The 72,089-nt window shown below is 38.1% G+C and overlaps 3 protein-coding genes and 1 long non-coding RNA gene across 5 annotated transcripts; all 4 read left to right on the top strand.

The window, feature by feature from the left end:
* Nucleotides 1-25,526: 25,526 nt before the first annotated feature.
* LOC111916830 (glutamate--tRNA ligase, cytoplasmic) lies at nucleotides 25,527-29,944 on the top strand. Of its 2 annotated transcripts, none has more exons than XM_052769609.1 (7): nucleotides 25,527-25,727; nucleotides 26,160-26,413; nucleotides 26,663-26,762; nucleotides 26,846-26,999; nucleotides 27,139-28,187; nucleotides 28,885-29,352; nucleotides 29,489-29,944. In XM_052769609.1, the coding sequence occupies exons 2-7, from the start codon at nucleotides 26,280-26,282 to the stop codon at nucleotides 29,702-29,704; spliced, it is 2,121 nt and encodes a 706-aa protein (XP_052625569.1). In that variant the 5' UTR covers nucleotides 25,527-25,727; nucleotides 26,160-26,279; the 3' UTR covers nucleotides 29,705-29,944. The 2 variants fall into 2 exon arrangements, with proteins under 2 accessions (XP_052625569.1, XP_052625568.1); XM_052769608.1 differs by having other exon boundaries at nucleotides 25,528-25,727; nucleotides 26,236-26,413.
* Nucleotides 29,945-37,219: 7,275 nt separating this feature from the next.
* On the top strand, nucleotides 37,220-39,734 carry LOC111916833 (pre-mRNA cleavage factor Im 25 kDa subunit 2). Its single transcript, XM_023912490.3, has 7 exons — nucleotides 37,220-37,457; nucleotides 38,089-38,134; nucleotides 38,391-38,484; nucleotides 38,570-38,643; nucleotides 38,807-38,893; nucleotides 39,080-39,190; nucleotides 39,422-39,734. Exons 1-7 carry the CDS (start codon nucleotides 37,339-37,341, stop codon nucleotides 39,491-39,493), a joined length of 603 nt encoding a protein of 200 aa, XP_023768258.1. The 5' UTR covers nucleotides 37,220-37,338; the 3' UTR covers nucleotides 39,494-39,734.
* Nucleotides 39,735-41,338: 1,604 nt separating this feature from the next.
* On the top strand, nucleotides 41,339-42,586 carry LOC111916950 (uncharacterized). The gene is made up of 2 exons (XR_002858741.3): nucleotides 41,339-42,076; nucleotides 42,374-42,586. It is a non-coding gene; the product is annotated as an uncharacterized LOC111916950 (long non-coding RNA).
* A 3,546-nt stretch (nucleotides 42,587-46,132) lies between these two features.
* Nucleotides 46,133-50,592, top strand: LOC111916841 (DEAD-box ATP-dependent RNA helicase 8). The gene is made up of 10 exons (XM_023912498.3): nucleotides 46,133-46,815; nucleotides 47,820-47,880; nucleotides 48,034-48,268; nucleotides 48,377-48,615; nucleotides 48,819-49,070; nucleotides 49,181-49,361; nucleotides 49,481-49,569; nucleotides 49,824-49,897; nucleotides 50,110-50,256; nucleotides 50,404-50,592. Exons 1-9 carry the CDS (start codon nucleotides 46,559-46,561, stop codon nucleotides 50,186-50,188), a joined length of 1,467 nt encoding a protein of 488 aa, XP_023768266.1. The 5' UTR covers nucleotides 46,133-46,558; the 3' UTR covers nucleotides 50,189-50,256; nucleotides 50,404-50,592.
* The last annotated feature ends 21,497 nt before the right edge of the window (nucleotides 50,593-72,089 follow it).

Below are 72,089 nucleotides of genomic sequence, written 5' to 3'. Positions count from 1 at the left end.
CCTCATATTATTTTGTGTTTCATTATTTTTGGTGTCTATAACTGTACAGAACACACTTGTATTAAAATTATATATTTAATGCAATGGATGATGTTGTTTGCTTATTTACATTTACTGTGTTGTGATACTATACATGACGTCCTCCGCCCCAGAACGTTTCCGTCGTTCTTGGTTTTGGGGTGTGACATTATGTCCCTCTCACAACCTCCTAATCCCCCAGAGAGTTCCAGAAAAACCCTAAATCCGTGTGAGGCTTCATTATTGAGGAGATTGGGGCTTGGAAAAGGAAATTGGTGGAAGAAGCTTGAGAAATTGGAAGCTAGCTTCAACGGTGTTGTATGGATCTGGGATCTACATCAGTTTTGGGCACATCTTTGAGGTAAGGAGCCCTTATCTTGAGCTATTTCCTTTTTGGTTCATCCTTGGTGGTTGTTTTGGGAATTCTTTAATTTGTTTGAGATCTATTTTAGGTTTGGAAGTTCAGATCTAGGCTTGTGATGGTCCATAATGTGATAAAGTATCTGTTTAAGAGTTGTTGGTGAAGCCCCTTAGTCCTTAACCCCAGCCATAGTGTGTTTTGGGCCTATATCTCTTTGGTTTCACGTAAAGTTTGCAACATTATGTGAGGATTAGATTGTAGAGGAGTGGATCTATGGTTTGGAGCCGCTGCATGGCTCGAAAAGCCTCTGAATGGATTGAGAATTGGAGAGAATCATCGAGTCACATGGGTGTACTCGACGAGTTGTATGAACATGTGCATGGACTTGATGAGTTGGAAGAACAACTCGGCGAGTCTGTTGAAGATTGCCTTGGACTCGGCAAGTCTGTTCTTGGACTCGACGATTCAGGTCGCAGAACCCCAACCTCTTTTGGTTAAGCTTCGAATCTGTGAGTCGGTTGGTGACTCAGTGAGTTGGTCAAGATGGAATTCAGAGATCGTTCAACTCGACGAGTCCTGGGGTGACTCGGCGAGTTAAGTCGTGTTATAAGATTTTTCTGAGTATAAGAACTCGACGAGTCGGTGGGTTAACTCGGTGAGTAGGGTCAATCAGGAAGGTTGACTTTGACCAGGACTTTGACTAAATTTGACTTAATTGACCCTGAGAAGACAGTTCAGTCTAAGTGTTGTTATTGGTATTGGCTGCTCAGGGAGCTAGAGGAGCAGCATTTCGGAGAGTTGTCGGTTAGCAGCCGGAGGGTTATCAGCCGAGTTCAACAGTTCAGGAGAGTTTTCCTTCCAGTAGGAACGGGTCTACGGCCACAATGTCGACCCGTCTAGTTAGCAGTAGTTTTCGGACTTCAGTCCAATGCAGTAGTTCAGTGTGCTTGATGTCTTTGTGATTCAAGCATGTTTTTTTGTTATGTGTTTTGGACTTCGGTCCGATGCAGTATGCAGTATATGTGTTTATGCTAGTAGTTATGATTATGTTATGCCATGTTCAGCCAGTTAGTCCAGACTTTGGTCCGATGCAGTTAGCCGGACTTTGGTCCGATGCAGGGGGCAAGGCCCCAGTTAGTCCGGACTTCGGTCTGATGTAGTTAGACAGACTTCGGTCCGATGCAGGGGGGCAAGGCCCTAATTAGTCCGGGCTTCGGCCTGATGCAGTTTCCGAACTTCGGTCTGATGCCGGGGGCAAGGCCCCGGTTAGTCCGGACATTGGTCTGATGCAGTGGGCAAGGCCCAGTATGTGCTTTATATGTAATTGTACGATATGTGGTAGTTTGGGGGAGCTCACTAAGCTTTGTGCTTACGGTTTCAGTTTTGGTTTCAGGTACTTCCGCAAGCAAGGGGAAGGGCTCGGATTGATGGCATGGCACACACCACAGTTACAGTTTATTCCTGGGAGTTTTATTTAGATATTTCGACATGATATTAACTTCAGTTTTGAATTGATACATTTATTATGGCATTTTGAGGCATACGATTCATGGTTTTATTATCAAATAGTTGACGTTGCGATTTTTAGTAATATTAAAACAAAAAATTTTAGGTCGTATTTTTGGGATGTTTCATATCAGTTTGTTCTCACTCATATATTTTGATAGGTTACGTACATCATCATCATTACCTAGAGCTTTTATTCAAAAATCCAAACCCTCATTAGGCAAATGGAAATGGTAGTAGATGACAGGTGGAACAACATACCCTAAATCTAACATGATGGAGTCTAGTTCGTGTACCGAGAATTCTTCTATATCGACCACATCAATGTATGCTACAACCCCTTCAATATACTTGATGCCTGGAAACTTTGTGAACTTCCCACCATGATGAAGTTCAATATTGAACATGGTGGGATGTCCATCTTAAAAATCAAAACAAAAAGAAAGATTTTTAGATTTCAAAAGTGTAAGAACATGATCAAATACAGAGCATCTTACCATAAATTTGGTTGGGAATTTCTTCACCGTGTGCTCTGATGGACCACATTGTGAGAACCATTTGCGAAATTTCAACAACAAATTGAAGCTCGATTAGGAAACAGGTTTGTGATTAGGGTTTTTTTATCTTCACGTCGTCAATGGTGGGTGAAGGAATAGGAGTAGCCAACTGATAATTAGGGATGTTATACACAAATAGCCTATAGAGCTTTCAATTGACGGTAATGTGCAATACAGATGAAAAGACGAAGTTACCCTCACATGGAGGGTACGTGTTACACTAAACGGAAGGAAATAGACGGGAGTTAAGTCCAAGGACCAAAACCACAAGAAGTTTCATGTTTTGGACCAACCATGCAACTTGAAAACATTTTGGACCTTATCCATAATTTTTGGATAACTACAGGGACCAAAAATGCATTTTCGTCTTAATTTTATCTATTTATTTATTTAACGAACGAGATGTTACACTCTCCACCCTTAGGGTCTCCAATACCTCTCTCAGATGTTGCTCATGCTGCTCCCTGGTCTTAGAATAGACCAGGATATCATCAATAAAACGATCACCGACGGATCCAGCGTCGGTCTACACACCCTGTTCATGAGATCCATGAACACTTCTGGGGCATTGGTAAGCCCAAACGGCATCACCACAAACTCATAATGCCCATACCAAGTCCATAAAGTTGTCTTCGGTATATCCTCATCCCGAATCCTCATCTAATGGTACCTTGACCAAAGATCAATCTTGGAAAACCAAGACGCACCCTATCGAACAAATCATCTACCCTAAGCAACGGATAACGGTTCTTCACTGTTAGTTCGTTTAGCTCTCGGTAATCAATACACACCCTGTATGATCCATCCTTCTGCTTCACGAACAGGATTGGTGCTCCCCATGGGGAACTGCTCGGAAGGATGAACCCTCGGTCTAGCAACTCCTGAACTTGCGTAGATAACTTCTGTATCTCGGGCGGTGCCAACCGGTATGGTGACTTCACTATCAGAGCGACACCCGTCACCAAATCAATGTGAAACTCCACCTGCCTCTCCAGAGGCACTTCTAGTAACTTCTTTGGGAAAGACATCCTAAAATTCCTGTGCAACCGACACACTGCCCACATTCGTCGTGGTCTCAACCCTCGTATCTGAGACATAAGCAAGAAATCCTGTACATCCATGTTGCAGAAATCTCCTAGCCCTCACAGCCGAACGGAGAGTTGGCCCCTGCGAGGCCCTCTCACCATGTATAACCAGTTCTCACACACTTGGGGTTCGAACCCTCACCAACTGTTGTTCACAATCAATCATGGCCCCATTGGCCCCCAACCAGTCCATCCCGATAATCACCTTTAACCCCCGCAATGGTATCGGGACTAGATCAACGTGAAACCTCTCGCCAAGAAAATTCAGGACACAGTCCAGATACACACTCATAGTGCGGTCATCTGCAATCTCTACCTCGAGCGGGGAACCAAAGTTCTCGGCGCGTCCCGGAACTTCTTGCTAAGCACAAAAGACACGAACGATCGTGTAGCACCCAAATCAAACATATTAAGAGCCGACATACCATTGACCAGAAAGATCCCTATACAAGCACAACGTACACATTAGCAATATAGATAAACATAGAGCAGAGAAGAATAAATACATACCAGCCACAACGTCTGGCGTTGCCCGATCCTCCTCGGTAGTCAGCTAAAATGTGCGGCTCTTCACCGTTGGAGCATCCGCCTTAGCAGGGCGGCCATCAGTAATCCTCATCGTGGCGGGTGCGGGCGCCGCCACTGCTCCTCCCCCTCCCCGCAACCTCGGACAGTTAACATTTTTATGGCCAGTCTGGTTGCAGTGGAAACATATCAAGCCCTTCTTCGGGAAATCCTTACTCAAATGACTATGTTGGCCACAAAAGTAACATCCAGAGCCTGTTATCCGACAAGCCCCACTGTGCGATTTACCGCACCTGGCACATCGGCCCCGGCTCTGCTGGCCCCTGCTGGAAGTGTCTGAGGTCTTAGGCTTCTTAGCCTAACCCACCGCTGCTTGTGCCTGCTTCGGCTTCTACTTGGTACGGAAGTACAACTCCATCTTCTTCTCACGGGCCTTCTCTACCATCTAATTCAGGGTTTTGCACCTTGTAAATCTCACAAACTCTCGGATATCATCTCTCAACATGGAATGATATCTCATCCTCTGCATGTCCTCATCGGTAGCATACTGTGGGATCAACAATGCTTGCTCCTGAAACTTGGCGGTGATCTCCCCCACGGTCTCGATGGTCTGTTGGAGCTCCTAGAACTCCCTCACCATCCATTGCACCTCAATGGCTGGTGCAAACTCCAAGTCAAATCATCGAACGAACTCGACCCATGTCATCTCAACTACATCGGCTGCTCCTACCTGGCTAGTATCCTCGCCCCACTAATCTCGGGCTTTGTCTCTCAGCATACAAGAAGCAAACCCCACCTTTGCCACATCTGGGCAAGAACTCGTACGTTGGGCGTTCTCGATACCTCCACCCAGCGTCGGCTAACAATGAGGTCCCTGACCCCAAAAAACTTCGATGTTCCACATGCCTTGAACTCCCGAAATGAGGGAGTTCGGGCCTCGACCTGGCCCGTAGCAATCTTGGCTCTAAATGCCCTGAGCCTTTCCTCCATGATCTCCATCATACCCTTCTTGACCGTCCCAAAGATAACTGGGGTAGCGTCAAGGATGCCCCTTGTAACCTCGTCTGCGATGAGCTCACGCAACCTCTCGTCAATGGGCTCAATAGTGTCGCCTGACCCAGACCCAGATCCTGACCTCGATCCTGATCCTCCCTCTTCAAATCATGTAACCACCATACTGAACTACAATATCATAAAATATAATGATCAGGATATCAATAGAGGGGATCCTCCAACACCGGTCCTCCTTATAGTTTCCAGGTCTATCATTAGTTCGGGGTACATGTCATGTATTTTCAGTAGTACGGGCCCAATACTACCTTCCACACCTACATGTACTTTCCCAAGGCTATACTTGATAACCCTAATTTGTCCCCCAAAAAACCCATATCAATCATAATTGGTTGCCTTATGCATGCAAATTATACATAAAAAAAGGATTAAATAGACTTTCGAATAAAAGATTCTACCCTATGACCACAACCAGATGAGGAACATGAAATAAGGCCAAATCAATCATTATAAGGCTATATGCTCCTAACCATATACAATTTTAAAAGCATACACATAGCAAGTTCCATACAATCATCAAAGCTCAAATATCAGTATAACATGGCTAATACATTGGGGAACTACTTACTTGGCTCGGTTGATCGCGCGCGTTGCACTATCATCTTTTCCTTTCTTTAAAAACTTTTTATTTTATTTTTGAAAACAATTTTTTTACCGCTTCCTCAGTTTGAGTCCTGACAAACCTGAGAATGTGCCCGAATCCCTCAAACCAATGCTCTAATACCAACTTGTAACAACTCAATTTTCAAGAGAAATTTTTAATTTTTGATTAACCAAACACATCTTCATAAATCACAAAATCCAAACATAATTGTTTTCAAAACTCATATCAATTTCAACTTTTATTTAAAAACATCAGAGTGTCCCATAAAACACCTGTGAGAGTGCATGCCATGCCATCAAGCCTTGCCCTTTCCATTGGGCTCGGATGTACCTGAAACAAATCCACAAATTGTAAGGTGATGCTTAGTGAGACCCCCAGAGCATACCTCACACACAATCCACATAACACACATCATATTAGCTATAAAAGCTGCATATACCACCTAAACCATGCCTAGTAACATATAAGGATGTCGTGGGCTCCCCTAGGGTCTTATACCATCATGTCATGGGCTCCCCCCATGGTATTTACCTAGGAATGCCATGGGCTCCCCCACATGGTATTATATCTAACTACCACAGGCTCCCCCGGGGGTCTTCCATGCAATAACATACATAATTAAATAGCATATCATATATCACATAAGTATCTATCATACTACATACATAAACATATAAGGATGTCGTGGGCTCCCCCATGGTCTTATACCATCATGCCATGGGCTACCCCACATGGTCTTATATCCAATTGCAACGGGCTCCCCCGGGGTCTTCCATCAAAATATCATATAATTACTAGCATACCACTTAGCATAAAGCTAACTATCATACCACATATCTCTACTACAGCTAGTGTACCACATAACATAAAATGGGTCGGCCTTGGTGCATTAGACCCATTAGTATGGTGAGAAGACTCACCTCTCTCGAACGCTGAACGGACAAGCTAGAACCAGATATGTCCCACATGTTGCTCCAACTCAACTGCCTGTAAGCATCATAAGATAGACTTGTCATAATCCCAAAATTACCCTCAAGGTCAACCCTGGTTAACCATGGTCAAAGTCAAGGTCAACAGTCAAAGTCAACAGCCCATGTTGACCTCAACTCGTAAAGTGCATCTAGCGACTCGTCGAGTTCCTACCGAGTACAGACAACCTGATCAAACCCTAGCCAACTCACCGAGTTGTTTCATCAACTCGACAAGTTCACTTGATATTCAGAAGGCGGGGAAACCCGATCCGAATCGTCGAGTTGCTAGAGCAACTCATCGAGTCCCCCTTCTTGTTTGCTTGTTGTGATGATACACTGAATGCAGGGACTCCAAGGCTTAGATCTGAAGCCCTAAGGTGTCTAGGACGATAAAGTTTCCAACTTTACCCTCTAGAGCTGTTCCAAATTCTCTAAGGCCCTTATCAAAGGTTGGAAAGCTCCAAAGCTTTGCCATATGGTCCAAAACTCTAGGGAATTGGAATCCCTCCTTTCCATAAGAGTTTCTAGTCCTCAAAACGTTCCAAAGATGGAGGCTTTATGGACATGCATGTCCAATGCATGTCTTTAGGTCAAAATGGCCAAAAAGAGGGAAATATGCCCTAAAAGTCCTTGCATGGCGTCCTTGCTTGACCAAAGGCTAGATCTAGCCTACATTGGGACCATTTTGCTCTAGAGATCCATAAAGTTGCAAACTTTATGAACCCAATGCATGAAATCAACAAGAAGGATAGGAAATGAAAAGTAAACTCAATATCTAGCCATATTCTAAGATAAAAATCGAATCTTGAAGACTACAACAATCCACAAGGTGGTCAAGCTCAAGAGTGAGGGCTTGGTTTGCTGGATCTTCTCATTCTTCTCACTATCTCCTTCTTCTTAAGCTTCAAAAGTCACCCTAGCTCATAAAATGAAAGAGATTAGGGATTAGGGTTTGGCACAGACGTTCTTAGGGTTTGGAGGTTGATAGAAGGTCAGCCCCAAGGCTCTTAAGGAGATTATATAGGGTGCAAACCCTAAAATTAGGGTTTTATCTTTACAGCACCTACTCGTCGAGTTGGCCTTCCAACTCATCGAGTAGGGTGTAGATCTCGTGTCCTCGAAATGTCCTCTACTCGACGAGTTGGGCTCCCAACTCTCCAAGTCCAAGCACCAAAACCTTGAAATTAAACAATTCAAGTAATACCTGGAACAGGTGTTACACATCACAATATCATACTTGGATACAACTTATACAAAGAAAGAGATAGCATCAAACATTCATCGCATCAACCAAACAAGTGTAAAAGCATGTTACCCCTTAAACAAGTGCTAATTAACCACAAGAAATGACTCACCTTTGTAAAAAATGCATCCTCTCTATACTTCAACTCTTTTAGGAACTAAGGTGTCAAACCTTCCTCTAGTAAAGAACAAATATATGTATTACTAGAAGATTACATAAACAAATAATAGCAATCTATTACCGAAATATGCAAATTAGTTTTTAGGTCAAATTCCCAGATTATGGCCTGAAACAATATCCCGTTCAATGCCTGTTTAGCCCCACTTATACCTGAATAAGACTTAATTTCTTTTCATATTCCATTATATCACACTTTTAGATTTTCAGAAAGTGCTCGCACAAATCCATATGATTTTTCTAGATTTTTCTATGAATTTTATAAGACAACATGTCCGTGCAGCTAATTTCCGACCAGTCAGTGAAAGAGATGATTTTCACCTTGGTTAGGGACAATATCAGGTATTGGAAAAAATCATGGAAAACCTAGACTCAAAATGACAACTTTGAGAGTTTACAGATCACCAATCCAACTTCTGATAATGTTTCTATATTTTTTTTCAATACATGGACAAATTGGTAATTTTTCAGAATTTCCCAGCATTGCATTTTAAGGGTTAATGGACAACTTAAAACAATAAGCCATAACCAAAATCAGCTATAAATATGGGAATTGAGTTGTTAATAGAAGAAACATGTAAAGAAGTTAAAATAATAACTTCAACCTCAAATCATGACTCAATGTATATTGTTTTTATGGGAAAAACAAAGTGCATTGCTAAAAAGAGTACTCCACCAAAGCTTAAGTTTGCTCCACCTTAAAGCTTCATAGAAAGACTTTCTAAGGTTGTTTTGAAGACCTTTTGGGTGGCTCAAAACATGGACCTTTTATAGAAAATCATCCCCATGAAAAATCACTAGAACTGACATAGAAAAAGTATAAATCTAATAACAAAAGAAAGACATTGATTCCATTATCTTGAGCAATTCTTGAACATAATTAACAATAAATTAAGGAGTGTTCATAACAAGATTTTGACAGCCAAAAATCACCAAAAAACAATCAAATATGGTTGGGGTTTTGGTTACGTAAAAACCATAAGGTTGAAGGTAGAAAGAAGAAGAAGATTGACTGAATCAAATTACTAGCAAATGAGACATCAACACAAGATGAAGAATGAAATTGAGAAGCATACCAAGTGAAATCGACTTTTCCCGCTTCAATTTCACACCAAATCAAACCCATCGACTCTATCTATCCCGGTTGCAAACACTTGTTGAACCCTTGGCTTACAACCGATATATTCATCCACTTTTACTCCTCACGATCGACGCACACAAGAACGATTGGAATGAGATTTCCCTCCTTGATCGCACGATACTTATCCCTCCATTCCTTTAGGTTTTGAATTTGTTCCTTCTTCTCTAATACTTGATCGACGACAACAAGTCCAATGGATAATCAATCGTTTTTTTGTTTCTTATCCGTGAATCGACGCCGAAAGCAGTCCTAAAGATATCGGTTTTGAGGTGCATGTAAAAGCCACACAAAAATAATGCACGATGCCTTCAATAAAGAAAAACGTCGATTCCTTTGATATTGACTGTTATGGACGAAATTTCCATACCGGTCCCTACACTTTCAACTTTAATTCCTTTTCCGCTAACCCTAAATAACCTAACAATTTAAGTTTCTCTAAATTACTTCTTGTAGATAATAATTAATATCTTTTTATTCCTTTCTAATACTCGTAGAATCAAAATAGATTTATTATAATCAATTCTTGAGTAACGGAAGTTTAGCGTCGTTAACGGAAGGGAAATCGGGTCGTTATAGATTTCGTGAGAAAACTCACCTCATAGTCTGAAAGAATAATTGCACCAATAACTACTCTAAAAGCTATCTCTACCGGTCACCTATACAATTAATAATAACCCAAATATCAAACTATAAATCAAATTACCCAAAATGCCCTTAGGTCATACTTGGTCAACCCTGGTCAAAGTTAAAGTCAACGGTCAAGGTCCAAAAGTCAATATTTCTTCCCAGCAGAGTATACCATGTATACCAAGAGAGTACCATGTACGTGCAACATACCACCAGGTACGCCCAGCTAAGAGAATATGCCCAACACAATCTAATGTTGATCAAAAGCGAGGCGCTTACCCTATACGTGCAGCGTACCACCAAGTACACCCAACATACTCAGCCCACTCCCAAAACTCCATTAAGGTCTTATTCCATTAAGGCCTTACGTCCAAAACTCAGATCCAATCCCAAAATGATGTCCTAAGTCATAAAGTTTCCAACTTTATGACTTTGCATGGTTGTAAAGTGCTTAATATCCAAAACCCTAAGTTCTTAACCCAATAAGATATCACAACTCTTGTATGGAAGGGGTAGAAGGGCCAATATCACATTTTTATGCTTCATAATAGCTCCATAATGGATAAAGTTTCCAACTTTATCCTTAAAAATGGTCCTAACAAAAAAATATATAGTCTTTAAGTCTCAGAGGGACCCAAAAGTACATATTTTTCAACTTAATCCATTAAGTGCAGGTCTCCAACCTTCAGACTAGAATCAAAATGATGTTTAGATGGATAAAGTTTCCAACTTTATCTATAACAAGGTCACAAACTATCAAGATTTAAACTTTATGCACTTAAAGTGACCAAAAGCTCATAGCACCCAAAACTAGCTAGATCTAGCAATTCCATCATAAAGATTCAAACTTTTTACCTCTAGAAGAAAGACCATGGTGAAAAAATTATGGATCTACAAGATCCAATGCAACCAACACTTCTTCAACGAGTTACTTCTTCTCCAAGGTGCACCAAGAACACTGCAAAGCACATAAAAATACATTCTTTTTGCTCACAAGGCTCAATCTAGGGTTAGGGTTACAAGAGAGGGTGTTGGAGAGGTGGAGGCTGAGAATGTAATGGATTTGGGGGAGTTAAGGAGCTTAAATAGGGCTCAAGCTACGGAAATAGGGTTTGGGCACTGATCACGTATGCCTAACGTACTCATTTTAAGCTCAGCATACTAGGGATGCCCTAGTACGTCCAACGAACACGTTGACTACGCCCAGCGTACACGGCTTAACCCAAAACCGCCCTAACTTCAAACAGTCATAAATTCTTCGTTTCAACTCCGATTTCGATGATCTTTATATCCACGAAAAGGTAATGAGAAGCTCTACAATCTTATCAACTCTCCTTTGCCTTAAAACTTTCTGAAATTAAATCCAAAATTCATAAAAGGCTCAAACTATCACTTTATGGTTATACCCTTGGGCTCCAAAGCACCAACCGAACTCTCGGATTACCTAATCTACATTACCCACATCCATAGGTCTCTAAATCTCTCTTCCCCCCAAGGCCCAAAGCCTTATGATAACTGATCTTCGGGTCACGGCCCCAAATCATAGAATGATCCCAAACATCATTTTACTAATGACCCTAATATAAGAGTTACACTAATTAAGAAAACACATGATAAATACAATTAACATGAATTGTGTTGATTTGTTCTAAGGAATGCATTTCTTGGCCACGTATATCATGGAGCACTATTTAGGAAATGTATTTTGGTAATATCTTTATAATTGGAGTAATGATATTTATTAAAGAGAACCACAAAAATCCCAAAAATGATATATAAATTATTGTTGTTATGTTTTTAATAAAAAAATATGATTACTTAAAAAAATATGAGTTTTTCTAAGTGAAAGAGATGTAGATGGTATATTTATTTTATGTTTTTTAATAAATAAATATAAATTCTCTTCAAATAGATTTAGTACATATAAAAAAAATCTACAGAAAAGTCTTTAAAGTTTAAACAATATACTGTTAAATGAATTGTTAACTGTTGTACGAAAATATATATTTTTATTTTAGAAAATAATTTTGGTAGGATCTTACGATCATTGGATATTATTATAAACATAATCTTGCAAAGAGAAAAAGGATATTATATACTGTCACACCCCAAAACCACGAACGGCGAAAACGTTCAGGGGTGGAGGACGTCATGTACAGTATCACAACAGTGTAATATAATAAACAAGCAACAACATCATCCATTGCATTATAAGTAAAGTTTAATACATGTGTGTTCTTTCATTGCAATAAGACACCAAAAATATACAATCAAAATAAAAGACGAGACTTGTCTGCTCCGTCTTCTCAAAACCTGGCCTCCGTACCTGTCTACTGATGACCTGAGAATACAAGTTATTTTGAAAGCGAGTATCAGCTTTAAAGCTGGTGAATTCATAAGTATATAAGTGTCATTGCTTTGTTTGTGGAAATCTATTTTGAAAGCCATGTAAACCTTTAAATGAAAATGTGGAGGTAAGTATGAAATCCCTAGAAAAACCCTTATTTTCTATAAGTATGAAATGTAGTCTTCTACCAAGACCCGAATGTTCTGTACGTATGCAGTGTAGTCTTCTACCAAGACCCGAATGTTTTGTAAGTATGAAGTGTAGTCTTCTACCAAGACCCGAATGTTTTGTAAGTATGAAGTGTAGTTTTTCCTTTGTATTGACTAGTATTAAAAGTGCTTAGTCTAACTCATCGTTTATGTGAAAGGTATCACAAAATAAAGTAATAGGAAATACGTAATAAAGTAAGTGTTAGCCGGAGGTACTGGTGCTAACATGTACTTATATAACCTAATGAACATCCGAAAATTGTCCAATTGTCCTCGGTAGCAGCAGCAGGGCGAAGGAAGGGTTAGTCCCCGTAAAGGTACTCCTAGTATAAGTAATAACCATAGGCATCCGTAGATGTTCATTACCCACTGTTGCTAACAGATGAGTTCCGGAATGGTTAGTCCCGTACGTATATCCTGAGGTACTGTAGGATAGGGGCCCAGCTAGGTATCCCGAGCTACTAGGGATAGGGTCCTGTCTAGATATCCCGAGGTACGGGGGATATGCAGGAAGATTTACACGGAAGGTACTAATAAATCATCCTCGCAATTCGAGATACAAGTATTCATGTTAATGTACACAGTTAAGTGTATCTACGTAAAGGTACTCATGAAATGCGTTCATGTAAACGTGTTCATGTATCATGTAAGTATATGTAAACATATTCATGTATCAGGTAAACATCTGAAGTACTCGTGTATCAAGTAATGTACTAGTATAGACTCATGAATGAACTGACTCTTGTGTGACTCCTTGTAATAGAAGTAATGTTTGATATCTTCAAATTATCCCTATGATAATCTACGGTAATATAACTAGTTGACCATGTAAGTTTACCCACTCTTACTAAACTAAATGAAAGATGCAAACTATAACATCAATACATATATAAGAATATAAGTGTATATGCATAGTTTAGTTCAAGAATGAAAAATGGTTTTTGTAAGACATCTTATGGGTTTTGAACAATAATTAACAATGACTTGATGTCATTTTAATAAACATTTCAAAGGTAAAACATTTGGTAACAATGTGCTTTTAAGATGTAAAATCATTTCATGCAATCACATTTTGTAGCATGTGAAATCTGTTAAATGACAAACACGGTTATAAAATACATATCAATGATTTAATAACATGTTTGTTTCTACTTGTATTCCCCCCCCCCATTAAAGCATTTAAAATCATTTAAAATATTGATTAGGGGTATGAACTCACCTGTAGTTGGTGATTGGAATGAACTGAACGGTATAGGATGGCTAGGTGTCAAGCGAGGACTCGTGCACACACTACGATCCTAATGAACATACAATCACACATATGCACTCAATTAGACTCAAAAGACAAATCGATAATGTTTAAGACATCCTAGACATAATAAACACTTTATATAAGTGTTTTAAGCCTTAAGGATTTCACCTAAGTTATTGTGGGACTGGGTATTTGTGTTTAGGGTTTCCAAAGGACCCTATATGAGAGTTTACTCTCCATAAACCATCACACATGGAGTTTACAGTTGTAAACTCTTGAGTTTACGGCCGTAAACTCCCAAACATGTGTGTTTGGTGTGTTTTGAAGTCCCAAATGCTTTCTAGAATTGTTCTAACTTAGTGGCTAAGTCCTTGGAAGGGTTTAAGGTCTAGAAGTACTCCAAATAGGAGTTTACGGCCTCAAGGCCATTTCCCCTTGGAGTTTACAGCCGTAAACTCCCTTGGGGTGTTGTTTTTGTTGCTTTCAAGCCTCTTGCACTTGTGGGATATGTTCTAGACTTTTATTCCTAGCATTTGAAGGCATTAGGCACACCTTAGTGCCCTTTTTAGGAGTTTACGGCCCAAGAACCATGTCTTGGCCGTAAACTCACTTGGTTAAGTGATTTTGATGAGTTTTGGTCCTTCATTTTAAGTGGAACAATTTCTTGTAAAGGTCTAGGGCTTTAGGTGCAATGAAAACACCCTTAATGTCCATTTATATGGAGTTTACGGCCTAAGATGAATTTGGGCCGTAAACTCCCATTTTTTTGTGTCTTTTGATGTGTTTAAGACCTTATACTACTTGGGGAATTAGCCTAGATACAAGCCTTAAAGTCCTTAAGTCCTCAAATCACCACTTTGGGTTAGAATATGGAGTTTACGGCCTATGAGAGTTCTGGGCCGTAAACTCCCAATCTTGGGTGGATTTTGGCTTGTTTTCTTGTCCCTAACATGCATACATAAAGATCTAAGGCCTTATCATAACACAAGTTTCGGTTTTGGCTTCGTTTCGGGAGTTTACCGCCCAAGAACACCTTGGGGAGTAAACTCCTAGATCTAATGATTTAGCCATCTAAATCTTGTTATAAGCATCTAATAAGTATTCTAACACTACTAGAAAGAGTTACTCACAATCTGGGATAAAAACCCGAAGATCCGTCAGAGAGAAAATGGCTTTTCTCTAGTTGGAATTATGAATAATGAATTAATTAAATTTAGAAAACTATTTATAGTCCTGAAATATTTTGACAGAAAATACTTTTATTCCAGAAATGATCTCTAATATAATAGAGTGTCGGAATAACAGTGTTGCACAAAACCCTAGTGCACCCACTCTCCTGATATTTCCTGAAGTGCAAACCTTGAATTACTCAAACTTATGCGAAAAAGTTTGAAAATTAACAATGACACTATAACTTCTATTGAAGTGATATAGTTTGTACAGAATGGAAATTTCGGGTTGTCACATCATCCCCCCGTTAGAAGGAATTTCGTCCCGAAATTAGAATTTAAGCATGTAAGAAATTACAAATAACTAAGTAAAAAGGTGAGGGTATTTCAGTTTCATCTGATCCTCACGTTCCCAAGTGAATTCCGGTCCACGCTTTGCGTTCCAGCGCACCTTCACTATCGGGATACGGCTCTGCTTTGTTTGCTTCATCTCTCGGTCTATGATCTCTACTGGTTCCTCCACGAAGTTGAGGCTCTCGTTGATCTCGATCTCGTCGAGTGGAATAACAAGAGTCTCGTCGGATAAGCACTTTTTCAAGTTTGACACGTGGAAGGTAGGATGTACGTTACTGAGTTCTTTCGGTAGATTGAGCTTGTAAGCCACAGGGCCGATTCTTGCGAGAATCTCGAAAATCCCTATGTATCTTGGATTGAGCTTCCCACGCTTTCCAAAGCATATCAAGCCCTTCCAGGGTGAGACCTTTAGTAGGACTCGGTCGCCCACCTGGAACTCCAATGGTTTCCTACGCTTGTCGGCGTAGCTTTTCTGTCGGTCTCTAGAGGCTTTTAATCGTTCACGAATTTGAACGATCTTCTCTGTCGTTTCCCGAATGATCTCCGGACCCGTGAGAGTGCTTTCGGGAACTCGTCCCTTAGCTAACTGGGTATCACCCACTTCAGCCCAGCACAGAGGGGATCCGCACTTTCGGCCATAGAGGGCCTCGAATGGAGCTGCCTTTATGCTCGTGTGATAACTGTTGTTGTAGGAAAATTCAACAAGGGGAAAATGAGTATCCCAAGCTTTTCCAAAGTCAATCACACAGGCACGCAACATATCTTCTAAGGTTTGGATAGTTCTCTCACTTTGCCCGTCGGTCTGTGGATGGTAGGTTGTACTCATGTCCAGCCTAGTTCCTAGGGAACTTTGTAATGACTGCTAGAACCTCGAAGTGAATCTACTATCTCGGTCTGAGATGATAGATAAAGGAACACCGTGCAGTCTTACAATCTCCCTAATGTAAGTTCTGGTAAGTTTCTCCATCTTGTCAGTTTCCTTGATCGGTAGGAAATGTGCAGACTTGGTCAGTCTATCGACGATGACCCACATGGAATCAAGTCCATCCGTCGTCTTGGGCAACTTGGTTATGAAGTCCATAGTGATCCGCTCCCACTTCCATTCTGGTATCTCCAGTTGTTGTAGAAGACCGGAGGGTTTCTAGTATTCGACCTTGACCTTCGCGCAAGTAAGGCATTTACTCACGAAGGTAGCAATATCTGCTTTCATGTTAGGCCACCAGTATAGCTTTTTAAGATCCAGATACATCTTATCTGAACCCGGGTGGACGGAATAGCGAGTGTTGTGAGCTTCGGTCATGACCAAGTCTCTGAAGCCACCGTGTTTCAGTGTCCAGATCCGATCCATGAGGTATAAGGCTCCGCCACCCTTGACTTCCAAGTTCTTATCCATCCCTCTAAGGGATTCACCCACCACGTTTTCAGGTTTCAAAGCGTCGAGCTGAGCCTCCTTTATTTGCGTGGACAAGTGTGAATAGATAGTTAGAGTCAAAGATTTGACTCTACGACCAGTATATTCTTTCCGACTTAGGGCGTCGGCTACTACATTGGCTTTACCCGGATGATAACGAATTTCGCATTCGTAATCACTAAGTAGCTCGACCCACCGTCGTGGTCTCATGTTGAGCTCTTTCTGGTCGAAAATGTGCTGTAGACTCTTATGGTCTGTAAAGATTGTGCTTTTTGTACCGTAAAGGTAATGTCGCCAGATCTTCAGAGCAAACACAACTGCTCCTAGCTCGATATCGTGGGTTATGTAGTTAACCTCGTGTGTCTTCAGCTGTCTCGAGGCATAGGCTATGACTTTACCTCGCTGCATCAGAACACATCCGAGTCCTTGATTGGATGCATCGCAATAGACAATGAAGTCTTCTATTCCTTCGGGAAGGGATAGTATCGGGGCGGTGCACAAGGCTCGTTTGAGCGTTTGGAACGCTCTTTCCTGTTTCTCTTCCCAGTCGAAGGCCATGCCCTTCTGGGTCAGGGTTGTAAGAGGTTTCGCTATGCGGGAGAAGTTCTGAATGAACCTACGATAGTAGCCAGCTAGACCTAGAAATTGACGAATTTCAGTAGGTGTCTTTGGTGCTGACCAGTTCTCGATGGCCTTAATTTTGGAAGGGTCCACGTGTATACCTTCTTCGCTAACTCCATGGCCCAAGAATTCGACTCGTCGAATCCAAAATTCACACTTTGAGAACTTCGCGTAGAGCTTCTCCGCTCGCAATGTTTCTAAGATTTTTCGGAGATGTTGACTATGCTCCTCCTTACTTCGAGAGTAGATGAGTATGTCATCAATGAAGACGGTGACAAACTGATCCAAGTAAGGACGACACACCCTATTCATCAGATCCATGAATACTGCGGGCGCGTTAGTTAATCCGAATGGCATCACTACAAACTCATAGTGCCCATAACGAGTTCGGAAGGCTATCTTGGGAACATCCTCCTCTAACACTCGTAGTTGGTGGTATCCGGATCGCAGATCTATCTTCGAGAAGTAGTTGGCTCCTTGAAGTTGATCAAATAAATCGTCAATGCGGGGTAAGGGATAACGATTTTTAATGGTAAGTTTGTTGAGTTCTCTATAGTCGATGCACATGCGAAACGATCCATCTTTCTTCTTGACGAACAAAACCGGTGCTCCCCATGGTGAGAAGCTTGGTCAAATGAATCCCTTCTTGAGGAGTTCGTTAAGTTGACTGGAAAGTTCCTGCATTTCAGCCGGTGCCAGACGATAAGGAGATTTGGCTACGGGGGTAGCCCCTGGCACTAAGTCGATTCTGAACTCGACTTGGCATTGGGGTGGTAAACCGGGAAGTTCTTCTGGGAATATGTCGGGAAAGTCGCGTACTTCTGGGATTTTCTGAATGTCTTTCAGTTCTTGACTGGTATCGACGACGTGTGCTAGGAATGCATGATATTCCTTTCGCAAGCACTTTTGGGCTTGAATGCACGAAATGATGCGAAGGCTCGTACTAGGTTTGTCGTCGTAGATAATTAAAGTCTCGTTGTTAGGAAGGTTAAGACGAACTGCTTTTTCGAAGCATATAATGTCGGCACGAAGAAGACTCAACCAATCCATACCGATGATAACGTCGAAACATTTAATTGTGACTGGCATGAGATCTATCTTGAAAGTATGGCTATCTAAAGTTAAGGTACAACTTACGTATATGCAGTTTGTACTCTCTGTTTTCCCGTTAGCCATTTCTGCTGTGAATGAATTATCTAATGCACATGGTTTTTGTTTAAGCAGGTGTGCGAATTTGTGACTTACAAAACTTTTCTCGGCTCCACTATCGAAAAGTATGCAAGCATATGAGTTATCGAGGAGGAACTTACCAGTAACTATCGTTGGATCAGCTACTGCTTCCTCGTGGCCTAGGGTCATAACTCTTCCTACTCCTCCAGCCATTCCTGCTTTAGGGCAGTTCCTCTTGTAGTGGCCCACTTTGCCACAACCGTAGCAAGTTTGGCCCATACCAGTGTTAGGAGCCTGGGCGGCTTGAGCTATTGGAGCCTTGCAGTAACGGGCGGTGCGCCCCTTCCTGTTGTAGTTAGAGCAGAACATCTCCTTGCAAGGTCCGTGGTGGTGGAAGCTGCATTTGTTGCACTTCGGAAGAGTCCCAGCATAAGTTTTTGCTGGTAAGAGGTTCGCAGGGGCAACAGGAGTCACTGTGGCAGCATTGATCGCCACAAGTTGTTGCTTATTGGAGGATCCTTGTGGAGCCCCTCTTTTCCTCTTATTCCACCCCTTCTTGTTGTAGTCGGGGTTGGACTTCTGTGGTACGGGTGTAGGGATTGTTGTGTTCTGAGGTTTCCGGTGATCGATAAGAGATTGTGCCAGTTCCTTGGCACTATCAAAGGTAATAGGCCTGGAAGCGATCACACTTGACTGGATCTGGGGCGACAGTCCCCAGATATATCTCTCGATCTTTTTGCTCTGGAGAGCAACCATATCAGGGCATAAGTTTGCCAAATCACAGAACCTATTTGTGTAGGTAGTGATGTCGGATCCAACCATTTGCAGACCCCAGAATTCTTGCTCGAGTTTTTGTATTTCACCTCGAGGACAGTATTCCTTCATCAGCATGTCTTTCAACTTTGCCCAGCCTATGGAATACGCCACCACCAAAGTTAGATAGTTAACATGGCTGTTCCACCATGTTAGTGCTCGATCAGAGAAGGTACAAGCTGCGAACTTGACCTTGTTGCCTTCTTGGCATCCGCAGATCTCGAAGACAGATTCCATCTTCTCAATCCATTGTCTCAACACCATAACACCCCCAGTTCCATTGAAGCTGCGGGGTTTGGCATTAGTGAAGTCCTTGTAGGTGCACTCTCGAGGATGTCCATGGCTTTCGTCGTGGTTCGAGGGAGGTTCCCCTGTTCCAGATCCACTAGGGGCATGCGCGTTGATTGCTGACACAGCAGCTGCAACTGCTGCTGTGAAAGCTGCCTGGAACATGTTGGCATCAAAAGGATTTGGTGGTTGAAGAGGTACAGGTGGTGGTGGAGGTGGTGGTATCGGTGCTTCGTTGTTTGGATTACGTCTTGTACTTCTGCGTGGCGGCATTTTTAACTATACATTTAAAAGATGACGACATGGATAAGAATAAATGATTGATGAATGTGTCTCATGGACTAAATCCCCATAGCCCAACAACAGAAGGAATAGCTAAAATAGACGAACTGACTAAGATAATCACAGTAAGACCAAATACCCATATGGTATTTCTTTATGGTTGTGTTGGTAAGTTTTTAGACTTGTCGCCACATCACAACCATTCTTGGGCATATGTTAATCACTCCTCGGACCAGCATAGTTGATCAGGCTATGCCATTCCCAAGACTGACTATATATCCCCAGGCTTACTTGTGATATTCAACAATCGTAATACTTTTGTTCTTGTCGTTGTGACACTGATTTTAGTATGAATGCAGGCACGTATACTTACTTAAATATTTTATTATTTAAAAGTATAACTCTGAGACAGAGTGTTTTAATCCCATGTATTTATAGTTAGTATATCTTTTATGGGTTGATATACTTAATTCACTATAAACAATGCTCTGATACCAATCTGTCACACCCCAAAACCACGAACGGCGGAAACGTTCAGGGGTGGAGGACGTCATGTACAGTATCACAACAGTGTAATATAATAAACAAGCAACAACATCATCCATTGCATTATAAGTAAAGTTTAATACATGTGTGTTCTTTCATTGCAATAAGACACAAAAAATATACAATCAAAATAAAAGACGAGACTTGTCTGCTCCGTCTTCTCAAAACCTGGCCTCCGTACCTATCTACTGATGACCTGAGAATACAAGTTATTTTGAAAGCGAGTATCAGCTTTAAAGCTGGTGAATTCATAAGTATATAAGTGTCATTGCTTTGTTTGTGGAAATCTGTTTTGAAAGCCATGTAAACCTTTAAATGAAAATGTGGAGGTAAGTATGAAATCCCTAGAAAAACCCTTATTTTCTATAAGTATGAAATGTAGTCTTCTACCAAGACCCGAATGTTCTGTACGTATGCAGTGTAGTCTTCTACCAAGACCCGAATGTTTTGTAAGTATGAAGTGTAGTCTTCTACCAAGACCCGAATGTTTTGTAAGTATGAAGTGTAGTTTTTCCTTTGTATTGACTAGTACTAAAAGTGCTTAGTCTAACTCATCGTTTATGTGAAAGGTATCACAAAATAAAGTAATAGGAAATACGTAATAAAGTAAGTGTTAGCAGGAGGTACTGGTGCTAACATGTACTTATATAACCTAATGAACATCCGAAGATTGTCCAATTGTCCTCGGTAGCAGCAACAGGGCGAAGGAAGGGTTAGTCCCCGTAAAGGTACTCCTAGTATAACTAATAACCGTAGGCATCCGTAGATGTTCATTACCCACTGTTGCTAACAGATGAGTTCCGGAATGGTTAGTCCCGTACGTATATCCCGAGGTACTGTAGGATAGAGGCCCATCTAGGTATCCCGAGGTACTAGGGATAGGGTCCTGTCTAGATATCCCGAGGTACGGGGGATATGCAGGAAGATTTACACGGAAGGTACTAATAAATCATCCTCGCAATTCGAGATACAAGTATTCATGTTAATGTACACAGTTAAGTGTATCTACATAAAGGTACTCATGAAATGCGTTCATGTAAACGTGTTCATGTATAATGTAAGTATATGTAAACATATTCATGTATCAGGTAAACATCTGAAGTACTCGTGTATCAGGTAATGTACTAGTATAGACTCATGAATGAACTGACTCTTGTGTGACTCCTTGTAATAGAAGTAATGTTTGATATCTTCAAATTATCCCTATGATAATCTACGGTAATATAACTAGTTGACCATGTAAGTTTACCCACTCTTACTAAACTAAATGAAAGATGCAAACTATAACATCAATACATATATAAGAATATAAGTGTATATGCATAGTTTAGTTCAAGAATGAAAAATGGTTTTTGTAAGACATCTTATGGGTTTTGAACAATAATTAACAATGACTTGATGTCATTTTAATAAACATTTCAAAGGTAAAACATTTGGTAACAATGTGCTTTTAAGATGTAAAATCATTTCATGCAATCACATTTTGTAGCATGTGAAATCTGTTAAATGACAAACACAGTTATAAAATACATATCAATGATTTAATAACATGTTTGTTTCTACTTGTATTCCCCCCCACCCATTAAAGCATTTAAAATCATTTAAAATATTGATTAGGGGTATGAACTCACCTGTAGTTGGTGATCGGAATGAACTGAACGGTATAGGATGGCTAGGTGTCAAGCGAGGACTCGTGCACACACTACGATCCTAATGAACATACAATCACACATATGCACTCAATTAGACTCAAAAGACTAATCGATAATGTTTAAGACATCCTAGACATAATAAACACTTTATATAAGTGTTTTAAGCCTTAAGGATTTCGCCTAAGTTATTGTGGGACTGGGTATTTGTGTTTAGGGTTTCCAAAGGACCCTATATGAGAGTTTACTCTCCATAAACCATCACACATGGAGTTTACAGTTGTAAACTCTTGAGTTTACGGCCGTAAACTCCCAAACATGTATGTTTGGTGTGTTTTGAAGTCCCAAATGCTTTCTAGAATTGTTCTAACTTAGTGGCTAAGTCCTTGGAAGGGTTTAAGGTCTAGAAGTACTCCAAATAGGAGTTTACGGCCTCAAGGCCATTTCCCCTTGGAGTTTACAGCCGTAAACTCCCTTGGGGTGTTGTTTTTGTTGCTTTCAAGCCTCTTGCACTTGTGGGATATGTTCTAGACTTTTATTCCTAGCATTTGAAGGCATTAGGCACACCTTAGTGCCCTTTTTAGGAGTTTACGGCCCAAGAACCATGTCTTGGCCGTAAACTCACTTGGTTAAGTGATTTTGATGAGTTTTGGTCCTTCATTTTAAGTGGAACAATTTCTTGTAAAGGTCTAGGGCTTTAGGTGCAATGAAAACACCCTTAATGTCCATTTATATGGAGTTTACGGCCTAAGATGCATTTGGGCCATAAACTCCCATTTTTTTGTGTCTTTTGATGTGTTTAAGACCTTATACTACTTGGGGAATTAGCCTAGATACAAGCCTTAAAGTCCTTAAGTCCTCAAATCACCACTTTGGGTTAGAATATGGAGTTTACGGCCTATGAGAGTTCTGGGCCGTAAACTCCCAATCTTGGGTGGATTTTGGCTTGTTTCCTTGTCCCTAACATGCATACATAAAGATCTAAGGCCTTATCATAACACAAGTTTCGGTTTTGGCTTCGTTTCGGGAGTTTACCGCCCAAGAACACCTTGGGTAGTAAACTCCTAGATCTAATGATTTAGCCATCTAAATCATGTTATAAGCATCTAATAAGTATTCTAACACTACTAGAAAGAGTTACTCACAATCTGGGATAAAAACCCGAAGATCCGTCAGAGAGAAAATGGTTTTTCTCTAGTTGGAATTGTGAATAATGAATTAATTAAATTTAGAAAACTATTTATAGTCCTGAAATATTTTGACAGAAAATACTTTTATTCCAAAAATGATCTCTAATATAATAGAGTGTCGGAATAACAGTGTTGCACAAAACCCTAGTGCACCCACTCTCCTGATATTTCCTGAAGTGCAAACCTTGAATTACTCAAACTTATGCGAAAAAGTTTGAAAATTAACAGTGACACTATAACTTCTATTGAAATGATATAGTTTGTACAGAATGGAAATTTCGGGTTGTCACATATACAATCCTCAAACTACCAATTACCATAGCTTATAACAAATAATCGGCATAAAAAAATTATTAAATAAATTTAAATTAAATAAACTAAATTTGCTAGTTAAGAACATGTGTATGTTGTTGTGTATGTAAGTGTGAGTGTACCTCAAAGAAAGCATTAGAACCTCCCATTGAAGAAGGTTTATGTTCGATACCGTTAACATGTCCACTACGAGCACCCAAGACCTTTTCAAATACGACTACCTGGGTCCACATAGGTTGTATTGTTGAGGTTGTATTTCTGGAGGACACTAAGACTGGAACTCATTTAGATGAGCTCTTGAACTAAACCATTTTGTATTTTATAAAGTTGACTAATATACTTTAAGTTTTGTACAAAAAACATCAATATACTTCACTTTAAGCATTAAAAAACAATATACTTCTAATTTTATGCATTTAACACTTACATATTGTTCTTTGACTAATGGATCGTCAAACGTCCCATCTTTATTATCATGAATTAGCTTATGAGATACAAAAATGAAATAAACTATACATTCATATATTTCCAATGACACTAGAATCACCAAAAAGGGAATTATGACTGATTTTATATAATTTTTACAAAACAACAACAACAAACTAAACATCATTCAATCATTTAGGCATAATACTACACATGGATTTCTCAAGTACTTAGGCGTAAGACCACACATGGATTTTTCAAATATTTAGACATACCACACATTGATGTTTCAAACAATAAGGGAAAACTAAACATCATCAACCATTTTTAGTTATATCACAAATCAGGAAAGCATATTTAGTAACACAAGAAACAAAACAGTCACAATACATATAGTGCTATGCAATTGACAATACAATACATATGGTCACAATTGACACATACAATACATATGGTCACAATCCCATGTATTTTACAAAACCAGTTACCAAATTGCTGGAAGAGAAGAGATGTACCTTCATAAAGGATATATCAGGCATGGGAGAAATGGAGAGTACAAATTACAAAACTGGATTGCAGTGCATATTGGCTTCAATGAAAATTTTTATAATTGTGCATTTGAGTTTTTACTTTTTAGTACAAGGTTGGAATTGTTTTGTTATTGGAAATTCAAATATGCCAAGAACTTTGTATTCATGAGAATCATTTATAATGTGTAACAATTTTTTATCCTCTATCTTGATTTTACATAATTGTGTTGTGTATAGCATGGTCATTTATAAATTAAGGGTGTGTTTTGATACGGAGCTTTTGGAAGCGTTTGAGAGCTTCTAGCTTATAGCTTTTAATAAAACGTTCTGGTTTAAACAAAAAGTTTCGTTTGGCAGTAGGAGCGTTTAGCTTTTAGTTTTAACAAAACACTCCGGTTCTAAAAACTACTTTATGTAGCGTTTAGCAAAACGCTCCTGCGCTTTTGAAATCAATTTTCATAATTACCCTTAAAAATATATTTATATATTTATTTATTTTTAATCAATTGTCCTTTTATGTAATTTTATATATTTTAAAAGCTTCTAGCTACTTTTACCAAACATACATATAAAAAATAAAATGTACAACTTCCCGCTACCAGCTACCTGCTACACGCTACCAACTAACAGCTACTTTTGCCAAACACACCTTAAATGGTAAATTTTAAAAGAATTATTTTAAAAAATATTTTTTGATGGTAATATAGTTATTTTGTACATTAGACACATGCAAAATCAAACAGTAAGTTTAGGTTAATTAGGAATACCCGAATAGATTGAGATTTAGGAGAATCAAATAATATCTTCAAAAAAATATTTGCATGGATTTAGTCTCTCAAACTTCCTGACCGGTTTCGGTTTTATGTGGACCCGAACCGGTTTTAAAACCGGAACCGGTTTCTCTATAGTTCGAAAACCGCTAACCAAACCGTTATATTAAATCGTGACCGGTTCCGATCCGGTTTGGATTGTATTGGTTCTAAAGATCATCCCACTTTGTACCGAGCCCAATGCTTTTGAACCCGGTCCCCCCGTTGGACCCGATTAGAACCAATAATCAAAGAGGCACCAAGCCATTCCTACATTTTAGAATCGACCATTATACCTTCTAACGTAGGTTACGCCGGTTGCGACACAAGAAGAACTCCATTCTCTCGGCTCCTCAAGCGATTCCTCCCTGCTGGCCACCGATTGCAATCGCCGCCACTGGCCGGAGACCGTATCGCCCAACAGCTAGACCTGCGACCTTGGCATCCTACAGATTCGATATAGGTTTGATTTTCATCAATTTTCCTGCTTTGGTTCATCTGGATATCTGTTTTCCTTTTTCCCCTGATGAGTTTTTTTAATAAAAGTCGAAGTTTGTGTGATGTCTGCAACTTTTAGATAGGGAACAAGAAATCTGTGTGAAATCCTTGGTTATCTCTCCTGCTACTTTTCGAAATCCTTGCGATGTCTCCAACTTTCACCTATAGAAATTAATAGGATGCTACTGTTGGTCAATTGCTACTGTTATGAACAGGTTTAAGATACACATTGCTACTGTTATGAAATTAATACGAACATACACGTTGTTTTGAATAATGCTGTTAAGATGCTTATATGATATAAAAGCTTAACTATCCGTTTTTTTTTATTCTTCTTTGTTTAACCCTTGCTAAGTTTTTTTTTTGTTAAGACCTACACTATCAAAATCAAACGAAGGCGAGAAAATTTTATACTTTGTAGTTTGAAGTTGGAAGCTCTGGCGTCACCTTTTTCCGTTTTCAACTTTTCCCAGGTTAGCAAATAACAAAATCGAGAAGCGATCTAGTTAACGATTTGATGGAGCTGCTAATAGCTGCTGACTCGACGCCTCCTCTGGCGGTGCTTGCTACTGCGGAAGTTGCCGGAGTTTCTCTCACAGTCAATCCAACTCTCACCGTCGGCTCTCCGCCTATTCTTGTCCTAACCAACAGGTATCGTGTTTTTTTTTTTTTTTTTTTTTTTTTTTTTTTTTTTTGAGTTTGATTCAGCAAATACATCCAATTGTTTGAAGTTACTTGCCTTGATAAATGTTCTCTCGAGATAATGCGAGTCAAATAGAGTCTTTCCAATGAAGATTGATGTAAATTATAAGATGCAATGGATTTTGCCAAGAAACTAGTATTAGCAATATTCAAATTTTAATTTATTGACTCAAACAAAAAAATTTGTATTTGTTATAGGTTGAAGCTACGTGGAACAAATGTAATTGTCAAGTATCTTGGTCGCACATCAACAACCGTTCCTAACTTGTATGAGCGTGATGCCTTTGAAACTGGGCAGGTGATTTAAAGCTGCACATAATCAAATGAAGATCGTAGTTTCAAGAATTATTACTAATTACGTAAATTCTGTTGATTTTTTAGATTGATAAGTGGCTGGAGTATGCCCCTATCTTGTCTCGTGGTTCAGAATTTGAGTGCGCATGCAAATATGTTGATGGGTATTTGCTGCATCGCACTTTCTTGGTTGGTCATAGTTTATCGCTTGCAGATATTACTATCTGGTCGTATCTTGCAGGTAAATGAATCTCATTACTTATGCATGCTTTCATTTTTTTTTTTATTTTTTTGTCCATTTTAATACTATATATATATATATATATATATATATATATATATATATATATATATATATATATCTTTATTAATTCCTTCAGGAGCTGGTAAGAGATGGGAAAGCTTATTGAAGTCAAAAAAGTACCAAAACTTGGGTCGATGGTACACCATGATATCTACACAACATGCTGCTGTAGCATCAGCATCTTCAAAGAAAAAAGAGCTCAGTTGTTCAACAAATGTAAAAGGTGATGACGATGATTCCAATCGCCCTGAAGCCGATCTTCCATATGCCGAGATGGGAAAAGTTTTGTTGAGATTTGCACCTGAACCAAGTGGGTATCTCCACATAGGCCATGCGAAAGCTGTTTTATTGAACCAATATTTTGCTCAGAAATACAAAGGGAAGTTATTCCTACGGTTTGATGACACGAATCCTGCAAAAGAAAGCAACGAATTTGTTGATAATATTTTAATAGATATCGCGACATTAGGAATCAACTATGAAAAAATCACATATACTTCCGATTACTTTCCGATTCTCATGGAAATGGCTGAAAAGTTGATTAAAGAAGGGAAAGCATACGTCGACGACACCCCCAAAGAACAGATGAGATACGAGCGAGAGAAGAAAATAGAATCAAAGTGTCGGAATCAGAGTGTCGATGAAAACCTCAAACTATGGAACGAGATGGTTCTTGGAACGGAAAAGGGAGTTGAATGTTGTTTAAGAGGAAAATTGGACATAACCGATAACAATGGATCAATGAGGGACCCGACTTACTATCGGTGTAATCCGATTCCGCATCACCGAATCGGATCAAAGTATAAAATATATCCGACTTATGATTTTGCATGTCCTTTTGTTGATTCTATTGAAGGGATTACACACGCGTTGAGATCCAGCGAGTATCATGATAGAAATCCTCAGTATTCAAGGATTCAAGAGGATATGGGGGTTAGGAAAGTTCATTTGTATGAATTTAGCAGGTTGAATATGGTTTATACAGTTTTAAGTAAACGGAAGTTGCTTTGGTTTGTTGAAAATAAAAAGGTTGATGGATGGGATGATGCCCGTTTTCCAACTGTCCAAGGAATTGTGCGAAGAGGCTTACAAATTCAGGCTTTGATACACTTTATACTTGACCAAGTAAGTATATTCTATAATCTAAATTTTTTACCTATAATGGCAATATACTTTTATGTTTCTTCTCATAATAGTAACACATTTACATAATTACATTACATTACCCATAATAGCAATGAACTTCAGTTGCTTACAAATAATAGCAATTTATTTTTATGGGTTTATTTGCTACATATTGTTATTAAAATATGTAAGTATGTTATTATGTGTAAAGAAACGTAAGTTTGCTTTAATTGGTTAAAACATGTTACTATATATGTTATTGTAATATGGGTAAAGAAATGTAAGTACATTGTTATTGTGGGTAAAAAATAAAATATTGGTGAAGAGAGTAAAGTATGTTGCTATTTCTGCAATTTTCTATTTACATTATGCCTGTTATTGGAGTTTATGATATTGAAAAAGTAAAAAACTTCCGAGATGGCATATAAAAACACATTCATTCTCTTGGGTAGTTTTTATTTATTTATTTATTTTTATGATGGAATTGAGAAGGAATGGAATGGAATGAAAAATGTTTGATTGTTTGTTTCGATTTCTTCTGTTTTGTTAATTTTTCATCCCTTAATCATTGAATGGAATGAAAGTTTGCAACTCTTTTATAACAAAGTTTGATGATTTCGGTTAACTTATGTTTTCATTTTCTAAAAATAACAATAAAAGCTTACTCTTTTTATTATGTTAATCTTGATATTCACAGGGAGCTTCAAAGAATCTGAATCTTATGGAATGGGACAAACTCTGGAACATTAACAAAAAAATGATCGACCCTGTTTGCCCCAGACACACTGCAATCCTTGAAGAGAACCGAGTCTTGTTGACATTATTAGATGGGCCCCACAAGCCATTTGTGCGTGTCATACCAAAGCACAAGAAATACGCCGCTGCAGGGGATAAAGCCACCGCTTTTACCAAAAAGATTTGGATAGAACAAGCCGATGCTAAGGCCATATCCCCTAACGACGAAATTACGTTAATGGACTGGGGAAATGCGATTGTTAGAGAAATCAACAAGGACAAAAACGGAAATGTGACCGACTTAACAGGGGTTTTGCATCTTGAGGGATCGTTTAAGACAACTAAACTGAAACTCACGTGGTTGCCTGACACTAACGAGCTTGTTCCATTAACTCTTGTGGAGTTCGGATACCTAATCACGAAAAAGAAGGTATGATAAGTCATAAATTGTACCGTATCCATTTCTTGTGTTGTGTGTGAAAAGACATAAATGCCCATATCAAAGATTGAAAGTGTGTAGTTATGGAAGTTAAACTTATATAATTAATTGTGTGTTATTGATGCAGCTGGAAACTGAAGAGGATATTGTTCCAGTGGCGAACAAGGATACAAAGAAAGAGGTTGGGGGTGTTGGGGATTCAAACATGAGAAGGCTGAAGCGTGGAGACATATTGCAGTTGGAGAGGAAAGGCTACTTCAGATGCGATGTTCCTTTCATAACACCTTCAAACCCGATTGTCCTCTTTGCTATTCCAGATGGCAGGCAAACTGCAACCAAATAATAATAATAATAATAATAATAATAATAATAATAATATCAATATCAAAACTTCCCTGTTTGGGATGTATTTGAAATCATCTGTTCGTAAATATTTTTTGTGGTAGTACATGTTTTCTGCAAATTTGGTTTAGTCCCTTGTCTGTTGGAATATCCGGCAAGCTTGCTTTTCATTACAACTCGTGAATTGCATGTTCTCCTTCGTTTCATGAATGAGATCAGCTGGCTTTTTAAATTTCAAAAAGAGCACATGCTTGCTTCTTGGTTGACATTCTCATCTTCTAATCCTGTAATAAAACAACTTAACGCATCACCTAGTAAGAGCTGCAAAATACAATTCATACCATTCAATGCATCTAAATCATGGTTTCTTGATAATGAACAAGTAAAAACAAGTCAAGCCGGTTCATAAAATAACAGGATTTAACCAGCAAAAAACCCGCTCAATATATAAAAACTAAATTTTTATGACTAAATCTGGTTCCTTCAAAACTTGAAAACTGGAATATGTATTATAGTGAGAGGCACTCCTCAATGTTTCTCTTTTGAGCGATGTGAGACTTTTTCCCACAAAAAATACTAAGCAACCATCTTATATTTAGTGCATCTCTTTCATTTCTTTTTTATTTTTCTAATTATATTATTATTATTTTTAATTAATTATTTACCTAAATGAATTGACGTTTAATCATTAATGGCTATTTTACAAAACCTTTTTTTCACCTCAATTATAAAGTAAAAAGTGCTAATCCAACATAAGTTTTTTATTTAAATTTCATCGGTATTTTAATTTTATATAACATTTATATATTTAATTAGGATGTAATAATGATTTCATTCGGTTTTTGGGTACGGTCCTACCCATTGAACCATCGAACCGGTAAGACGACCGGTCTGTTTTTTAAAACATTGGTCTAAACGATACTCCTTTAAGGCTTTAACTGAGAATAGTTGTTTTAACTCCATTAATTTTGCCATTTGGTCATCGAATAGAAGCTGATTTGTACACAACAGTTTTTCTCAATATACAACAATTTATCTTTTATAAGATTGTATTGTACATTCATATATAACATAAATAAATTGTTGTCTATTGAGAAGACTGTTGTGTACAGATCACTTCATTGAATTCCCCCTCCCAATCAACATGTAATATCGATCTCAAACTTATTCTAGATGGAATTAATAACTCTCTTCCCTTAGAATATGGTGTGTTATGATTAAGAAGACAATGAATTAAGTTTGAGTTCAAACCTATTCTGAACATGTTGAAAATTATAATCCAACACGATCTGTCTAACTAAACGAATTGAGCGTTTTTTCAATCCAATCTAACATTAAATAAAGTTCGGGCTAAAATAATACCATATTTTCTATTCTATGCAGTTAGAAAGGTACATTTCCTAAGTGAAAAGTGAAAACATGAAGTAATGTTATGACATGATGATAAAGAGGATGGAGCTCGGACTATCATGAAATGAAGATAGCAAAATTTCGATAGGTCATAACTTATTTGTTATAAGTCGGATTTCAGCGTTCCTTATATCTCCGAAATCCTTGTCACGACCACTACAACTTTATTTATAGATATTGGTTCTATCTGTTATTTTATTTTTAATGCTTATTTTTATTCTTAATTTATTACATCGTTAATAGCAAGTATAATGCACATAAAATCACATAATTCACATAATACTCAAATAATTCTTCTTTATTATTTCAAAATAGGTTACAATTATTGACCCTAACTACTACATCATCATTCTAATTCTTAGCCAGAAACACTAATGCTACACTAGGGTAGGAGGGGTGGCCTACCGGTTGGATTTGCTGAGTGAGCTCAGCCAAACCCACAACACTTTCCTCGTTTCGCAGTTGCGGAAGTGCGTGTTCGATGATAAGGAAATGGTCCATTTGGATGGTATTCAGGTCGATGAACGCCTGAATTATATTAGCGATAATGGAGAGAAAGATGAAGGTTATGTGCAACAAGGAGATACCTTTAGTAAAGGTTCAATGGCAACATCGGATAGGCTCCGAGTGGATCTGGGAGCCGAAGGCGAAGATGCGTGAGCATTATCCTAAGTTATTCGTGGCAGCCGACTTCGAGCACAAAGTCTAGTTTAAGTGGGGGGAAATTGTAACATCCCGATGATGAGGTATTTTCAATTTTAATGCTAAGTATGAAAGAATATTGCATTTTGACCCATGGGTTTGAGAAAGATTGCAAGAATGGACCATAGTGGCATTTTGGTAATTTTGGCCAGGGATTAGTACGCTGAGCGTATGTTGTGTATGCCAGTCGTACTAGGGTGGGCCCTAGTAAGCTGGGCGTACACCACGTATGTAGGGCGTACGTGGTAAGTCCTCAAACCCTAACTTTTAGGATTTTGTCCATATATAAGCATCATTATATCTCATTTATCATTCCTTTACCAACCTCCATTTGAGAAAAACAACCCCCAAGCTAACCCTAAGTGAGAAGAGTGCATCTTGAGCTAATCTTTGTGTTTTTGTTGCATTCTTGAAGAAGAAAAAGGTGGTGAGAAGAACATGGAGCTTGGAAGCAACTTGGATATGAGACTATTTCCTTGTTTGCAACCACCATGAGGTAAAAAGTTCTTAACTTGATCACCATATCTTGTAGATCTAGCCATTTATTCATTTAGGGCACTTTTGGTCCCAAATATGATAATTCGTGAGCATGGCAAGCTCTTAACCAAATAAGTCGTCCTTTCAGACCTTATGAGGGGTCTTGAGTCATAAAAATATGGTCTTGATTCTTAGTTTGTCTCCATGCATATTTGTGTATTAAGCACTTTATGGACATGCAAAGTCATAAAGTTGGAAACTTTATGACTCTTAGTGTTATTTTAGTCTTGGATCTGAATTTTGGATATGAGAGATTGATGCATTAAGCTCTTATTGAGAAAAGAGGTTTCGAGCGTATGACATGCGTACCTCAGTGTACGCCGCACGTACGAGGGTTGACTAAGTTTAACTTAAGGGTATTTTGAGCTATAGTTAAGCCTTAGCCTCTATCTGTTGAATAGGTGACCTGTATAGCTGGTATTTGGGGCAGTGTATTGTTCAACTATTCGTCAAACCGTGAGGCAAGTTTTCCTCACTGTATCCGTGGGTCAAAGGCACCAAGGTCAGCCCACTAAATTGTTTATCTTGGTTAGGATAGTGATATGATAATTGTAATTGTTCAGTAGATTCGTATGATTACCTGTGTTGTTGGCTCTGTGTTTATGTTTGTTTGTTACATATGTCGACATGTTGTGTTGGGTTGAGGTGGTCCTTCTTTGTGTTGTAGGCCAAGACACTCGGGGACGACCAGATAAGCTATAGGCCCTATGAGGTGGTCCAGTCAGGCCGTCGGCCCATGGAGCGGTCTGGATAGGTTGTAGAACCTGCGAGGCGATCCAGTAATGTCGAAGGCTCTTAGAAGCAGTCCCGATAGGCTAAGGCCCTGCGAGGCGGTCCAGTTAGGCTGGTTGGTCATATTGCATGTTTTTCTATTATGGTGTGTTGATACTTTAGTGGGAGTCACTAAGTTTTGACTTACAGTTTAGTTTATGGTTTCAGGTACTTCCAAGGATTGTGGGAAGGCAAATGTGTGACCGTATACAACTTCCAATTTTTATGTATTCGGGTATTGTAAAAACTCGGATTTGAAGTGATGCTTTTGAAACAATGACTATTTTTGTAAAAAATATTGATTCATGGTTGGTTTTAAAAGTTTTAAATTTATTGTGATTTTTTTAATGTTACATGTGAAATATGATGAATTTGTCCGAATGAAGAAATTTAAAAATGGAAACTTAATTTTCACCAAGTCATTTTGTTTTTCATGTTAGTTTTATGTTTTATTTACAACTTTTACATTTAGTAATGTATGTCGTTACAACTTTGACAATCAATGAATTTTAATATACGGTATGAATTAAGTATTGGAATAGGTTTCCATATAACTCCTCTAAAAATATTATAATATAATTAAAATTTAAATTTGAATAGAAACATCGATAAAACAAGAGATATAAAAACATAGCAAAATAAATTTTATATATATATATATAACTTACGAAGATTTTAATGGAAATAATTAATAATAAATTTGGAATTATTTTTGTGGTTTCCTATATCGAGGTTAAAAGGTTATATATGTCATTTTTTTTAACAAATGGTGGTTTTTCCAATATGAATTAAATATTGGAAGAGATTTTCCCACATAACATTAGAACATAATTAATACTTACATTTGAATAGAAATATTATATAAAAATATAGCAAAATAAATTGTGTATATATTAAGACACTTTAAACTTACAAACACGTTAATGTAATTAATTAATAATAAATTTGACATTAGTTTTGTGGTTTATTATATTGAGCTTTAAAGGTTATGTATATCATCATGTACTAATAGATGATTGAATTTTGATTTTTACCTCCCCTTTACTATTAAAACACTATACATATATTTTCTAAGATGTTAATTATTAAAGGAAAAATCATAAATACATTATTACACATATCAAATCTCTTATCCATGTTTGAAAAACACATACCATACACAAATGAGTTTTCGCAAATTAACCATATTCTAAAGTTTTAGAAATTTCATCGCTATAACACGAAATCTAAGAATTGTATTTGATATTAATAGGCAGTGTTTTAAGTTTATTAAAAAAGTTGATATAATAGTTAAAATATGTAGTAAATCACAAAGTTATTTTTTTTATTCATTTAATATGAACTATGGTAAGGTATTTTTGTTTCTTTTCTAAAAAATATATTTAATATTCATTTATAAAAAGTTATTTTTTTATATGAACTATCGTAAGGTATTGTTGTTTCTTTTCTAAAAAATATATTTAATATTTGAATTTGAATAAAATATCATGGGTGTGTTTGTCAAAGTAGCTATTAGCTGGAAGCGGGTAGCAGTTAGCTGGTAGCGGGTAGCTGGTAGCATAAAGTTGTAGTTTTTATTTGTTATATGAATGTTTGGCAAAAATAGCCGGAAGCTTTTGAAATATATAAAATTACATAAAATGACAATTGATTAAAAATAAAATATATATATATATATATATATATATATATATATATTGTAACAGTCCGGAACCTCAGGTATTTTTAAAATTTATGTTTTTGGGGTGATTTAAGAGGGGACTCGGCGAGTTGGTGCCTAGACTCGCCGAGTAGGATCGCGGACTTGGTCGCGGGTCCGCGACTGGACTCGACGAGTCCAGATATGGACTCGGCGAGTCGACGCTGTTCAGCAGAAACCCTAACCGTTCAAGGTTGGGACGTATAAAAGGGGTCCATTGGCCGTCATTGTTCGTTTTGCCTTCTGAGAGGAACCCTAAATCGATTAAGTGCAGCAGGAGCAAGGATCTTAGGCCATTATTGGTTAGAGAAGAGTGGGTGTGCAAGGAAGAGGGAGGATTGGCTAAAAGAGCAGCAAGGGGGTCACATTCTGAGGTTGGGAATACAGAGAACATATCATCCAGGTAAGAATTCGTGTTTGCTCTGTTATTTTGATGTAATTATGAAATTAGGGTTTATAGGACCCATTTAGTGATTTGATGAAGAAATGCCTTGTTACCCCACGATTATAGTCTTGTATTAGGACCCTTAGAGGTCCAGAAGGTCCCATGCATGTGTATTTCGGGACGAGACCTATCCCAGGAAGCAGTTACTCATCTGCATGGCATGGACTCGCCGAGTTGTTCTTCAGACTCGGCGAGTAGCTTGAAGATGTGCTGGGACTCGCCGAGTTGTTCATCAGACTCGGCGAGTGGAGTCCGGGTGGCCCCGCGATTCTTCCACGAGGACCTCGTCGAGTCAAGAGGTATACTCGACGAGTAGAAAGGGAATATTCAGGAATCTGTGAGGACGACTAGACTCGCCGAGTCGCCATGGGACTCGCCGAGTCCAGTCGGGTTGACCGTTGACCGTTGACCAGAGTTGACCTAAGTCTGACTTCTTAGGGATAGTCACATTTAGCTGATATGAGTGTTAATGAGTTATGTAATGTGATAGGAGGGTTGTAGCTCGTCGGTTTGTGCGCGAGTGATTTCAGGAGTTGCTAGCTTTCAGCACTTACGAGGTGAGTCTTCTCACTATACTGTACCCGGAAGGGTTTGACTGTGTGACCGGAAGGTCAAGTATGTTATGTATTATGTTTATACGCTATAAGTGGTAAGTTAAGTGTTATATGGATATGTATGCTATAAGTGGTAAGTTAAGTGTTATATGGATATGTATGCTATAAGTGGTAAGTTAAGTGTTATATGGATATGTATGCTATAAGTGGTAAGTTAAGTGTGATATGTGCTATGTATGATATGTGGGCCGGAAGGCAATATGTTATGGGCCGGAAGGCGATTATGTTATGGGCCGGAAGGCGTTGTATTGAGGACCAGAAGGTCAGGGCCTGGAAAGGCGTATGTGTGTAAGTGTATATTGGGGAACTCACTAAGCATTTATGCTTACAGTTGTTGTGTATGTATGTATTTCAGGTATTAGCGAGGACCGTGGGAAGGCGCCGGCATGATCGATACACACTGAAGATTGTTTTAGGATCTTGGGAGTTTGAATAAATGTATTGACCGAATAATTAAACTATTTATGCCTTGTTTTAATGGAAAATATTATGTTTTAAAAATGAAAAATTTGTTTGAAAATTTGAGTTGTTACATATATATATATATATATATATATATATATATATATATATATATATATATATATATATATATATAAATACATTTTGAAGGGTAATTATGGAAATTAACTTTAAAAGCTCAGCAACGTTTTGTTAAATGATACATAAAGTAGCTTTTAGAATTGGAACGTTTTGTTTAAACTAAAAATTAAACGCTCGTATTGTCAAACGAAACTTTTTGTTTAAACTGGAACGTTTTGTCAAAAGTTAAAAGTTAGAAGTTCTCAAACGCTTTTAAAAGCTCCGTGTCAAACACGCCCCATATATTATATACTCAAAAGCCTTTTGAATAAATATTAAAATAGAAAGATGATATCTTAATTACCCGCATATATTTTTCACTAAATCTCATTTAGTATAAATAAAAATGTTTTTTTACTAATGATACTTAATTTGTAGTTTAAATGCCTGTTAATTTCATAGGTGAAAATTTTAGTTTCATTTACCTTCTATAATATAAACCTTAAATGTGGTTATAATTTTATTGGTGGAAATATTATTCTTTTTCTAATAAAATATAATTTATAATAATTAATACTTAAATTTGAGTTTAAAGTCATAGTATTTATTATTTCATATTAATTTTTATTTGTTATATATAAAAATTAAGATATGTTTATCTTAAAATAGTTTATAAAATCATTAATTAATAAAAAAATAACTAATAATAATAAACTCTAAAGTATGAAGGTTAATAAAACCAATAAATTAATTATATGTTTTGTTTTGCCAAGTTTCACTTTTGCTTTGTGTACAAAAATATTCAAATATTTGGTCTTTCACCCTAATTTCGTTTCTCAACAAGTAGCCCTCCATCCCCAAATCAAATAGACCCGCTACCAATTTCCTTTTGATCTTCAATCTCCACTGCGTGTTTTTGCGAAAGATCTAGGGAGATGGTGACTTCATCAGTTGTAAACACATACCCTCTTTCGAGTTACTCCTTCGGCACAAAAGAACCCAAAATGGAGAAAGACACTTCTGTTGCTGATCGTCTTGCTCGCATGAAACTCAAGTACGCGTTTTTTTCTTTTCTTTTCTTTTTCTCTATGTAGCATGTATCTATATATTTATGTAATTTTGTACTTGTTTTGGGTGCTTGAAGCAATGTGGAAAGAAACCCTAGAAGCTATTTATGAGTATTTGGTGGCATAGTGTTCTTCGTAATCGTGTTCTAGGGTTTTTAGACGATCTTGTGATTGAGTTTATTTTCGTTACGATAAACGCCTGTGTGTTATTGCTTTGTTCATAGGTAAAATTAAAATTTAACCAATGTAAATGATCGATAATGTCACCTTACGCAAGCTAATAAACACGAAAATTGATAAGCCAACTGTGTTTGGATATGCGTAATAACAGTGATTATGACCACTTGAAGAATCGGAATTTGATTAGAGCTATGGCTTTACAAGTTGTTTCTATGTTTATATCAATAATAAGCTTTTCTTATGGTGCTTGTTTGCATCTACATGTACCTCTAATTCTCATTATTTTGACCCAAAGTAACAAGAAAATCAGTATCAAAGTCTGTTTTTGCCAGTTATTACAACTTCAAGTTGCAATAATCATTATAGATGTCATCAATTTGAGTTTGAACTCTAATAATGTACTTGGTGTTTCTTATTCTAAACAATTTGGCTTCACAGCTATATGAAGGAAGGTATGAGGACCAGTGTTGAAGCAATCTTACTGGTTAGTATTCAACTCTTCTGTTGTTTCTTTTTTCTTTACTTAATGAAGAGAGGACTTTAATCAAGAAAGCTATATATGATTGTTTCTTTTTTACTTAATACAGTCATACAGAAACAACTGAATGAAAGGTTTTGGACATAATATTGAACATGATATTGAATATTTCTAATCTACATCTAAAATTTGTCACGTTTATTTTAAATGAGTCTAATATCATCAACTATTGAGATCTTTAGTTTGTTTGATGAACATGAAGGTGCAAGAGCATAATCATCCTCACATTCTTCTACTACAAATTGGCAACACATTTTGTAAACTTCCTGGTGGACGACTTAAGCCTGGTGAAAATGGTATTGTATTTTACACAACCATCATTAAGATTAGTTTCATCATTTGATGATGTGTATATTTATGTGTTCCTTTTTCATTTTGCAGAAGTTGAAGGGTTGAAAAGGAAATTGTCAAGCAAACTTGCTGCTAATTCGCCTAATATGCAACCTAATTGGCAGGTTTGTTTGTTCTACTTCTTCTCATGTCTGCATGTTGGTGTTGAAGAAATTGTTGTATAATAATAGCTCTAATTGGATGATGGAATTTTTAATATTGGTTTGATGTGACATTTGTTGAGGGGTATTTTAGATATTATACTAACATTGACTCATGGTTTTGCAGATTGGTGAGTGTGTTGCTGTATGGTGGAGGCCAAACTTTGAAACTATCATGTACCCATATTGCCCTCCACACATCTCAAAACCAAAGGTTAAAGAATCCTCCACTTAATTTTCGTAATTAATTTTGTTCCTTTATTCTCATGTCTCATCAAGTATTGCTCCCGATAAATAATGATTTTTTAAGAGAGAAAATGGAAGGAAAAAGAAACAAGGGCAAATTTGTCATTTTACTCTTTTGTTGGGCTGACTTGATTACATTTTTTGTGGTTTTTAGGAATGCAAGAAACTTTATGTTGTACACTTGTCAGAAAGAGAGTACTTTGCAGTGCCCAAAAATCTCAAACTTCTTGCTGTCCCACTGTTTGAGCTTTATGATAATGTTCAGGTATGTCATGTTAAAATTACGTTTTTGCCCATTGTCGTATTTGCTTCAACATGTTTCCTTGTTTTTCCATCTCACAAGGGCATTTAAGACATTTGCTTAATGGTAAAGTAATTCTCACAAACCATGTGCTTGATATAAATTAAAACGGGTGCTTGCAATTCTAATTCTGATTTCTAAAGGTTCATACCAATTTTGACTTTTGAATTTTGACTTTTTGCTTTCAATTTGCAGAGATATGGACCAGTCATATCAACTATACCACAGCAGCTGTCAAGATTTCAGTTTAACATGATCCCTGCGTAAGCGCACACCGGATTCCAGCCATTTTATATAACGTAATATTAAATTTAGTAAAATCGTTCTCTCGAATATTTTATTGGCATTTATAGAACCTCATTTAAAGATTTAGTTTAATTCATCGGCTTTATTTAGGAGGGAAAGACTATTGTGACTTGTATTGTATGCATTTCAAGATGTACATCGTTGTTGTCTATTTTCATTATTCCATATCGTTTTATGTATAAGAGTTTAGAAATCGTTGGTATGTGGTATTTGTACTTTATGCATTTAAGCTTGTACTCTGTCTTAGGTATCGATAGTATATGTATTTGTGCTTTCTTGTCACTCTTTTTTTGCTTTGATGATCCAAGCATGAAACCTTATTATTTGTTGTGTGTTTTTGTTAACATATAAAGTTTTGATGGTTTGACACGTCAGTGTTTCAATTCTAAATATATCACATGTGCATGTAGACTTCCTTGGATTTTTCAATCATGTGATTTTTCGTCAAGTAAACTAAAATTTGAACTAAATTAAATTCCAAAATTAATTAAATTGAAGTAATTAAATATCTTTGAAATCTAGAGTTGATTTTTCAATCATGGGAGTTAACTATGACTTTTAACCTGATCTATTTATGTTTTGGATTCAACAATTTAAGAATATTAACATTCTAGGATTAAATTTGAAGATATAAGACTAGAAAGTTGAATTAAAAATTAGAAAGTTACTTTGCCAAATAATGAGAGATTGAACCTAAGAACCCTTGATTTCTCTTCATTTCAAATGTTTGAGAGCACAGGGAAGAGAGGGAAATAAGAACTTTAAGTGTGATTCCAAATTGATGGTGGAATTTGAGCTTCCTTAGAGTCTTAATACCAAATCATTCAAGATTAAGTTTTATAAGGGAGTAATTCCTTATATCTTTTAGTTGATTAAGCTTCAATTAATGGTGAAATACTTTATTATTTCATCAGATTCTAATTTAGGTATTAGTTTCCTGAATAAATGAGTTTACTGTTAAATTATATGTTATTAACACTAATCTAGTGATGTAAGTTCATCCTCATGGTCACATTTGAAATTTTTATAATGGTTTTGAAACCCTAGTTCCATGAAATCATCCATGATCTATTAAATCCAAATTTGAACATGAATTAGCCTGTTTGATTTGGTGCTAACTGGGTGTCCGATCAGACGTTTTTGTCCGATTCAGTCGGGTCAGAGTGTTTGATTTGTTTAGAGTAGGGCAGCTGACCCGGTCTCGGTCCTTAGACTAAAGGGAGTGGCTCGCCACCCTCCCTTGCTAACCACTTACTAAAGTCTATTTACCACTCCCTATCCATGTGCTAAGTTGGTTTGTTAAGAATGAGTCCCTACTTGCCTGACGAGAGGAAAGAGAAGATAGATGGTATCCATTTGAGTATTTCAGCTTTAAATATTTGTAATTCTAGCTTCAGCAACTTGTATCATTTTCATAATTTATTTTATTTAAATCTACCCTAATAAATGAAAATGACTTTGCCACATGTCCTCTTCTCATTCATTTGGACACATGGCATTTTCTAGAAATTTTAAATTTATCTATTTTCCACTTGTCATTTTATTGTATTTTTTATTTTATTAAATTAAAATTCACATTTAATATATAAGGTAATATATATGTAAGGTATTTATTATAAATGGTTTATATATGTAATGTATCTAATGCATTAAAGTCTCATTAATTTTAATAATTCAAAAAATTTCTTATTTTTCTTATAAATTTAAAGTTTTCAAATTGTTAAAATTTTATATTTAATTTTTTTTTAAATAAACCCATGTAATACATGGGTCTGACGTAGAAATGGAAAAGAGATGTTAAGAGCTTTCAACATGGAGTGGAGACTCCATAACGTACACAAAGAGGAATGATCAAAGCCGATGATCGTAAGCTATGTCCTCCATCACGATCTCGGATGAAACTATCCATGGAATGATCTAATATTTCTCTTCTAAACTCATCACCATTTCATATCATGCTTACGTGTCAAAGATACGAGGTGTCAATGTTTTAACCCATGTTACCAAATGCTACCTCCTCTTAGAATTTATCTTATTCGGTCCTTTCTCTGATAAAATGTTAGCTGACTCGGTTATTGCCCTTTCTCTTATACCATCGCATCTGAAAATCACGGTGGTAGGAACCATCGTTTCCGTCGACGGAACGCCCTCCTCAGTCGTCGCGCCTTGTCGTTTCCTTCCTCCGCCGATGCCAGTCCCTCCTGCCTCACCGTCATCTTCTCCTAGTGACGCCTACAACACATGGCCTTCCACACAGCGCCTTCAGCTCTTCCTCGTTCAAAAAAGAAGTTGACTGATTAAGGTTAATTTTTCGATCTCCACTAGCGCCTTCCTTATCCATCTACCAGCGCTTCCTCCGTCATTTAAGTCGGCCATCCCTGCAACTCCGACCGGTAAGATTAATTTTTTTTTTCTGATACGTGATGTGAAGAATGAAGAAGTTTATTTGAATGCTCTTTTACAAAGTTTCATGACGATGAAACTGGCAATTGGCAGCCAATCGGATGGAATGATAATTGCTCATAGAAGTTATCGGATTCTGAGGTATATATCCTTCACCTCTCCTTTTTACTGATCCTGTTATCTTCATGCTCACCGCATGTTTGTGAAAAAACCTTGTTAGGAATTGGAAGATTTTACAGCTCCTGTTATCGAATTCATTTTTACTGGACTAAAAGTTTGAGTAACTTGATTATTGTATTACATGGTTCTTCAGAATTTGTTTGAAATTTGATACATTGCATGGGAATTGGAACATGAGAGAAGTTTGGCAAATTTGTTAAGAATTGGAAGATTTGATCATTTGTATGCTTATCTTGACTATATGATTTTGTTTGGTAGATTTCTGGGGAAAGTAAAGGCCCAAAAAGGCAGAAAGGAAGCACAAAGACATTGGAGGGAGATCATAACCAATTTACCAAAACTGATGTTCATGCTAGTGTGTGATTCTTTATTCCTTGTGTATGTAGATTGTGAATTTAATTATCATATAATCAATTGTTTGGACTTGGGAGAGCCAATTATCCCTCTTTAATTCAAATTGTATTCATTGTTCATTGTTTCAAAGTAAAAGTTCATTGTTGACATGTTCTAATAGAAAGAAAAAATTTAGAGTTCAATGTTTTTAATTGAAAATTTAATGCTATAATAGAAAATTTAAAAATAATAATTTTTTTTTTATAAAATGGTAATTTGTGATGGTACTTGGTTATACGAAATAGAACAAAAGGATAAAATGGTCATTTTCAGTAGTCGGTATGGCCAGTGAGATGCATAATCAAACAATATAGTTTCAGTCAGAGACAAATACAGTCAGAGCTTCAGACTCAGTCAGAGCTTGATAGTCAGATCTAACTGAGTCAGCAACTATCAAACAACCCATTAGTAATGTGTTTCATATGTAAGTTTAAAAATGCTAAATCTCAATCAAGTGTTGAATACTTTAATTTCGGTTAAAATCGATTTGTAGTGTTTTAATGGAGTAATATGCTTAATTTTGACAAAACACCCATAAAATCATTGGATTTCGAAGTTAAGCATGTTAATATGTTTAGAAGTTAAGTTTTAATATACTTACTATAAATCATAAGTAAAATATAAATTTAGTGATCATCTTTGAAAATTTAAAACTTAATTTGAAAATATTAGGATGATATTTGATTCATAATTTGATAAGGTTTATGATGTTATCAGAACGTTATTTTATAATTAAACTAAGTTTATGATGTGTTAAAATGAGAGCAAAATGTTAAAATTGGTTTTATCAAAACAGTTTTTTTTTCCACATAAAATAGTGGGATGTCCATTTATGCAAGTCGTGTAATTTTTTTGTTAAGTTATAGGGGACATGTAACTATATTTACACGGGAACTGCACAATCCTTTGCAAACCCTTGGCATGTAACTATCTGCCTTGTACATACGTAGCAACTTCCTCGGATTTGATTAAGGTTCTAAATAACGTAAGGCGTGACTTGGCGGCAATGTCAAGCCTCAAGCTTTTCCGAGCCTTGGCGAGTCACGTCGTTTGTAAGGCGTGACTTAAGGCGGAAAATTTGTATATAATTCATATTTTTATATGTATTTTCAACTATTATTTATTTTTATACACATATATGAGTTAAGATGACGTTTTGGTAAAACTTGGCGGCGCATACAAGCCTTGGAGCCATGGTGCGTCATGGCGGAGCCACGACGAACTTTTTAGAACCTTGGTTTTGATCCATTTAAATTGGAAATAATATATAAATAATAAAATTAAGTAATTAAGTTTAGAAAACTTAACTTGGATAATTAGGGGTTATTTAGAAGATCACATACATACTTGAGACGGATACTTTACCATATAGCACATGTCCCTTTATCATGACATTGTACTTTGAGTTGTGTTCTATGTGCTATATTACATGTATTCACTTGTTTAATCTATTATATGTAATCTTTGTTGCATCCATACATGCGATGTTTTTATAAGTGTTTTAAAATATGAACACTAGAATGACATGGATATCTATTTACGATGATCATGCACGGATACGCATCGGGTAGTATTAGGTTTGTGGTGTATGGACACTATAATGACTTGGATATCTATTTACGATGAACGATATTGTGAACATCATTCTAGAAAGTCCTTAGCACGCGGGTTAGACCTTACAAACCCTTCTCATATATACATAGTACGACAATGTGGTGTTATGGTGATGAGGCATTTGTGTTAGGTTATGTGTTTTGTGCTGACTTCCTATAACATGCTTCATCTAACATCATGTCTTATAGTCAAAGGGAGACCCTTAAGATAAACAAAGGAACAAAAAAAATATGAATATATTTAGGGGAATTTGTCACCCAATTATCTTTTCAAAACAAAGTTTTTCCTGTTACTCACCATTTTTGTGAAAGATATGAATGAAGTTTAGATTTTTGTTTAGTTTTTTAGAAGAAAAAGGGTTATGACCTTTCTTTGAAATGTGCTTTTTTCTTTTTTATCTGACTCGATATTACTTATTATTTATTAGGCTTTTTCATGTCTATCTATTATTTTGACATGTACTCAGGTTAGTATCAATTTCACAGTGACTTTGTAGATTGATGAGCTTGATGATACCATAGAAGACTATATACATGTTATGTTTGGAATAGTTAATCACTTTACTTTTTTTTTAATTGTTATGCCCTTATATACTCTTACGACGATATACTTACTGGTTTTTAGACATCTTTTCAGAACTTTTAATCTACAATGGTTTTTAAACTATTTTTAATGAGTTTTAAAATAGATATTTCAAACTACCCATATATGGGATGTTTCCAAAAAGAAGTGTTATACTTTTTCACCTCTTATTATATGAGGGGAGATAATTTGGGTTGAAGTTTGATCCTTCTTTCGGTTAGATTATTCGATTATGAGATGCTATTAAAAGACAATCTCCAAATAAACCAGTAAACCAAATTTTACTTGGTTCGATTTTGGTTAATATTATTGAAGTCAAATAACCTATTAAACTGAACCATACAAACCGATGACCAATTAAATCAACCAAATAACACATGTATCGGCATATATTCGAATTCCTTAAGTTCTTCACCTAGTTTAAGTTGTCTTTTCCAGCCCCAAAACCATTAAATGAGCTAACATTTGTGGTTATCTCACTTTGTAAAATTAAACAAATTTTGGAAGACTCTAGTACAAACAATCTCGGGGTCCGGAGATATTTAAGGGAATTTGTAGCCAAATTATATTTTCATTACCGTTATTCACCACTCTTGTGAATAGATCATTTAGGAAAATAGCCACACCATCTATATCCTAAATGTTTTTTTTTGAGATATTATACAAATTTCCATGGATGTTCTTTTGGCATGGAGACAATTTTCATGGCCGCTAATTTTTTGAATCGCCTAAACGACATTGGACCAAAGCACGTCATCTTCAAATTTCAACATCCACTGCCACTTTACTAAAAATCATTGTTACCAACTTCTAATCTACACTTATCGTTTCTTGGGGTTCTTGGGGATGATGGGCATGCTGAACCTTCTTTACTAAAGTGGGACGACCCCCAAAAGAGCTTGAGCTAACAAAAGTTCTGTTTATTTCGTAATTTTCAATAATGAAACGCTATTTTTTTGTAGAGTCCATAAAGACCTTAAGGGGTTTTTGGTTAAGTTTATGACTTTTTATAAACACTTTTCAACTTATAACTTATAAGCTAATAAGTCAGGGGAGAGTTATTTATAGATTTTGACTTATTTCTGGTATAATACATTGATAAGCTATTTCCATCCAAACATTTATTGTAACTTATATCGGTGTGAAACTGATAATAAGTTAAGAAATGAGCTTAAATAAGTTTAGCCAAACACCCACTAAATATGTCAAAATGTAAAATAAATCTTAATATTTTCAAGGAACCTCGTTTTTATAAAAATTGATGTTTAAACTCTAAGTAAAAACACACCAAAATATTTTAGAAAATTTCAAACATGTAATTTCGGACCATTCACCCATGATTTGAATTTAAAATCTAAAAATCATAAGACCCCGTCAAAAATCCAAACTACAAAAATACACAAATTTCAATTTTTTCATATATTTGGGGCCAAGTTCTTTTGTGAGGAGCCCTATGTTGAAAAGTTTGGATCCCCATTTTTGTTCCCCAAATACAAACCTGTCACGTCCATTTCTTCCTTGCTTGACTTCAGGTCAAAAATACCAAGAATCATCAAATTCGGTCCATCGGATCTTTCTTTATTCCTTATTCAATTACTGAAGTCATTTTCAATCTCAATCACACAACAAATTTGCATAGACATGCTTTTTCGATTTTGTTTCGAATTATTAGCCAAAGAAATGCGCAATTTCCCTCGCTTCTTGTGAGTTGTGATCCATCGTCATTTTTAAAAATCGTCTTCTGTAGATTTCGTTTGTTTTGTTCTCCGTTAAGAATTTGGGTTTCGGGTCGGAGGAGAATTTGTTGATTGGTTTAATTAGGGTTTTTGGTGATTTCTTGATTGATTTTCTGAGATGAATAACAATGGACGCGGAGGAGGAAGATATCCACCGGGAATTGGGCGTGGTGGTGGTGGAAATTATCAGGGAAATACCAACCCTAGTTTCCAGCAACAGAGAAATTATCAACAACAGTATGCACAGAGGAATCCGATACAAAACCAACAGTTTCAACAGCAACAACAGTGGTTAAGAAGAAACTCATTGGGAAACCATTCAAGCGCCACGGTTGAAGTGGAAAAGACCATGCAGTCAGAAGGGAATGATTCTAGGTACAATTCACCGGCTCATGATTATTATCGTTTTATTTTTGCATTAATGTTTCCTCAGTTATCGCTTCAAGTCTAAATCCATCAATAAAGTTACCAACATTACCAAAGCCATAAACTCATAAAATAATATTTCCTAGTATCAAAATACTCTAACAAGACACAACAATCTCATGAATAAAAGCTGTCTTTCGATCAATAATCTTCTATAACCTCAGAATATCTGTTCAATTCGGAAATTAGTTTTAGGCTAGAAGCCTCCTAAGTGAGTGAAGGGTTTATAACTAGCAACATCATTCTAAAATGTCTGATAGAAACATCCCCAACATCATTTTTTCCCAAAATACTTGATATACAAAGTAACTTCGTATTTACCTTTTCCTTGTTATAAAAAATGAGTGTTGTAAGTTGTAACTTTCTCCAAGAATTGTTAGAAAAGTACCATAAAAATCTTTCTCATGATTTTCTTCAAATATAACCTTACTCATGATTAGTTATAAAACCACTGCATTAACCTTTACCCTCAAAAACTTTCTAAAATGATAATATGTCTTTTCCTGCAAATGGTTATAAATCATTAATGACAACTTTCCCCATTGTATCATGCAACTCACTCTAAACATAGATTATACTTCAGTGTGATTTCCTATCAAACATCATACATACCATGTAAATCGTCATGTATGCATGCAACCCATGCAAATTCTTTCCAAAATAGCGACATGTTATCCATAAACGATGTATCTTTGATAAATCATGCAACATCCACTTTTCTTTAACAGGGTTGGAACATCAATAAACAACAACCAAAAGCTCGTAAATCCTTTTTCTCCATTTGCACATTCAAACTTCATATAAATTGATATTAACCATTCAATCTACTTTAAATTCTCAGATAACATGATTGTATGGAATGCATATAACATCAAACCCATAGAACCCAAGATTGGAAAGCACAGTTCCCAAGATTATTCATACTAATAATTAATATTATTTTCCTCTCATAGCTCTCAAGATTGGAAAGCACAGTTAAGACTCCCACCAGCAGACACTCGATACAAAACAGAGGTATGCTTTCATATATGTCATCATTTTGCAAAGTTTGTGTATAGATGAATTATGCATTTTGCCTCTTGTATATGGGCATATATAGGATATGATTTTTTTTTTTAATCTACAAAATACAAATCTGTTTTTCAGTTTTAAGTTCTTGTTTTTCAGGATGTGACAGCTACTAAAGGAAATGAGTTTGAAGACTACTTTCTTAAGCGTGATCTTCTTATGGGGATATATGAAAAGGGTTTTGAAAGGCCTTCTCCAGTTCAAGAGGAAAGTATTCCAATTGCTCTCACTGGAAGCGATATTCTTGCAAGAGCTAAAAATGGGACAGGAAAAACAGCCGCCTTTTGCATTCCTGCTTTAGAAAAAATCGATCAAGATAAAAATGTTATTCAAGGTTCTATAACACATTAACTAGACTTAAAAACAATGGTCACCTGTTATCTGTTATCTGTTACCCGTTAATATAGAGATCTCTAAGGTTTATTTATTTATTTTGTGGCAGTTGTTATACTTGTTCCAACACGAGAATTAGCTCTTCAGACATCACAAGTCTGCAAAGAACTTGGAAAACACTTAAATATTCAAGTAATGGTTACGACAGGTGGAACCAGTTTAAAAGATGACATAATGAGATTGTATCAACCTGTTCATTTGCTTGTTGGTACCCCTGGAAGAATTCTAGATCTTACCAAAAAAGGAATCTGTATTTTGAAAGATTGTGCAATGCTTGTCATGGATGAGGTATGAATTCATATCCTTTAGGTGGGCCCCACCCCACATATCTTGCTCTCTCTATATTTCATTTGTGAAAAAGCCCTCCTATCAGCCTTTACAGATGTCAATGGGACAAAAATTGTAGTTTTTCAAGAAAGTTGTTGCTCTTGGTGCAAAAGACATAAATGCCCTTCTTTTTTTTTTTTTTTTTTTTATTCTGTGTTGTGCAGGCGGATAAGCTGTTGTCGCAGGAGTTCCAGCCTTCGATCGAGCAGCTGATTCAGTTTATGGCACCAAACCGCCAAATTTTAATGTTTTCAGCAACTTTTCCGGTGACTGTTAAAGATTTTAGAGACAGATACTTAAGGAATCCGTATGTTATCAACCTCATGGATGAGCTCACTCTTAAGGGAATCACACAATTTTATGCTTTTGTTGAAGAAAGACAGAAAGTTCACTGCCTTAACACTCTTTTCTCTAAGGTTCTCATTACACCTCATAGTTTCTAAATCAACCATCTCACTTTGACATATGTTAGACAACAAATTCTGAAAGAAAAAAATAAATGATAAAAGTGTGGTTATTTTTGCAGCTTCAAATCAACCAATCAATCATTTTCTGCAATTCTGTGAATCGGGTGGAGCTTTTGGCAAAGAAGATTACTGAACTTGGTTACTCTTGTTTCTACATTCATGCAAAAATGCTTCAAGATCATCGGAATAGGGTTTTTCATGATTTCCGTAATGGTGCATGCAGGAATCTTGTTTGTACTGGTATGACTTTGACTATGAATGCAGTAATCCAAGAGGGAATGGAATTGATCATTCCATTAACATACCCTATTAATGAACCAATCAGTCATCATTCTCACTTGCATTTCTTTTGGTTTCAGATTTATTTACACGGGGTATTGATATACAAGCAGTAAATGTTGTTATCAATTTTGACTTTCCAAGAAATTCAGAAACATATTTACACAGAGTATGATCAAATAAAAATCTATTTCATACTTCTTGACATTTACATGACATAACAAGTTGTGCTGTGTTTGGTATGCATTGGACTAGGACTAACATCATGATATGACATGACCAAAATTGCAATTTTTCGTCACACCAAACTTGCTTTCGATCTCTTGTCTGTGCAAAAGACGAAAATGCCCTTGTCATCCTCATCATCATTAATAACTAACACTAGAAAGCTTATTTACATTTTTTCAATATGTATATGTATAGGTTGGTCGATCTGGGAGATTTGGACACCTTGGATTAGCTGTAAATCTAATCACATATGAAGACCGCTTCAATTTGTATGCATACTGTTCTTTTTCTTTATATGTGACAAAAGACGTTAATGCCCTTCTGATCCTTTTAATCTAAAACAGCCCTAGAAGGCTTGTTGGGTTCTGTACCTTGTAACAACAACAAAAAAAAAAAGACGGGAATGCCGTCCTCGTCCTTCATTTGTTTCAAAGGGCATTTTCGTCATTTGATGGATTAGTTTTGTTTTTTTGTCTTTTAGGTATAGGATTGAACAAGAGCTTGGAACTGAGATTAAGCAAATTCCTCCATTCATTGATCAAGCTATTTATTGTCGTTGATTGACTCAACTAATTGGAGTCTTGAGAACTTGATGTATGGTCAACACAAGGGTATCTATATCTAGGTGGTGAGTATTCGAAATGTAAATATATTGAAAGTACAAAAAGGACATTTTTGTCATTTTGCCGCCTTAAAAATTGAAAAAGAATGATATAAGTAACTGTTTTTATTCTTTTTAATTAATCTTTTTTCTTTTTTTGGTTTACTTTTATAGAATGTGGAGGGGCAAGCGATATGAAGACACAGTCACAGTCACAGTCGTTTCTTTAAGAAATCCATCATCTCGAAACTAGAATGCCTTATTTGATTGTTTTTAAATGGAAGATTTAGGTCATTTTGCTTTAAAAAGAATCCATCATATTCACTAACAATCTTGGTTGCAAAAAAGTTATGTTTCGAGTTCTTTGGTGTTTTTGTTAGGGTGGGCAATGTGGTTGACTCTATACCAATATAAAAATAGAATCGTTACATGAATTATATATATATATATATATATATATATATATATATATATATATATATATATATATATATATATATATATATATATATATATATATATATATATATATATATCCCGTTTTATTAGTAGAATATTTTCATTTTCAAAATTTTATTAATAGGACATTTGTGCATATAATGATTTAAATACAAACTCTGGTGAAGTTCATACAACTCCTTAATTCTACTCCAACAAAATCTGTTTTTTTTTTAAATGTTTAACAGTTTTCGGGTTTAGGGACTCCTTTTACAAACTTTCACCTTCAAATACTGTGTTTTCTACAGGGTTGTATAAATAATATTAAATCCGTTGTTTGAGTACCGCAGGAAAATACATTTTATTGGTTAAAGATTGTAGTTTGTTAAAAGTCTCATGTATTAATCCCAGACCTTTAATTAAGACAATAATTGGTACTCATCCATAACATATCTCATGCGGTGTCTTTGTTACCTTCTATGTTGGAACCATATTGACAATACATGCAACTAGAGGTGCATAAAGGGAGAATCCGATCCAATCCGCTTTGGCTTACATCACTCAAAATCCAACCCGGATTAGGCCAAAATCCAAATCCGTTTCTAAAAAAAACATTATGAACGATATTATTTATGTTTTCATTTGATCCTCTCTCTCTCTCTCTCTCTCTCTCTATATATATATATATATATATATATATATATATATATATATATATATATATATATATATATATATATATATATATATATATATATATATATATATATGGGAAAAGTGAATATACCCTTAACGGTATATAAATTTAAGTATTCAAACATACCATAATATGTCGTTTTATATTATATATTCATTATAATGCTTTTAAATTTCAACCCCTAACTTGATTTACTTTTAAGATTTTCGAAATTTCACTAATATATTTCTCTTACATCATATCTTTTTGTCGAACACCGACTATGCTATATATATTGTAGTTGAAAATGAAAATTTTGTAAGAGGAAGATAAATGTATAATTTATAAAAATCATGAAAGTAAATCAATTTAGAAGTTAAATTATAAGAACATTAGACAATTAAAATGTATTATATAATATAAAACAACGTAGTTGTTAGTTTTGGTACCTAAGTTCATATACTTTTAAGGGTATATTCAGTTTTTCATATATATATATATATATATATATATATATATATATATATATATATATATATATATATATATATATATATATATATATATATATATATATATATATATATATATATATATATATAATGCCGATAACATAGAAGAACTATTTTTAATGATTTTATTTTTTTCAAAAAAAGAACACCAAAGATAAACATTGATTATTAAAAAAAAAAAAGATGTACCCCTTAATTATTAGTTGTATCTTAATTTCATATTTGTCATTTGTTGCTTTTTTGTTTTTTGTTTATTTTCTATTTTGTTGTCTTTTTTCGTTCCATTATTATTATCATTATTAGATTTGTTGTATTTTGTTGTATTATTATTATTATTATTATTATTATTAGAAGAAGAAACTACACAAATGGTCAATATGATTCGTGGCAGTTTGTAGGCTTTATTTATAAATTTTTTATTTTATTTTATTTATTTTAATAATGAGACTATCTTTATGCAATGATTTGTTGTGGTATTTTAAATACAGAACTTATCATACATCTTTTATTGATGTGTTGCAGGAGAACCAATCAATTTAAAAAAGACTGCGCCGGGCGTGTTTGTATTGAGAAAAATAGTGCCTCCCATAATAATCTACTACGAATGTGCTAATTTTATAAAGATTTAAACTTTAAAAACTTTGATTTTTTTAAAGGAAAAAAAGTTATGGGCAAAAACCGAAGTAAGTGGAAGTTCGTTCACAAATTTTTGTAATTCTTATTTGTTTAGTTAAACAAATTAAATGAATAATAGTCTTGTTCGTCTAATTATGTTCGTTATGATCGTTCATTTAAGTATCTTTTATGTTTTTATATGTTTATATTTGTAAACAAATAAAATGAATAATAGTCTTGTTCGTTTAATTATGTTCGTTTATATTGTTCGTTTATGTTGGTTCGTTTAAGTACCTTTTATGTTTTTATATGTTCATATTTGTTTGATTACATTAGTATATTAAATGTTTTTTTATGTTCATATATGTTTGTTTATCTGCATTCGTTTATGTTACTTTAGCATATTCATGAGCATAAACAAACAAACATGAACAATGCTATGAGCCAAATCTGTGACATTCCCAATTTCAAGTCCAGAAAAGGCCGATTTGTTTATGTTTTATTCGAAAATTAGAGTATCATTTTGAAGAAATATGTTGCGGAAGTTGTTCCAAAAAATATGATAAAGATATTATCAAAGCATTTTCAAATAAATTTATTTTAATTATATTAAAAACGTTGGGATGCCATTGCCAATACAGTACATAAGCATAAACAGATATAGTACAAACCTTACAAATATCTATTATTCTAATGACCTATAATCCATAGATCTCTCATCAGATCAACACTCAAGTGCTCTTTTGCCACTACTTGTAATACAAAAAACTGAGTGGGTCAAGTTTGGGAGCCCGGTGAGCAGATAAGGTTTTCAACCCACAATAATTAAGTTCTTTAATTTCATCAAATCATTCAACCCGATTACCCATTCCCGTTATCCTCACTTTTTGTCCCTAAGACATCTAATTCAAGGGACCTAACCTAAGGATCATCATCAGGAAGACAATACTGCTTAGGGGATTCCTCAGCAATATATGCCAGTAAGGCAACCATGATGGGGATGGAGTACACCGAGTGAACACATCGTTCACAAACACCTACAGGTTGCGAGCTTGCTAGCGTTCCACTAGACTGTCTAGAATAGTCCGTGGTCGTCATCTATACTCCGCTAGATGACTAAATCAGCTTAAACATCGATGTCTCTCATTATTTATTTCATCATCTATATAATCTACCCATCTTTACAAATCGTAATTATAGGTATAAAATACATATATAGTTTAAATCGAATAAAACATGTATATTTTGTTCATCCAGCATAGATATCAAAAACATAGATAATATGTACACATAACACATAATTTATATTAAATACTTCGTATCTATGTGTAAGATGAAATTAAATATGCACTTGTTAAAGCGATGATTCGAAATTCGGGCAGCGCTTCGCTTCTAACAATTTTCTTTTCCTCCCATGAAACCTAATATTATCATTACTAGATTTTAGTCTAATATTTAGTGCGACTAATTATTAGTCTTGATTTATCATTAACTCAAAGTCTACTTTCATGATCTATCAATTAAGGAACAACCAAGTAGGATCATATCGGAGTTAGGTCCGTTTGGTATACGTAGTATACTATTTGAAAAGCCCACTTGTAACATCCTGACTCCCAGGTATAATATTTATATAATTTTCATGATTTTGACTGAGCAACTCGACGTGTTGGAGGCCCCAACTCGTCGAGTAGAGAAGGATTTGGCTACATGGGTTTTAGGACCAACTCGACGAGTTGGTCCTGTGAGAGGAAACCCTAATTTTCCGAGATTGTGTCCTATTTAAAGGACCTTAAGTCCTCATTTCCGCCTCCCATGTCACCTTACTCCCCTGTGTGAAACCCTAATCGTTTAGATTGATTTAAGAGAGAGGGAATAGCTAACTTTGGGCCTTTTAGTGCACCTTTGGAAGAGAAGAGAAGAGTATCAAGGCTTGGAACGAGAACGGACTGTTGGATCCATTGTTTAGCCATCCTTAGCTTCTTTTTGAAGGTAAAAGTCACCACCTTGCTTATTATTTTGCCTAGATCTCGTGTTTAGGAAGTTTTAGGGCTTTTCCATCTTTACTTGAGACTTTGAGTATTTTGAGCTTGCCAAGAGGTTGAGACTACAGATCCGGACCTTATGAGGTCCCTTAAGCCCAAAAGTCCAAACTTTATCAAGCTAGATGAGAGCTTTTATGCTTGGGACTCTAAATGGAACTTGTTTTGGCATTTCAAGCCTTAAGTGCCATGCATGGACGTAAAGCTTGCAGCTTTACGTGGTATCTCAGCCTTAGGAGGCTAGATCTAGAGTTTGGGGTTGTAACTCTGCCTTAAAACGTCTGAATGAGAAAACAAACTTAAGAGACTCGACGTGTTGATGAGCCAACTCGACGAGTCGGCTAGGGTTTTCCCCCGACGAGTCTGGACATGTGTAACTCGGCGAGTTGATGAGACAACTCGACGAGTTAAGTTGGATTTTCGCGACATTGTTGAAGAAATGAGGGAACTCGTCGAGTCACATAAATGCACTCGTCGGGTAGGGTCAACATGGACTGTTGACTCGAGTGCTGACTTTTGTTGGCTTTTAGGGTTTGGTCAAGACTGGGTTTATGGAGACCATGGGAGGGGTAAAATGGTCTTTTACCCATCCCATGAGTTAGAGAGAGAGGATTTCTTGGTTTATTTAGAGTTGTGATTTTAAGTGTTAATTAGAGATCCGTGACATGTAGGTGGGGAATAGATCGTTCGAGGGGTACACGATTTCTTTGCTTACTTATGAGGCGAGTCTTCTCACTATACTTACCATGAGTGGTAGCTTTGTGTGTCTGGAGGGTCTTGTATGCTATTTATTGAGCAATGTGGTATCTTGCATTATGACTTTGTGATTTATGTTGTGTATTATGCTGAGCTTTACTAAGTTAGGACCGGAGTGTCCACCTGAGTTGTGGGACCGGAGGGTTCCACCGGGACACATCGACCAGAGGGTCTTATTTGAGATATAGCCATGAGAGGCTAATGAGTTATGTATGATATTTTGGGGAGTTCACTAAGCTTTGTGCTTACTGTGATATGTGTTTCAGGTACTTCTCAAGATCGCGGGAAGGCACCAGCTTGATTGTACACACGAGATGGAGTTATGTTTTTGAGGATCCTGGGTTTTATTCAAACAATTATGAATATGTGTTTTTGATAATTTGACATTTTAGGGATTTTGTGAAACGTGTTGATGAGATTTATGTGATTTTAAAAATGAAAAATTTGTTTGAAAATTTACGGTGTTACAGTTGGTATCAGAGTCTTGGTTTGAGAGATTCAGATGTACTCTCGGGTATGTCTGGACTCAAACTGAGGATTTGAGAAAAAATTTCAAAGAAACAATTTTTCTAAAACGAGGAAGAGTTTTAAGAGAAAAAAACGAGTTGGAGCAGTGTGTAAAATCAGCCAGAGCTCGAACGGTGATTTCTCCAAAATACCCTTATTTATTTGTGTTATGAGATACTCATGAGATACTTGGGATGCATTCTAGAGGATAGGCTAGGTATTTCATATTTTAGGGCTAGAATTGTCTAATTTGTGATGCTTTAGCCTAGGAGATGCTATTGATTGATGTTATCTGTTATTTGCCTTGAGTATGTGCTGAGTAAGAGTATATAGCAGGAATCACTTAGAAAGAGTTCTGAGTCGAGAGATAATCTAGGAGAGATACCTAGATGAGCAAATGAGGGTCTACTGAGAGAGTAGTCTGATATTCGTGAGAGATATAGTACTTGTAAATTGGGATCCTAGGGGGAGGACTTGGGGTGACTACAGGGTTGTGTGGAAGGTAGTACTGAGCCTGTATTACTGAAAACACCGGATTTGTATGCAACCCAAGTAAGAATACTTAGGGTACTAAGGAGCATGTAGGGAGGGAAATCTAGTGTGAGTATGCTCGAACGAGTCTCTGGTGATTTTTATGTTGTGTTTCAGAGACATCATGGTGGGTACACGCTACAACCACGAGAGCGGTAGTGCCAGTGACGAGGAGATCCGCAGGATCATTCACGAGGAGGTGACCACGCTATCCGAGAGGCTATACCGAAGATGTTTGGGTCTATTAAGACCATGTTGATTGAGACATCTGATGAGCGCTATGCTGCTGTTATTGAGGTTGCTGCTGCTGCAGCCACCACCGTCGTAGCAGCTGCTAGGCCATAGGGAGGTGACTCGTTGTTGCTATAGGAGTTTAGCAACACGAAGCCACCAAAGTTTAATGGGACTTAGGATCCGACTATTGCTATGAGATACATATATGACATTGAGGGGTATTTCTATATGTGTTCATGCCCAAATCACATGAGGGTTTGGTTCAAACTGAACCAGCTTCGCTTGGGAGAGAAGGACTGGTGGAAGTTCGTGACTGCCAACTTTACTCCTACAGATCATGTTGCAGTGACATGGCAGAGGTTTACACGGTTGTTACGAGATGAGTATGTTCCTCAAGTTGAGAGGGAACGATTAGCCTAGGAGTTTCTGTCTCTCAAGTAGAAGACATAAATTATGACAGAGATCACGAGGATGTTCCACGAGAGGGCATTGTTTTGCCCTGAGCACGTGTCCATTGAGCAGGCACGTTTGAGCCGATACCTGAGCATACTGAGGAGGGATATACGGGAGTTCGTGGCAAACTTGTCATACTAGACATTGGCTGAGCTTCAGACCAACACCAGATGGATGGATATTGAGCTGGAGTTACAGGCTAGGGTGGAAGGGGAGTCTCAGGGGAGAGACCAGAGACCAGTGCAGTCGCAGCCTGCAACGAAGCGTGCTAAGCCCGCTGATGTGATAGTGGGAGGCCATAAGGGCCGCACTTGCGGCAAGTGTGGCAAGAGCCACGATGGGTCTTGTCGAGCTGGGATTTGCTACAAATGTGGCAAGGAGGGGCATAAGACGAAGGATTGCCCCAATGGATTCTCGATCTGTTTTCACTGCAATCAGACGGGCCACTGAATGGCCGAGTGTTCTCAGCTTACATAGAGATCAGTTCAGGCTTCCGCTCCCGATGCCTTGCGTACTAATGATAGCTGGCCGATGAAGGCCGCGACCCCGAGAGTTAGTGGGAGAGCATTCCAGTTGACAGCGGAGGAGGTCCGCGCAACACCTGATGTCGTGGCTGGTACATATTTTTCCTTATGTTTGTTATTTTTAGATTTGTTTATGCTTATACTGTGTTGTATATAGGTACTTTTCTTGTGAGTTTTGTGCCTGCTTTGGTGTTATTTGACTCGAGTGCGAGTCGATCCTTCGTGTCCTTATCTTTTAGTCGACACATTAGTGTTAGACGCGAGGCGTTGAGTCGACCTCTGAGGGCTTATATAGCCGACGAGCATGCGGTTTTTTCCACTGTTGTGTTTCAGGGATGTGTGTTAGAGATTTTCGGTGTTTCCTATAGATATGGTGTCGATAGCGATGGGTGACGTCTGTGTCATAATGCGCATGGATTGGTTGAGCCGTTTTGGAGCTGTGATCGACTGCGAGCGTCAGTTAGAGACTATTTGCGACCCTAGTGGGGGAGTGCTTACTGTGTATGGCGAGGGGACTAGATCTGGATCAGCTTTCTGCTCTGCTGCTAGGGCGAGACAGAGTTTACAGAAGTGATGTATGGGATATTTAGCTTATGTGGTAGATACGAGAGTTGCCACCGAGAGGCCGAATTCTACCTCCGAGGTTCCGATAGTGTGCGAGTTCCCACACATTTTCCCCAACAAATTGTCGGGTGTGCCTCCTGAGAGGCAGGTGGAGTTCCGGATTGATTTGGTTCCGGGTGCGATGCCTATTGCCAAGGCACCTTATCGCCTTGCGCTGTCTGAGATGCAAGAGTTATCTTCGCAGCTCCAGGAGCTGCTGTGGAAGGGTTTTATCAAATCGAGTAGCTCACCATGGGGAGCTTCGATCCTTTTTGTAAAGAAAAAGGATGGTTCACATTGGATGTGCATCGATTACTGGGAGTTGAACAAGCTGACGGTCAAGAACCGTTATCCATTACCGAGGATCGACGACTTATTCGATCAATTGCAGGGGGCATCTTAGTTTTCCAAGATTGATTTAAGATCTGGATATCATCATATTAGAGTTTTCGAGGAGGATATCCAGAATACGACCTTTAGGACTCGTTATGGGCACCACGAGTTTGTGGTGATGCCTTTTGGAATCACCAACGCATCGTGTTCATCGATGAACACGAGTTTTGTGGGTTTGGTCGGCTACTACAGGATATTTATCAGAGATTTCTCCAAGATTGTTGTTCCTCTTACCAGATTGACCGGAAAGGGTGTTACTTTTGCTTGGGGGCCCGAGTAGCAAGCCTCATTCGAGACTCTTCGCCAGAGATTGTGCGAAGCTCTAGTGTTAGCCCTTCCCGAGGGAGTAGAGGACTTTGTAGTTTACTGTCATGCATCTATATCAGGGATGGTGCGGTGTTGATGCAGAGGGGGCATGTGATAACATATGCATCGAGGCAGTTGAAGCCTCATGATACGAGGTATCCTACCCACGATTTGGATCTGTGGGTGGTGGTGTTCGCCCTGAAGATCTAGTGTCACTATCTGTATGGAGTCTAGTGCACCATATACAACGGGGCATAAGAGTCTGAAGTACCTCATGGATCAGCCCAACCTGAATATGAGACATAGGAGGTGGTTGGATGTAGTGAAAGACTATGACCGCGAGATCTTATATCACCCATGCAAGGCTAATGTGGTAGCCTATGCCTTAATCCGTAGAGCAGAGAGTGCTCCGATTCGAGATATGTGTATAAGGATGACGGTGATGACTCCAGTCCTAGATACCATCCGAGAGGCTCAGGTGGAGGCTGTGAGGTCAGAGAACCGCAAGTGGGAGGGGGTAATCATACAGGTTCTCAAGTTTGAGACAGATAGTCGGGAGATTATGACCTTCCGTGGGTGGATTTGGGTGCTTTATAGAGGCGGGGCTCACCATATATTGATGAACGAGGCACATAGATCGAGATTCTTGATCCATCCAGGGGCCACTAAGATGTATCTGGATATGAAGAGGGATTATTGGTGGCGTTGTATGAAGAGGGATCTGACATGAGTAGTTAAGAGGTGCTTGACTTGTCGTCAGGTTAAGGCGGAGCACCAGCGTCCACATGGCCCGTTGTAGCCTCTAGAGATTCCCTAGTGGAAGTAGGAACAGATTTCCATGGATTTTATCATCAAATTACCGAGAACCGCATGAGGTGTCGATGTGATATGGGTGATTGTGGACCGGTTGACGAAGATTGCTCACTTTTTGGCTATCAGTGAGAACTCTTCTGCAGAGAAATTAGCCGAGATTTTTGTGAGAGAGGTGGTAGCACGACATGGAGTGCCGACATAGATAGTGTCAGATCGAGATGTGCACTATATTTACAGGTTCTGGAAGAAGCTTCACGAGGAGTTGGGTACCCGGTTGCAGGTAGGATCGTAAGATCGTAGGATCGAGATCCGATCCTACCTACCTTCCTTTTTTTTTTTGCGAATGGAATTTTTTTACCACTTTATATCTCTTACCATTTACCAATCTACCATTTATCATTTTTTATTGTGACTTATGACTAATATTTTGAAGTTTTTATAACTTTTGAACGAAAAATTAAATGTTCGAAATATTTTTCATTATTAAATATTATAAATTAAATTTATATTCTATTTTGTGGGATCTTAAGATCTCGATCCCGATCTTGCAAACCCAAAAACAATCCTAAGTAGGATCCCGATCTTGACAACCTTGCTGCATACCACCCACAGACAGACGGACAAAGTGAGCGAACGATTCAGACACTCGAGGACATGTTCCATGCATGTGTTATGGACTTTGGTGGAAGTTGGGACACTTACTTGCGCTTTGCTGAGTTTTCATACAACAACAGCCATCATTCCAGTATCGGTATGCCTCCATTCGACCTCTTATACGGGAGGAGATGTCGGACTCCCATTTGTTGGGGTGAGGTAGGGCAGAGAGTGATGGGGAGCACTGAGATAGTGCTCAATACGACTGAGCAGATTCAACAGGTTAGACAGAGGTTACTGACGGCCCAGAGTTGCCATAAGAGTTACACAGACCAACGACGATATAAGCTAGAGTTCCAGGTCGGAGATTTTGTCCTCCTGAAGGTATCCCCATGGAAAAAGGTGATCCGATTCAGGAAGCGGGGAAAGCTGGGCCCTAGATACATTGGTCCTTTCAGGGTGATCGCCCGAGTGGGTAAGGTAGCTTACTGGTTGGAGCTACCTGCAGAGTTGAGCCATATTCATAACACCTTCCACGTGTCTCAGCTGAGGAAGTGTGCAACCGATGGGACGCCGGTGGTACCATTAGAGGACATTCAGGTTGATGCAAGTTTGAACTATATTAAGAGACCGATAGTGATTTTGAATAGAAAAGTTAAGACCCTGAGGAACAAGGAGGTGTGACTAGTTAAGGTGCAGTGGGAGCACCACAGAGGATCAAAATGGACTTGGGAGCCAGAGTCCGAGATGCGGGAGCAATACCCAGAGTTGTTTCCGGAGCATGACTTCGAGGGCGAAGTCTGATTCTAGTGGGGGAGAAATGTAACATCCCAAATCCCAAGGATAATATTTATTTAATTTTCATGATTTTGACTGAGCAACTAGACGAGTTGAAGGCCCCAACTCGTCTAGTAGAGAAGGATTTGGCCACGTGGGTTTTACGACCAACTCAGCGAGTTGGAGGGACCAACTCGACGAGTTGACGATGTGAGAGGAAACCCTAATTTTCCGGGGTTGTGTCCTATTTAAAGGAACTTAAGTCCTCATTTCCGCCTCCCATGTCACCTTACTCCCCTGTGTGAAACCCTAATCGTTTGGATTGATTTAATAGAGAAAGAAGAGATAACTTTGGGCATTTTATTTCACCTTTGGTAGAGAAGAGAAGAGTATCAAGGCTTGGAAAGATAAGGGGCTATTGGATCCACTGTTTATCCATCCTTAGCTTCTGTTTGAAGGTAAAAGTCACCACCTTGCTTATTATTTTGCCTAGATCTCGTGTTTAGGAAGTTTTAGGGCTTTTTCCATCTTTCCTTGAGACTTTGAGTATTTTGAGCTTGCCAAGAGATTAAGACTACAGGTCCGGACCTTATAAGGTCGATTAAGCCCAAAAGTCCAAACTTTATCAAGCTAGAAGAGAGATTTTATGCTTGGGACTCTAAATGAAACTTGTTTTGGCATTTCAAGCCTTAAACTCCTTACTAAATCACAGCCTAGAAATCATCCTCATAATTAGATAAATCAGTATAATGACTTTGAATCAATGATAAATCTTGTTTATAGGTTCATAATAACGATAATGAAATTAAACATAAGTTATACTTAAAGTAAGGTAAGCATAACTCACTTATAAGGGGGTTTAGCGAGGAACCGGGATCTTCTCGGGCAAAACTTCTGAGTCGAAAGCACTTCTTTGCAGGGCCTTCTGGCACTCCGGGACTCGCATCTAAAACTTAGGAAGTTCTAGGGAAGAACTTAGAAGGTTTGGGAGTAATTGGGAGAAGAGAATTGGAAAGGTGTGCAGAAAATGGATGATTTGTGCCTCTATTTATATGCTGAGGAAATAGGTTACGCGGAGCGTAACTAAGTTGTACGCTGAGCGTACACGATACTCAGGGTGTACCAAGCCCTACGTTGGGTGCACAAGCTCCACGTGTCAGCATCGCATGTGAAACCGTGGGGAAGAAGGTGGGGCTAAGATCTCGCCACGTGTCAGCTTCAGAAATTAACCCATAAATTAATTATCTTCTAAATTCTATAACTTTCGCATACAATAACGGTTCTTCACCTCCTTGGAAATGGATAACGGTTCTTCACTGTTAGCTTGTTCAGCTCCCGGTAATCAATGCACATCTTGTGTGACCCATCTTTCTTTTTCATGAACAGGATTGGTGCTCCCCACAGGGAGCTGCTCGGACGAATAAATCCCCTGTCTAGCAACTCCTGGAGCTTCATAGACAAGTTCTGCATCTCAGGCGAAGCTATACGATACAACGCCTTGGCTATCAGAGCCGCACCATGCATCAAATCAATACGGAACTCCACTTGCCTTTCGGGAGTCACCCCAGGTAACTCCTCTGGAAATACATCAGGGAAATCTCGCAAAATAGGTACCCTGCTCATCTCTGACATGGTCTCCACCCTCGTACCCGAGACATAAGCCGAAAACCCAGAACAACCCTACTAAAGAAGTCTCCTAGCCCTCATATCCGAACAGAGGGTTGGCCCATGCGAGGCTCTCTTTCCATGAATAACCAGTCCTCCCCATTTGGGGTTCGAACTCTCACCAGCTGGTGCTCGCAATCTATCATGGCCCCATTGGGCCCCAACCGGTCCATCCCAATGATTACTTTCAATCCACTCAAAGGAATTAGGACCAAATCAATAGGAAACCTCTCGCCGAACGAATTCAGAACATTCTTCCGAAATACGCTTGTAGCGCTCACGGTAGGATCTTTCGTAATCTCCACCTTGAGTGGGGAATCCAAAGTCCCTGGAGCATGCCAAAACTTCTTGCTAAGCGCAAGAGATACAAATGATCGAGTAGCTCCCGAATCAAAAAGAATATGAGCCGACAATCCATTGACCAAAAGGTCCCTATAAAAGATCATAACAGCATCAACATAAGAATAAAATAAATAAGGCATAAATAAATCACATACCAGTCACGACGTCTGGTGTTGCTTGGGCCTCCTCCGTGGTCAGCTAAAATGCACGGCTCTTCACCGCAGGAGCCTCCGTCTTGACATGGCGGCCATCAGTAATCCTCATTGTGGCGGGCGTAGGCGCCGCCACTAATCCTCCCGTCAACCTCGAACAATCGGCCTTTTCATGGACTATTTGGTTACAGTGAAAACAAATCAGAACTTTCTTGGGGCAATCCTTGCTCATGTGGCTCGGTTGGCCACAAGCATAACATGTCGAGCCTGCCACACGACAGGCTCTACTGTGCGGCTTACCGCACTTGGCATATCTTCACCAGCTCTACTGGCCCCTACTGGGAGGATCGGATGTCTTAGGATTCTTAGCCTGACCCACTGCTGTCTGAACCTGCTCAGGCTTCCGCTTCGTTCAGAGCTCCAACTCAATTTCCCATTCTCGGGCCTTCTCCGCCATGTCATTCAGGGTATTGCACCCCAAAAAGGTCACAAATTCACTAATATCATCCATCGGCATGGAATGATATCTCGTCTTCTTCATCTACTCATCCACAACGTACTGTGGAACCAATAGTCCCCTCTCTTAAAACTTGGCGGTAATCTCCACCACAGTCTCTATAGTCTGCTGCAAATCCTGGAACTCTCTCACCAAACGTTGCACCTCAATGGTCGGTGCAAACTCCTGATCAAACCTCCTCACAAAATCCTCCCAAGTCATCTCAGCCACACCCGTTGGTCCCACCTCGTGGGTAACCTCCTCCCACCAGTCTCATGCCCGGTCCCTCAGCATACAAGATACGAACCCCAAATTTGCCGCCTCAAGGCAAAAGCTCGTGCGCTAGGCACTTTCCATGTCTTCCACCCAACATCGACTAGTAATGGGGTCCTTGACCCCAAAGAACTCAGGCACACCACACGCCTTAAACTCCCTGAACGAGGGAGATCGGGTCCCAATCTGGCCTGCATCAATCTCGGCTCAAAAAGACCTGAGCTGCTCCACCATGATCTCTATGATACCCTCCTTGATGGTACCAAAGATCATCGGGGTAGCGTCAAGGATGCCACGAGTAACCTCCGTCATAATGAGATCACACGTCCTCTCATGAATAGGCTCTACACCAAAGACTGAACCTGATCCTGATCCTGAACCCAAACCTCGCGTGATCATCACCATCCTCAACTGAAAAATACCACATAATAAAAATTGATAAGGAAGTTCGAAAGGGTTCCTCCTCACCGAAATCCTATAGCTTCCAGGTCTGACACTGTTTCGGGTACATGTCCTATGCTTTCAGTAGTACGGGCCCAATACTATCTTCCATACCTACCTATACCTTCCTTAAGGTCATACCTGATTCTTCTAGATCACCCAAATAAAATAACATGACCACATAATACATCATGAACTTAAATCTTAGACTATTCTAGAATTTCTCAATCCTCACCGAACCAGAAACTCAAATCAATCATAGCAGGTTTCCCTATGCATGCAAGTTATACACAAATAAAATCACATAAACTGTCAAATAAAGCTTCTACCCTAAACCACAACCAAACAAGAAACAAGTATAATGCAGAATTCATTATTATAGGGCTATGCAATCCTAGACGTATATAACTTTGAAAGCATACACTTAGAAAATAATCAATTCAACATCAATTTCCAAATATAAGTATAGCAATGCTAATACATTGTAAACACTTACTTGAGCTCGACTGATTACGCGCATTGCACTCTCCCCTTCTTATGAAAATCGTTTACAAGAAAACTTTAACTTTTGGTTTCTTTTGAAAAAGGGTTTACCATTTCCTCAGTTTGAGTTCTGACACACTCGAGAGTGTGCCCGAATCCCTCAAACCAAGGCTTTGATATCAACTTGTAACAGCCACAAAATTCAAATAAAAATTTTCATTTAATAATTAGAAATCTCATTCATATTTGTTTCTCCAAAATTCCATTACATAAATATATTATTCAAGATCAAATTTTCCAAAACAGCTAATGCGGAAATACTGGAGAGTGCACGCTGCACCATCAAACCGGGCCCTTGCCCTTAGAACCAGAAGTACCTGAAACACCCAACAAAACTATAACCATACGTTTAGTGAGTTTCCCAAAATACATAAAACACATAAACATATAATTTCATGCACATATACACATAAATCTGCCATGGGCTCCCTCCATGGTCTTCAACCGGGATTCCATGGGCAACCCCCATGGTCTTATACCCAAGGGCTATGGGCTCCCCCTCATGGTCTTACCAAGTGTCATGAGCTCCTCCCATGGTCTTCACATCAATCAACACATACCAAATAAAAAATTGTTGCATATTCAAATTATAGAAATCACTTATCAAGTAATGGGTCGGCATTGGTGCCTTCGACCCATTGGTATAGTGAAAAGACCCACCTCAGTTTGCAGAAACAATCACTGCTCAACTACCAGCCAAAAATCTTACACCGAACAAATATACAAATACCTTATTTAGGATTATAATTCACCCTAATTAAAAAGCCCAGAAATCTAAGTCCAAGTTCCTCCATAGTAAGCCCAAAGGTCATTCCTTCACTAATGGGCCTAGCATCCAAAGTTCGCAACCATTATGGGCCACAAGGCCCAAAAGTCCCAACTAAGCTACTAATGATCCAATATGATTTCCATGGCCCAACTGATCCCAAAACCTCAGGCCCAAGGTCAAAAAACCAAAACCCACATAAGAACCAAAGATTTAAGCCCAACACTTAAAAAGGCTGCCTGAACCGTACGCCCGGCGTACATACTGGTACGTGCAGTGTACCTCGGCCGGAGGCAGTACGCACGACGTGCATGCGTGTATGCGTGACGTACGCTCCAGTTATACAACAATACATGCAAATACTTAATGTACTAAGATTTTACATCCAAAACTCAGATTTGAACTCATTAAGACCTCTAGGGCTATAAAGTTGCCAACTTTAAGCCCTTGCATGGCTACAAGAAGTCCAAAAACGTCTTATCTCAAGAATGGGGACCAAAACACCTCAAATCTTGCACCTTTAAGCATTTAGACACTAGAACATAACTGGAAATGCAACTAAAAGGCTTGGGAGTAGCTCATACTCACCAAGATCTAGCCTTTTTGGGTCAAAAGGGAAAATCTAGCCTAAACCAAGAACTTAAGGAAACACAAGAAAAGATTTGAGCTTTATACATCTATGTGGTGCCAAATGAGTAGAAAATGTTGGAGCTAAAGTCTTTGAGACAAAGCTTTCTTCTTGCACCACCTTCTTCACCACCAAAGAAGCTCAAAATCTCACTACAAAGTTCAAGAGATTCAAAATTGGCTAGGGTTAGCTAAGAGGGCCGAAATGATAGTGGAGGCTGAGGTGAGGGAAGGTATTGGGGTCATAATGGGGTTTAAATAGTGCACAAACCCTAATTACTAGGGTTTTAGTCTGAGCCACGTACGTCTGACGTACGAAATGTACGCGTAGCGTACGCTCCCGGAGTCCCCTACGCTCTGCGTACTCAAAAAGGTCAAGATTCCAAATCTCAGGGACCAATAATGCCATAAACTCAAATTCCAAAAGTTAAAAACTAACCTGATCAATCTTGGATGTTACACCTAGTATTTTCATCATTAGATTTTAGTTTAACATTTATTTCGACTAATTATTAGTCTATATTTATCATTAAATCAAAATTTACTATCATGATCTATCAATTAAGGAACAAACAGGTAGGATCATATCGGAGGTAGGGCCCATTTGGTATACGTAGTATACTGTTTGGAAAGCCCACTTTAAACACCTCACTAAATCACAGCTAGACATTATCCCCATAAGTAGATTTTGAATCACTGATAAATTTTGTTTTTAGGTTCATAATAACGATAAAAACTTAAACATAAGTTATACCTAAAGTAGGGTAAGCATAATGTAGCATCTGGTTCTTGGTATGTAATTTATTTAAGTGTTTTTCATTTTTGGCCTGGGACTCGGCGAGTTGAAGGACCAACTCGCCGAGTAGAAGCGGGATGGGACGCAGGATTTAAGTACTGGACGGACTCGACGAGTAGGCTCTGACTGAACAAAAACCCTAATCTGAGGGTTTGCACCCTATTTAATCATCTCTTCCGGCCACCACTCGTCCCTAATGCTCCCAGAAACCCTCCATAGCAAACCCTAAGTGTTTTGGTGCAAGATTTGAGGCTTTTGAGTGATTTTTGTGGGTTTTGACCTCAAGGAAGAAGGAAGAGCATAGAAGGATCAAGAGGAGACTGAAGGATTCGAGTTTGGTTCATTAATTGCAGTCTTTGAAAGGTATAAAGTTTGTAGTTAGATCCCTTTTTGGGGAAGATTTAGGGCTTTTTAAGCCATATGAGGTGGCCAACCATGATTGCAAACATGGTTGGGGGTTAAGACCTTGGATCCAAGTCTTGGGAGGGGTCACAAGGCATATTTGGGTTGCTTTTGCACTCAAGGAAGGTCCCATGCAACATAAGAGCCATTTTAGATCCTTTTAGGCTCAAAAGTCCCTTGCATGCACGTAAAGTTCGTAACTTTACGTGCTAGATCGAGCTTAGGGCCTTGGATCTATCATTTGGTCAAAGGTTGTACATCATAAACCAAGGAATTAAGGTGTGGACGTTATCGACTCGGCGAGTCCGTTCTTGGGACTCGACGAGTCCAACGCTTAAAGTCCCATATCTATTGAGGGTCAAAAGAACTCAGTTGGGTGTTAGAAGGGTTGTAGAAGGTCCGAAGGAGTGACCCAACGTATTGGACTTAGCCTTAGACCTGGATTTCATGGGAATCGACGAGTGCTAGAACAGACTCGGCGAGTCCAAGGCACTCTCCCAGAACATGAAGACGAACTCGACGAGTTGTTTATAAAACTCGGCGAGTCAAGGATAGGACTTGTTCTTCAGATGAAGGTGAACTCGACGAGTTGTTCATACAACTCGGCGAGTCAGATGACGGTTCATTCGATGATCATATCGAAGAGGAACTCGTCGAGTCATTGCTAAACTCAACGAGTTGAGTTGTGGATAAGGACGGGTATAGGGTTAGGGACTCGACGAGTTGACGGCCCAACTCGACGAGTCGGGTCAACTGGAAGTTGACTTTAACTTGGACTTGGTTGGGGGTAAAATAGTCATTTTACCCTAAGAGTAGATATCAGATTCTGACTGAGTGTTTTGTGGGGATTATAGCTTGAGGATTTCCGGAGCAGCAGCATGCAGAGGTTTCCCTCACAGATTATCAGCAGCTACTCGTACGAGGTTCGTTACTTTCCAGTAGCGGTGGGTCTACGGCCACAATGTCGGCCCACATATGCTGGCCCACCAGTAGGAGTTGTATGTTAGATGATTGTCTTTGTGATATCATCTAGGTTTGCTACTACCTAATGTGTTATATTTTGGCATGATATGTTATATGTGATAGTAGTAGAGTTCGGTTGTTAGGACCGAAGGGTAGGTCAGACACCCCAGATATGTCTGATAGTATGTGATGATATGTTTATATGCTGGCATGATATGTTATATGTCATAGTGGTAGTAGGAAGGGAATAGTCCCCAAGTTCGGTTGTTAGGACCGAAGGGTAGTTCGGACACCCCAGATATGTATGATAGTATGATATATGTGATAGTAGTAGTAGTAGGGGGTGGAATAGTCCCTGAGGGTCGGTTGTTAGGACCGACGGGTAGGTCCGCACCCCAGAATGGCTTGACACGGGTAGGATGGTACCCCAGAATGGCCGTACGGGTAAGTCGGCACCCCAGAATGGCCGTACCGGGTAGGTCGGGCACCCCAAAATTGCCTGGCAGTATATGTTATGTGATTGTATGGTATGTGGTATGATGGGGGAACTCACTAAGCTTCGTGCTTACAATTTACGGTTTTGGTTTCAGGTACCTCTTCCGCGAAGGGGAAGGAGCTGGTGCGGTAGCGGCACATCATACACACACTCATTGTTTTCCGCACCATGGATATTCTGGGATTGTACTCTGACATGTTACTATTTTTATGACTTTGGTTTTCAAACATGATACATTGTTTTATGAGATGATGTGATTTCACAGTATTTTCTTATGAATGTTTTTATGAGTCAGTTAAATAAAAATGAAATTTTTGGACTTGAAAATTGGGTCGTTACACATAACTCACTTACAAGGGGGGTTTAGCGAGGAACCGGGATCTGCTCGCGCAAAACTTCTGAGCCGAAAGCTCTTCTTCTCGGGGCCTTTTGGTGCTTCGGGACTTTCTTCTAGAACTTAGGAAGTGCTATGGAAAAACTTAGAATGTTTGGAAGTAATTGGGAGAAGAGAATTGGAAAGGTGTGAAGAAAATGGGTGATTTGCGCTTCTATTTATAGGCTGAGGAAACAGGTTACGCGGGGCATAACTAAGTTGTACGATGGGTGTATACGGTACGCGGAGCTTACCAATCCCTATGTTGGGCGTACCGGCTCCACGTGTCAGCAACGCATGCAAAGCCATGGGGAAGAAGGTGGGGCTGAGATCTCGTCATGTGTCAGCTACGAAACTTAACCCAAAATTAATTATCTTCTAATTTCCGTAACTTTCGTATACGAGCTCCATTTTTGACGTTCTTTATATCCATGTGTAGGTAGCGACGGGATCTACAACTTTCGTTTAGACTCTGTCGGCTAACTTTGACTTTATTTTTAAAGTTATATTTTAACAGACTTAGATAGTTAAAGTCCGTTAAAAATTCATAACTTTGTCATCCGACGTCCGTTTTCGTCTGTCTTTATATCGTTGAGCTCCCATTAATGAGATCTTTGATTCTAGTTTACATTGTGTCGGCTAAAAATTGATCAATCTAAAATTCGATTTCCGGACTGCATACTGTTATGCCAAATCTTAGAAAAATCATAACTTCCTCTAACGAAGTCAGATTTTGACGTTCTCTATATGCACACTCTCGGTTTAATGTATGCTATGACTTTGGTTTAGATCGCTAAGGCTAAAAAGTATTTTATCACAAACTCACTTTTTACGATACACAGCGTCGTTCCAGTTTTGTCGCAAAACTTCGATGGGTCATAATTTCATTGTTATAAGTCGGATTTCAGCGTTCTTTATATCTCCGAAATCCTTGTCACAACCACTTCAAATTTATTCATTGATATTGGGTCTATCTATTATTTTATTTTTGACGCATATTTTTATTATTATTTTATTACATCATTATAAGCACATATATAGCACATAAATCACATAATACTCAAATAATTCATCTTCATTACTTTAAAATAGGTTACAATTGTCGACCCTAACCATTACATCATTATATTAATGCTTAGCCAGGAACGCGGGCGTTACAAAATTATAGTCTTATAATCATTTCCTGCCATGGGCCAAAACCATAGCCTTTCCATACAATGCCGAGGGCCAAATCCCGGTCTTACATACAAGCGTCATGTAGCACCTGGTTCTTGGTATGTATTCTGTTATTAAATCATCATTTATTTTTGCATTTTTGGCCTTGGACTCGGCGAGTCGAAGGACTGACTCGCCGAGTAGAAGCGGGATGAGGCGCGGGGATTAAGTTGCGGACTCGGCGAGTCGAGTCCCGGACTCGGCGAGTAGCCGCTGTTTGGGCAAAAACCCTAATCCAGGGATTTGCACCCTATTTAAATGACCTTATGCAGCCTCCTTTCCCCCTTTATGCTCCCAAACACTCCTCATAGCAAACCCTAGCCGTTTTTGTGAAGATGTAAGGCCTTTTGAGTGATTCTTGTGAGTTTTGATCTCAAGGAAGAAGGAATAGCATAGAAGGATCAAGAGCGGACTGAAGGATTCAAGTTTGGTTCACCTTTTTGCAGTCTTTGGAAGGTATAAAGTCCGAACCTTGCTCATTCTTTTGTTAGATCCCTCTTTGGGGTGATTTAGGGCTTTTATAAGCCATTTTTGGTGGCCAACCATGTTTGCAAACATGGTTGGGGGTTTGGGCTTTTGTATCATGTCATTTTATGATCCACAAGTCAGATCTAGGTTGCTTTTTGCACCAAGGAAGTCCCCATGCAACAAAAGAACCATTTTAGAGCCTTTTAAGCTCTAATGTCCCATGCATGCACATAAAGTTTGTAACTTTACGTGCTAGATCAAGTTTGGGGGCCTGGATCTATCATTTGATTAAGTGTTGTACATCAAAAATCGAAGTTCTTAGTAAGGAATGTGATAGACTCGGCGAGTCCATTCCTGGACTCAGCGAGTCCAAGGGTTTTAGTCCCATATCAGTGAGGGTCATAAGGACCAGTTGAGTGTGGAAGGGTTTTAGGAGTCCTGGGGAGTGACCCAACGTTCTGGACTAAGCAGAGTGTTATGGGAATTCATGGTACTCGGCGAGTGCAAGAACGGACTCGGCGAGTCCAAGACAATCTTCATGGAACTCAGCGAGTTGTTCATCAACTCGGCGAGTCGAGGACAGAACGTGTTCATAGTATGAAGAGTAACTCGACGAGTTGTTCATACAACTCGGCGAGTCGGATGTGGATTCAGTCGGTGTTCATTTAGAAGGAAAACTCGTCGAGTCATCACCTAACTCGACGAGTAAAGACGGGTATGAGGTCTGATGGAAGGATAAGGACTCGGCGAGTTGATGAGTCAACTCGGCGAGTCAGGTCAACTGGAAGTTGACTTTGACTTTGACTTTGATTTGGTCAAGGGGTAAAATGGTCATTTTACCCTAAGGGTAGATGTCAGTTTCTGACTAAGTGTTCCGGACTAAGCAAAGTGTTATGGGAATTCATGGTACTCGGCGAGTGCATGAACGGACTCGGCGAGTCCAAGACAATCTTCATGGAACTCGGCGAGTTGTTCATCAACTCGGCGAGTCGAGGACAGAACGTGTTCATAGGATGAAGAGTAACTCGACGAGTTGTTCATACAACTCGGCGAGTCGGATGTGGATTCAGT

This window comes from Lactuca sativa, chromosome 3 (genome assembly GCF_002870075.4).
Source record: "Lactuca sativa cultivar Salinas chromosome 3, Lsat_Salinas_v11, whole genome shotgun sequence".
NCBI classification, from domain to species: Eukaryota; Viridiplantae; Streptophyta; class Magnoliopsida; order Asterales; family Asteraceae; genus Lactuca; species Lactuca sativa.
The sequence above is the reverse complement of the archived record's forward strand: the minus strand, read 5'-3'. Positions and strand labels throughout refer to the sequence as shown.

What these genes read in the sequence shown, in the direction of transcription:
- LOC111916830 (XM_052769609.1), top strand. Translation starts at nt 26,280, where the DNA reads ATGGAGCTGCTAATAGCTGCTGACTCGACGCCTCCTCTGGCGGTGCTT. An exon ending in ATGCCTTTGAAACTGGGCAG is followed by an intron (nt 26,763 to 26,845) that starts GTGATTTAAAGC and finishes TTGATTTTTTAG; the next exon opens with ATTGATAAGTGGCTGGAGTA. An exon ending in TACACTTTATACTTGACCAA is followed by an intron (nt 28,188 to 28,884) that starts GTAAGTATATTC and finishes TGATATTCACAG; the next exon opens with GGAGCTTCAAAGAATCTGAA.
- LOC111916841 (XM_023912498.3), top strand. Translation starts at nt 46,559, where the DNA reads ATGAATAACAATGGACGCGGAGGAGGAAGATATCCACCGGGAATTGGG. An exon ending in TCAGAAGGGAATGATTCTAG is followed by an intron (nt 46,816 to 47,819) that starts GTACAATTCACC and finishes TTCCTCTCATAG; the next exon opens with CTCTCAAGATTGGAAAGCAC. An exon ending in TATGAAGACCGCTTCAATTT is followed by an intron (nt 49,898 to 50,109) that starts GTATGCATACTG and finishes TTTGTCTTTTAG; the next exon opens with GTATAGGATTGAACAAGAGC.
- LOC111916833 (XM_023912490.3), top strand. Translation starts at nt 37,339, where the DNA reads ATGGTGACTTCATCAGTTGTAAACACATACCCTCTTTCGAGTTACTCC. An exon ending in CTTGCTCGCATGAAACTCAA is followed by an intron (nt 37,458 to 38,088) that starts GTACGCGTTTTT and finishes TTGGCTTCACAG; the next exon opens with CTATATGAAGGAAGGTATGA. An exon ending in ACTTAAGCCTGGTGAAAATG is followed by an intron (nt 38,485 to 38,569) that starts GTATTGTATTTT and finishes TTCATTTTGCAG; the next exon opens with AAGTTGAAGGGTTGAAAAGG.